This window comes from Gymnoscopelus braueri (assembly GCF_963280865.1).
Source record: "Gymnoscopelus braueri genome assembly, chromosome: 4".
Lineage (NCBI taxonomy): Eukaryota > Metazoa > Chordata > Actinopteri > Myctophiformes > Myctophidae > Gymnoscopelus > Gymnoscopelus braueri.
In genome coordinates, this window is record NC_137605.1 from 24,378,484 (window position 1) to 24,450,572 (window position 72,089).

The window sequence follows — 72,089 nt, forward strand, 5'->3', positions numbered from 1 at the left end:
ACTGAAGCAATGACCTTAACAAAAGCATGCAGAGGCAGGTTTGACGTGTCTTCTTACAGGTATTTTTATGTCCAGCAGTATAAGACGTTGGAACACGTAATGACAGCCTGGGATGTTTACTCCTAGTATAAACATTGCAGGCCCAGAGACAGGTGTAATCATAATGCATCAAGAAAGCATCCAGCAGAACCAAACAAATTGGAATTGCAATGCATTCCATTGCAAGTGGATTATCAACAAAAGGAATGACTTATTGCCGAGTACATGCGTATGAGAATGAGAACTTAACCACATGAACCCTACCGTATTCTGGAAGTTTCAAAATGGGCAAACACTCGCTGAAAATAGCAGATCTACAAGCTCACAAATGCATCACAACGTGACACATTGTGATTTTGTAGATCGGTTATTTTTCGTGAACCAATTTGGTCCAGAGGGGGGAAAAAGGAGGGGAGTGGGGACCAAGTATTAGGCCCCCTGGGGGACACTGGTCAATTAAGCATAAAGGATTTAAGCGGTTAAGCTAAACGCTAAGCTACTGTATGTGTCATTGGTTAAATTGCTCTACAGTGCTCACGTGAAATGTACACAAGCTCACCTCATGGCCACGTTGCTGCCGTCGATCACAATGGGTTTCAGTTCAGTGTCTGTGTCACTCCTGTCCTCCTGCTGTAATGGTAGGGGTGGTGGTGGTGTGGCTCGTCTATGGGGCCCAAGGACCAAAGCAGGGGCGACTAGAGGATCTTTGTGTTCTCCTGTGCCCCTCTCATCACTGTCGGGATTGGGGAGTGGCACGGAGCCACTGGTTCTAACCAGCTCCCCTAGCAAAGAATTAGTGTCTGTACTCAGGCCTAGCTTGGTTAACACATGCCTCACGTCTGTTGCAGAGTAACCCAGCTTCCTGAAGAAGTCCACCCTGACCTGGAGCTCACAGCTGTCTGGATCCAGTTGACCCGAAGCAGGGTCCTGGCTGCAGCAGGCCTGATCCATTCTGGAGTGTCTGAACCGGGCTCTGCACTTGCTTCATCAACCAGCAGAGGGGGACTTATTGCATTTGTCTTGGGATGATACTCATGGCGGGACTTGAGAGAGATAACAGGCGATTAGTAGGGCAGTCATCATCATGACATTTTAGATGAAGATTAATTGACATGCAAATAATTGCAGATAAGACAAATAACTTAAGGATACACAGAAATGACTGACAATGACTGGTACCAATACTCAAAATAATTAGGGCTGATTCCCCCCCCCCCCCAAAAAAAATAGCCAACAATAGCATATCTACAAGCTCACAACACGCCGCAGTGCGATACGTTGTGAGCTGGTAGATAGGCAATTTTTTGCTACTTTTCAAAAGATGGTTTTACACAGATGATTGGAAACAATTGACGATTATGCTAAATGATTGTGATTATCTCAAATAATTGCAATCAGGCGAAGGCGATTATGAAATAATTGTGACAGACCTAGCGATTAGACCACTGGTTTTCAAAAGTTGTATGCCCAAGGCACACTGTACGACTGTATTCATAGCAAAACATTTTGCATCGTGACGTATTTTCAGGTTGTAGATCTGCTGTTTTTGCCATTTTTGAAAATGTGTGAATAATAAGAAATACGTTTACATTTTCATGACCAAAATAGTGACGCAAGGTTGAAAGTAGTTAAAATATATGTTTCTTTGTGTATAGAATTTGCCTCTGTATTGGGTAATACGTATGCACACAATGTATGCAAGTACTGATTGTAAACAAATACAAAAATGATTGAAAACTTTTTGTATAGTTGTATACATGATTCTGCAGTAATAATGTGTGGTTGTCACAAAATCATCTGAAGGCATATTTGGACTCGTCTCAGGTACACCAGTGTGGCTCCGCTCGTCACATATTTTGGGAACCACTGGGCCTATTTGACATCATGATATGTTGCTGTCGGGCAGAAACCTCTTATCTCCATATCATAACTTTTTGTGATTTCCTAAATTAATGCTCAGCTTGATCATCCTACAGCGTCACACAAAAGCATCAAAAGTAGCAGATCCACAAGCTCGAAGCGCGGCGCGTGTTTTTTTTCTGATATTGGCACAATCAGTGAATCAACCAAATGCTATAATAAAACCATTTAACCAATAGCAGCAGTAGAGACAAGATTGTATTGTCTAGGATCTAGGTCAGTGGTTCTCAAAGTGGGGTCCAGGGACCAGGGTTCCTTGAGGAGGTTCTAAATGGACCCTTACAGGTATGTAACTCTAAGACGGGTCCATTTGGTCCCATTTGTACACTGTTATGGGGGTCCTTGAAATTAGAAAGATAGACAAATAGATAGACCTTTGATTCACTTGAAATTATTGTAATACCAAAACTGTAAATTAGTGACTATTCCGAATCTATTTTTCATGAAGATTTCAGATATTTAGACAATCTCATTTAAAACATATCAAACACCATCAACATATTTCATATAGGGTTCCCTAGGACAGAATCATTTGAAGTGGGGTTCATAGCCTAATAAAAAATGGCAAGCAAAGTTTGACAACATCTATAAACTGCATTTGCTGTATTTTGCCCTCTTTTGAACATCTCTCAAAAGATGGCAGAGCCGGCACACCAGAGTTTTCAATCCTGTTGTGTGATCTTCATCAGGTCATGTGATAATGCACACCGTTTTTTTCTTTATAATGCAGTGCCCCAATTACAGTGGTGGAAAAAGTACTCGATTTTTTTTACTTAAGCAAAAGTATCAATACTGCAGTGTAGAAATAGTCTCTGTTACAAATAAAGTCCGGAATTAAAAATTAACTTGAGTAAAAGTACAAAAGTATTGGTATCAAAATGTACTTAAAGTACCAAAAGTAGAAAGTACTAATTATGCAGAATGTCCCATTTCACAAGTTTTCATATGTATAAAATGTATTAAAGAAAATAGCAGATCTACATGCTCACATTGTGAGATTGTAGATCGGCTATTTTCAAATGGCCAAAATGTATATAGGGCTGAAGTTGTTAATATTAATAAAAATCTACAAAGTAACTAAATCTACTAAAGTTTTGAAATAATTGCAGTGGAGTAAAAGTACAACATTTGCCTCCGAGATGTAGTGGAGTAGTACTGAAAATTGTAAATGCTACAGTAAAGTAAAAATACTTTTTTTTAAAATTTTACCTAAGTACAGTACTTGAGTAAATGTACCCAGTTACACCACTGCCAAATTGTCATCCCTAATCCCTATGTTCCCCGGGTTCTATATAATGATGACAGCTGTCAGAAATACAAAACAAAGTGGCCATGATCTCTTAGTAATTACAAAAGGCTGCTGGGGTTTGCTCATTGTCATAAGATAATAGCCAACCTATAGGTTGTGAGCTATTATAGGAGCTTACAACCTATAGGTTGGCTGTTCTAAAATCACAACATGTTGTGAGCATTGTAGGTTTGCCATTTTCGTTGCGCGACACCGTCGTACGCCCGCAGCATATAAACGCAACAGTTTCCTGGTTTTTAAGACAGATCGGGCGTTATTAAGGACCGACTTTTCCTCTAGTGGTCCAGTTACAACGTACTGATAGGATTCATACTGTATGTACCTGACAGGCTACAGGTGACACAAGGAAGCTCCCCCGGCTTCCCACTGTCTGTGGGACGTGATGAGAGCAAAAAACATGACAATGTGTTAATAGTCCCTGGACAAATGGTTGTTTATAGGCAGGTATAACTCACCTTGACGTCTTACAGCCGTTGTTTCTCTTCTTGTTCATTTCGAGGTAACTTATTGCCTTGTGTTTCGACATACAGTAAGTGAGTGACTGAGTGAGTGCCACGGGTCTTACTTTTTTTTTTAGCACCTCCCTCCTCTTAGAAAATCATTTCTTCGTGCGTTCTTCCTAGTCTCGACGTAGAGCCCGTATTTGCATACTTCAGAGATAAGATAACAAGCTCTGCTGCCCTTGGGCTGCCTTGCCTGTCAGCCACCACCAACCCATCAGTGGTGGAAAGTAACTAAGTACATTTACTCAAGTACTGTGCTTATAAGTACAATTTTGAGGTATTGTTTTTTTTTTTTTTTTTTTACTTTACTGGAGTATTTCCAATTTTCAGTACTTTTACTTTATACTCCACTACATCTCAGAGGCAAATGTTATACTTTTACTCCACTACAATTATTTGAAAACTTTAGTTACTAGTTACATTGTAGATTTCGATTATTATTACAAAACATACATTAACCACTTCAACCCTATATACATTTTGGCCATTTGAAAATAGCCGATCTACAAGCTCACCAACTTGTCATGATGCAATGCATTGTGAGCTTGTAGATGTGCTTGAAAAATTAAAAAAAAAATGAAAAAGAAGGTGAAAACATGTGAAATGGGACATATTCTGCATAATGAGTACTTTCTACTTTTGGTACTTTAAGTACATTTTGATACCAATACTTTTGTACTTTTACTCAAGTAAATTTCGAATTCCGGACTAAACAGTATTGATACTTTTACTCAAGTAAAAAATGAGAGTACTTTTTCGACCACTGCCTTGAGCTGCCTGGCAGCCAACCATACTGTACCTTTAGGCTACTTAGCTACAGACAGGCCAGTCAGGCCTACTACTTAAACACTGCTGTGACAGACAGTTGGTATGTCAGTCTTTTATTACGTGTCAGTTTACTTGCAACTATAACATTACATTGACACAGTGATATTCAAGTCGTAGCCTGCCTTTTGTTGCTACTGTACTAAAGCGACACAACCTTCCCTTTACCTTTCACAAGAACACGTTTCACAATCATTACTTCACGGGGAGCACTGGCAGTTTTTGCCCACTAGATGTCACCCTTGCCCCATTTTATTCTGCTGGTTGGTCAAGCATTGGCCTGTGAAAAAAAAGAAGCATGCAGTCCAGTATCAATGGCTGGTTGTGGTGTGTGTCAGTGTGAACGGTTATGGCTTGACTGCCTGCTGCTGTGTGTGTGTGTGTGTGTGTGTGTGTGTGTGTGTGTGTGTGTGTGTGTGTGTGTGTGTGTGTGTGTGTGTGTGTGTGTGTGTGTGTGTGTGTGTGTGTGTGTGTGTGTGTGTGTGCGCGTGCGTGCGTGCGTGTGTGTATAAGCAAATGCCTACCCATGCACATGTATGTAGACCCCCTCTCTCTCTATGACACAGAGCACATTTTTGTGTTTGCTTGTGTGTGTGTGTGTGTGTGTGTGTGTGTGTGTGTGTGTGTGTGTGTGTGTGTGTGTTTGTGCGCGTGTGTGTGTGAGACTGTAGGCATTTTCTTGTGTTTGCATTTAAACATGGCCATTTCAGGGTACAGTCAAAAATACTTCAATGTTATCCGTTTAGCAGCTTCATCATCAGACACCTTCAGTGTGCTTTTGTGTCCAATAATCATTAGTAAATAAAGTGAATCAAAAACAATTAAAACTTCAAATTTACATTTTGAAATATGTTAAATATCAAATATCTGAGGAGGCACATCAGTTTGAATGACAACTACACAGGGCCTACTGTATTCACTTGTGTGTACATGCTTGCGTCATCACGTTCTGTACAGGGTTAATAATGGTAATGGCACAGGGCCGAGTTGGGACCAGTCTCCGTAGCCTTGGTTAATGGCATGTACAGAGTCGAGTTCCGGAGAGTGGAGAAAGTAATCAGGGCTAGTTGCCAGGCATCTGGCTTCTGTGAGGGCCCACACCGCTGGTCCCAGGTGTCTGCAAGGCCTGATATTACTGCAGGGCAATGAGCTACAGCCAGGAAGGAGGAGTGGAGGCCAACACGCACACAGGAACACCTGCATGTACATACGTATACGTGCACAAACACAAACACGTGCACATACTTACACACTTGTATGTCGTTGCTGTCGGGCAGAAACCTCATCCCCATATTTCAATATTTTCTATAACGCCCTACCTACTGCATCATACAAGAGTGTCACACAAAAGTCGCAAAAACAGCAGATCCACAAGCTCACAACACGTTGCATCGCGACACGTAGAATATTAAAAGAGAATTGGCTATATGAACAAGAGCTTGTGACTAAATAATAACTACATTGGATCCATCGGAAGAGGTACTTTCTTTTTTACATTTTCTGAAAAGAAAAGGTTTTGGACATTTCCACCCGACTGCAACGACGTACAAAAAATGCACACCCACACATGCACACAATGTAGACACACATGCACACATACACACACACACACACACATGCATGCTCCCCAACAAACATACTGCATGCATGCATGCCTGCCATTCTCTGAGGTACAGTATTTATACACCGTACAATCCTCTTAATTTAACTATGAGTGTAAGAATTTACCCAAATGGACCTGTGGGGTCGATCTTTGCACTCTCAGAGAGTTCAATTAACACAGATTATTTTACTGTGTAGCCATCTTGCCAGCCATTGATTTTATGGGTGGGAGAAGTTCCAAGCACAGTCCTTTTCATAAGTGCACCCTGAAACAATATCAGTAGTATCACACTTGGTATGAAGGACATTTATATGCTTATTTATTTAATTCAACCTATAAAACCTCCATTTAGTCTATTGTAGGCTACAGCTGAGTGTATTGTTTTCTAATTTATGGCAAGGGTCATGATGGAAGGAATCCTGAGTACAAGCACAATACAATCTGGAGTCTGATTTAACTCTGAAAGTGTAAAAACACAAAACCTTTGGCATTTACACTTCTGCAAACCACTGATATGTTGAATATTGACATTTCTGAACCAAAAATATGTTTCATATTGATGAGGACCATGTCAATACATTGTCAAGTATATGTGGGCCTGGCTGTCACAATTATCACAATTATTTGAGATAATAACAATTATTTTGCATAATCATAACTGTTGCCATGTTGGAAAATGTTCATATATTTGTTGTGGGCTTGTAGATCGGCTTTTTACACTATATACAGTATATATATTTTAAGTTTGAAAGTATAAACTTATCAAAGATGTCAGTCCTTTTTTTGCATATTTAAGTTATTTGTCATATTTGCCATGTGAAATTTAGTTTACAAAGCCTACAAAGAGAAAAGACATTTTTATTTACATGGTCCAATGTTAAATGCCAAAAATGCAATTAAATTGTTAATCACAATTGCCGCTGGTTAGTGGGCACAGGTACGTTGAAAAGACGCCATATAGTTTTTCAGACGTCTTTTTCCAACATCATTTTGACGTTGCAAGTCACACCTCTCTATAACCAGTTGTTGAAAATAGGTATTTTTTGCTACCTTTCATTTAGGTTGATTGTATTTATTTCGAAATCTAAAAAAAATAAACCAATCAAATTAGATATCTATTTAATTCATCTCAAAAGGCATGTCTTTTTTTGATGTCATATTGAATATATTATGTTCAATATTCTATGTTAATATCCTTTGGAATAGTTTTTCAGAACAATTCCACTCAACTTGTGTAACAAAATATCTATCCATTTGGCTAAGCAATCCCAGATTTATAACCAGTAAAATGCACTTAATGAGTAGAAAGAGATTATTATTGTTATATTAATAACATTAATTAATAAAAACACTGTCCATTTCAGGTTTCCCTTCAAACTAACAAAGTGTTGCCGTTAGGCAGAAAACTTGTATCTCCATATTTAAACTTTTCATGTTTGTTTGTTTTTATTGTCAATTAATGCGCTACGTAAGTTCCTCATACTGCACAAAAAAGGAGCAAGAATAGCGGTCTACAAGCTCACAGCGCATCACAATGACTTGCATCCAGGACTGGAATTTCATTGTTTTAGGGGCAAGGTCACTTGGCCTTTGGTGTAGTCAGTTTTTTGAGGGCACAAAGGCCAAATGACAGGACAGCAAGGCCATCAAATAAATAAATTAATTTAATTTTTAGAATGATTTCATTTTTAAATGGTGAATAAATAAATACAGCTTTTCATTATTTCAGAATCCGAACAAGACACTGGTGCCTAAAAAACATATTGACAATAGAACACAGTGAAATCAGCTGAATCAGAATCAGCTTTATTGTCACATCACAGGTTTACAGAAGTAAAAATGTGTGTGAAATTCGTTTTCGTGCATAGTTCCCATCGTATCGTTATTTCCATAGAAATCCTCATCGATGTGTACTCCGAGGAACTTGAACTCACTGACTCTTTCCACTGCAGCGCCATCGATGAGGATGGGCACATGATCTCTTCGCGGCCTCCTGAAGATCAGCTCTTGTCGACGTTAAGGGCGAGGTTGTTCCTCCGGCACCAGAGTGCCAGTGAGTTGATCTCATCTCTATAGTCATTGTTGACGATTCGGCCTATCACTGTCGCGTCGTCCGCGTACTTTTATGATGGTGTTGGAGTCATGTGTGGCTGTGCAGAACACACATCAAGAACAAGAGAAGGGTCAAGTTGCTGTATGAATCCTCTTTTAACACAATGTACACACAAAAATTAGCCAACCCAACTTGCACTGATGCAGTTGATGTGGAACTCTGCAACACAAATCTAGCTTACATATGCACACAGCCACACGCAAACGCACAGCAGTTGGCCATGGAGCTTTATCGCCTGGGCAACAATGCAATACTACAAACTAATCATAATAACTGCTATGCAAAAGTCATTCGCGACCAGCAGCGTCTCCTCAACAACACCTCTGCAGACCTGATAACACAGAAGCATAGGCTCCGCCAACTACAACAAGAGCTACAGCATGCGCACAAGTGGATCAATGCAACTTTAGGCACAGAAGAGTGGCTTACACCAGAGCCAGCTGCCAGTTCAACAGCTGGAGCTGAATTGTCAGATAACCAAGACCCAGTCTAAACAGCAAGTGGCTTGCCAATAATGCTGTGTTGTCTTACCAATAAGCATGTGATGTGCCAGTTTTTTATGTTTTATTTATTTATTTGCTTACAGTGTTTTTATTATAGTGTGCCCTATGGCATTTTATATTGTACCAGTTTTAGAAGGTTTATTTGCATGTGCATTTTATTGAAAAACAACGTAACATTTAAAAAAAAGAAAAGAATAGTGTGGCTGTGCAGTCATATGTGTACAGGAAGTAGAAGTGAGGGCTCAGCACGCATCCCCGGGATGCTTCAGTGGTTGAGGGTCAGGGGGTCAGATGTGATGCTGCCCATTCTCACCACCTGATGTCGGTTGGACAGGATGTCTTGTATCCACTCGCACATGCTTGGGTGTAGCCCGATGTCTCGGAGCTTTGTGTCAAGTTTAGCTGGGTGTTGAATGCTGAGCTGTAGTCCACAGCATACGTACATATTTGTCCTTCAGCAGCTTGTTGTCCATGTGCGAGAGGACGGTGACGAGAGCTGGCACACTGGGGCAGTGCGAACGGGGCATCAACGCCACTGTGGTCTTTGAGTATGTCATTTTTTGAAGTACATGAGGACAAAAGCCAAAACGAGAGGAAACTGCGGCCATGGCCTCCATGAAATTCAAAATCTCTCCATTTCACTAGCCCTTAACCCATTAAGACCTGAGGCGATTCTTAAAAATGTTTTCTAAATCCTAACAGTTTTTTGAAAAAAATCTGGGGAAAAAAAATTCAGGATTTTTCAAAAATAGCAGATCTACAAGCTCGTAGCGCGGCACTCGGTGCCGCGCTACGAGCTTGTAGATCCACGCTACGAGCTTGTATATCTGCTATTTTTGAATAGCCAAAGAAATCTAAAGTGACACAGATGCGTTCCAGGTATTAATGGGTTAAGACAGTCTCTCAGAAATTGAAAGCAGGCTGTTGCACTCATCAACCTGTAACAACCCATGACAACAAAACACCAATCAGATTGTCTGCTGAACATTTGATGCCAAAAATAAGATCATTACAGTGATGTGACACAATACAGCTATGAAAAATAAATACATCAACACAGATGCAAACCAAAACATTTGTTTTGAAGATGCATTTTGCCTACCCCACCTATCCACAATTGTCTTTTAAGCTTCAAACTGGTCTACAAACAGCTCATTTCTTCACAGTGAAGTGAATATAATATCAATATTACATACATTTATCTTCGTCGTCCATTTCCCCCTCGTCTGTCCGATGCATATGTCAGAATGCTGCCCAAGGCTGCAAACACATCAGTGGCCCATTGGTTCTTCTGAACGCTCTGTTGAGTAAGAAGAAATGATTATGAAGAACATTTACAGATTTGTTGGTGTTTCACCGATAACCATCCAGCATAGGATTGACCACCCAGTATGAGTTAAAGACACAAATAATATTGTTTGTAGCTACAATATACTAGTATTTGTGAATGAATGTACAGTCTAAAATGATCCACTAGATAAGCTTCATAAAGTGTGCACATCTTCTCCCCCATGCCCTTCATGTTGTACTCGGCCATCAACTTATTGGTCATGAGTCTAGAAAGAATAAATAAACATACATAGGTGGGGCATAGTTTATTCTGGCCTTTTCTGAAAATTGGCTAAGTACAAGCTCAGAACATTACACAGTGTTACGCATTGCAAGCTTGTAGATTGGCTATTTTCAAAAACAAAATGTAGTACACAAGCACACCAGTATTGATGAGGTGCTGCTGACCTTGGTGAATAAGTCTAAAAGTGAAGAAAAGGCCGCACACATAATTTATTAAAGAAATGCCAACGTTTCGACCAGGAAAGGTCCTCTTCAGGGATGGTCTTCTCCTTTCCCGGTCGAAGCGTTGGTATTCCTTTAATAAATTATCCTGCATCGTGGCTATGAGTGTGCAGCCTTTTCTTCACTTAAGTGGCACACTTCATCCATGTCTAAATAGGTATGTTTTTGGGAACATAAGATATTCAAGGACAGAACACAAGTCTGGGAAAATTGGGGAATTCTCATAAATACTGTCAATTGACTACATATGTTCATGACTCTCATTGTTCATTCATGACAATCGTTGTTCATTGTCTTGGAGAGACAGACCTCCCACTCTTTATTGTAATTTTTATGGAATCGTTTAAATAACCATGATCTCAATATGGACCCAAATAATCGTGATTGTCATTTTGCCATAATTGTGTCGCTCTAAGACCAACCTACTGTAAACTGCCCACCCTTTTGTGTTGCCTTTAATGTGCCTTTTTTCATAAAAACAAAAAGGTCTTTGTTAAAGTTAAAGCTCTACACAGCATACATGGAAAACATGTGGCCTCGAAGTCCTCAAAGAAAAATAAATGACCCCCCAAAAATCTACATATTAAAAGGCAGCATTTTATGTTAATGGTTTTGAGAGAAATTAATTTAACTAGACTCAAATTAATTATGTACCATTTGAGTACATACCTGCATTCCATATTTGCCTTGAGTTCATATTTATAACGCATATAATGCAATATGTTTGATAATGTGAGTAATAAAGTACAGCTGTAAAAGTTTCAATCCAATAGTCAAATGTATGTGTGGCCCTTCACTCACTTTATTGAAGTCAGTATGGCCCCCTGGAAAACAATGCTGCACACCGCTGCTCTACAGTATATTCTGTTAGTATTGCTATACAGTGTTTATTCAGTAACAAAGCTCTACCTGTCTTTCCTTGCTCAGATTATACATTTTCAGGTGTACTTTAGATCCCATAAGCCGGACGGGCAAGCTTGCGCTCAACTGGCTAATTCCAGTCCATAGCCTCACGGGACATGTATCCCATAGCATTCAGACATGGCTGAATGCAATATCTCCACCTGGCGGAGATAATCATATTGAACTGATTTTAATTGGGTGCTGTCTCACCTGGTGTGAGGCGGTGACGAGGAAGGCTCAGTCTCCTCCACCCTCCTCATCACTATCTCCATCTCCTCCTTTGGATTTCTCCACCTCCACCAGCGCTGTGATGTCAGTTCCTCACTTCTGAGAGAGAGAGAGAGTGAGAGAGCGAGAGAGAGAGGAGGTGAAACATCATCTTTCTCGTAGACCAAGGACGGAAGGACCCCCAAATGAATGTGTATTTTGCCGTGTACCGCCATCTGAAAATATTTTGTGCCAGGGACCCGAATAAAAGATCCAAGGTCAAAAATATTCATGATTTAAAAAAACAATTAGCAGATCTACAAGCTCACAACAGATCGCAACGCAGCACATTGACAGCTTGTAGAGCAGATATTTTCAAATAGCCAATGTATATAGGGTTAAAGTGGTTAAACCTATTTTTATGCTATTAACAAATTCAGCTGGGTGGGGACCCCCTGGAAACCCCTCAAGGACCCCTGGGGTCCCCAGACGCCACTTGATGTAGACAACCTACATCAGCATCAATCTTATTGTCACATAACATTACAAGTAACATGGGTGAAATTCTTTAATTGTGCAGGCCCATCAATGCAGTTAAAATAATTATTAGAGCATAGAAGAGATAAAGTGCACAAGATGTAGCTAATGTGCATAATAAATTAAGAGTCATGAAATGTTTGTAAAGGAGTCCATGGCTGAGATGGCTCTGACACAATCTGAAATAAATCCATCCCCCTTTTCAAATCATCAGGTTGTCTTGTCTACACCTCAGTGCTCTATTTCCACAATTCTCTCTCTGTACCTTCTACCCCCACTACTTACAGTATATAATCCTTACTGGAAGGCCACTATACTGTCTCTGTGTTGACCAATCAATCTGAACTTGCACATGTACATGGACCATTGGCATCTGAGTCAAGGAAGCTTTTGAAAGGAAGAGACGTGCTGGACGCCGGGGATGCGCCATGACACTCATGGGTGGCAAACCTCGCACCGGAAGTTTCGATGGAATACATTGCAGTGAATGGAGCCGGCTGGACCAGCTCATGAACAAACATTATTTCTGAACGATTGCGACCTTTGTCATATAATTGGTTCAGGAAATCAGGAACATAAAAGAAGACATATCACAGGTTGTTTTCTAATCACTTGCTTTTCGATGTGCACAGTACATAATTTTATTGAGGCATCTAATCGTTTCTGTCTCGGAAGTATTGCAAGATTTGGTTGCCAGACTGGAAATGGTTGACACGCGATACTTTGGCTGTTCAGAAACATACTTTGTGCTCTTTAGATACCTCTATAAAATTATACAGTGTACACATCGAAAAGTAATACAGCAGAAAACAATGTGTGATATGTCTTCTCTTATTTTCCTGAGTATTTTATAAGGTCTCAATCATTCAGAAATAGTGTTTGTTCATAAGCTGTCCAGCCGGCTCTCACAGACTCCAATGTTATTTCACCGACTTCCGGTGTGAGTCTACCACTGCCTGCCACCCAGTGCGACGGATCTGCCAGCTGGCATTGCATGATAGAGAAAATGACGTCGGCTTCCTTTCCTTTCAAAAGCTTCCTTGAACTGAGTGAGGAAACCAATTTTGGAGCCATGAGTGACTCATAGAGCAGTGCCATGGTTAATTGATTGGCAGGTGTTTCCACCTGACAATAATGTGTTTCAACAGCATGCTCCCTTTAGAGTAGCATGATGCCATGACATTATCTGCATTATGCTGTTGATTATTTGATTGAATACTTAACATTAACATGTTTGTTAACAGTACAGGTACTCAGGTAGTACAGTCAAAGGTTATGCAAAAAGGATAACACAAAAGGGCCCAGGGGGCTGGCTAGTTTCCAAAGCGGTCCATTTCTGTACCTTTAACAAGTGGTGGAAAAAGTACTCACCTTTTTTACTCGAGTAAAAGTATCACTACTGCAATGTAGAAATACTCTGTCTCTGTTACAAGTAAAAGTTCAAAATGTACTTGAGTAAAAGTACAAAAGTATTGGTATCAAAATGTACTTTAAGTACCAAAAGTAGAAAGTCATTATGCAGAATGTCCCATTTCACAAGTTTTCAAATGTATAAAATGTATGAAAATCTTTTGTATATAATAGCAAAATAGCAGATCTACAAGCTCACAATGCTTCACACCGCCACGCATTGTGAGCTTGTAGATCGGCTATTTCCAAATGGCTGAAATGTATAGTGCTGAAGTGGTTAATGTATGTTTTGTAATGATAATCCAAATCTAAAAAGTAACTAGTTAGACTAAAGTTTTCAAATAATTGTAGTGGAGTAAAAGTATGATATTTGCCTCTGAGATGTATTGGAGTAGAAGTAAAAGTACTGAAAATTTGAAATACTCCAGCAGTACAGTACAAATACCTCAATATGTTTCTTAAGTACAGTAATTGAGTAAATGTACTTAGTTACTTTACACCACTGCCTTTAACTAGCTCTCCTCCCTGTCCTATCTCATCAGGCTGGGACACCTGCAGCTCATTCTTGATAGTTGCTGTAGCCCCACCCAACAAGGCTTTAAAAGCTGGCCCAGTGCAGTTACTGGAAATTTTGACAAACAGACCCAGCTTGGTTGTAATGGTGTGGCCTGGAGATGACTGGTAGTCCGCTTACACTCGGTAGAATTTAGTTTAGAGGCTTTTTGTTTGTTAGTTAGGGAGGGTGAGCTAGCTTCGACGGCCCTATAGGGGTTGGCCTAGCTCTCCCTCCTTTATTTTCAGTTTGGCCAGCATCTCCAAGCTCTTTTGGTATCCTGAGTTTATTTTCTTAAACTGTGTACCCCTAAGGTCCTCCGTTTCATTTCTGTTATGGAAAACATTGATTTAAACAAGAGCGAAACTACGTTCTACCATTATATATGCTTTAAACTATCAAACAATGTTAATTCATGTGATATTTTTGATGTCATACCTTTCTCCTCGACGTGGGACAACGGTTGACGGAGCATTCATAACACTGGCAGAAAGATGTTGTCAACAGTGTCAGTCTGAATGGTTCATGACTATCCACAGTCGACGAACCGAATCATCTTACTGTGGTCTCCGTCCAGCAGGCAGCAGCTCCATGTACCGCCTATGGCGGCGCGTCCTCTTCCAGGCCCGGGAATCGGAGCAGTGCCTCATTCACCAACATGAACATCTGAAGTGCCTATGGTCCAGTCATACAGAACAAATATAATATTGGCACCGTAAGGTATGAATCCAGTAACTCTCCATTTGCATTCCGTTTCTGTTAGCTACTTGGTGAAAGTCTCGATCGTCGTCTTTTGTTCCGATTCTTTTCAATTTTTTCCCCCTCCACCGTCGGGTACTGACGTCGTGTTACCTGCGGGGGAGTAATATACTTTCATCGATGGAGATTAGCCTCGTTCCCAGCCTCTTTCAGTGGTTAAAGAAGTACTCATATGTTACTTAAGTAAAAGAAGCAATACCACAATATAAAAATACTCTGTTACAAGTAAAAGGCCTGTGTTAAAAATGTTACGAGTAAAAGTACAAAAGTATTGGTATCAAAATGTACTTAAAGTACCAAAAGTAAAAGTACTAAATAGTATGAAAATAGCAGATCTACAAGCTCACAACAGCTTGTAGATCGGCTATTTTCAAATAGGGGATTAAAGTGGATAATGTATGTTTTATAATGGATATCTGGAAAGTTAAGTAACTAACTAAAGTTGCAAAATAATAGTGGGAAAAAATTACAATATTTGCCTCTGAGATGTGGTGGAGTAAAAGTACTGAAAACCGGAAATACTCCAGTAAAGTAAAAAATACCTCAAAATCGGATCGCGTGTCTGCATCGTTTATCTTGTTCAGGAAGGCACAGGCGTTACGACGCACGTTGTCATCAAATTGTCCTATTTTTTGAACTCCATGGTGCGAGTTTCGCTGCCAATTGGTTGTTTGTAGAAGAGTGTTTGAACATGCTTAATATTGTCTCTGTCTAGTGATCTGCAGAGCGTGGTGGAACAAATGATTTAATTTAGTGATTGAAATTAGTGACTAATGAGTAGCACCGGTCTCCCTTACCGTCCATGTCCTCCTGGTAGCACATGGTCCACGTCTTAATGTCATACATCAAAGGGCCTGAACCCTCCTTCAGCACCAGCTCATTCAGATGATGCATTTTTATGATGGTCTTGAGCTTCGGATAACGGGTGCCATGGCGTGCAATGAGGGTCACCTGTACCGGCCTGCAGCACTGTGATGGTGGCTTCAAAATGCTTGAAGAATAGTGCGCGCACATCCGTTAGTCCAGGTGCTTAGACAAACAAAGTATAATGAGAAAGAATAAAGTCTGCACACTGGCTTCAAAATGCTACCCTGGTGGTGACTAGTGGTGTAGGGTTTTTGAGACCCAAAGTACTGTACCAGCTGATTAAAGCCAACATTGACCACGCGAAGAAAAAGGGATGCCATCTTCTTGTCTGCTCATCAACTGGTCTGAAAAGTGGACCGTTTATTTTGAGTTTGGTTAAGGTCGAGATCCCATTGCCCGGAGTGTTGACCGCGCTGTGATTGGCTGGCCTGGTTGGTTGCTAGCAGAGCTCTGGTTTCTAGGGGAGATGCTTCTTTGGGGGTTTTACGGCGGTTGGCATCAGTGTGTTGCATTGTCGCCACCTACTGGAATAATATCGTCTTCACAGTGCAGACTATATACAGTGTTTGTGCAGTGTCCACCCAATGTGATCCCATTCAGTCTTAATAATATTTTTTTTTAAATCAGTTTTTTCATTTTGACCGAGGTAATACTACAGTACATCTTAATCTTGCCATCGGCTGTCCCAACGTTGGGCCAGCTTGAAATATGCTGAAAAGAATATAAATGTTACATTCAATACAGAAAAAGCTAAAAAAATAAACAATAGAATAAGAAAATAAAAAGGGATGCGAAACGAATGGGCAAAAAAAACAGAACCCATAATCGTCAGTTATACATATTTATAGCCACCATCTATTTGATGTCATGTCTTATAAACGACCAATACAAATTAATATATAAAATAAAAAGTAAGATGGTGAGTTTGTCAGTCATTCCCTTCTGTCATACAGATTTCTGCCAGGTTATTTCAGAAAGGTAACTGACTTGATTGTGACAATTACCGGGGCATAAGTGTGATCAATAGACTAGTGCAGCAAAAGTATATGACTTTGTGCTTAATAACAGACTGATGTCCTGGTATAAGCCATTCCGAGAGCAGGCAGGCGCTCAATCTAAAAGAAGCTGCATAGAACACATTGTGGCACTTAGACTTATAATTGGAGATTGTGTCAGAAAGAAGCTGCAACTGTATGTTGCCTTTATAGACTTTTCCAAAGCATATGACAGGGTCCCAAAAGGAAAACTGTTCAAAGTCTTAAAGAGCCTGGAGTGTGGAGTTAGTATGATCTTGGCTCTGATGTCAATGTACAGTGTGACTAGTATAGTGGTCACTTTTTTGAGGCCACAAAGGCCATCAAATAAAACAATGATTTTTATAAATTGAATTTAATGTAGAGTCATTTCATTTGAAATAGATAGACATATAAATAAATCAGCTTTTCATTATTTAAGAATCCGAACAAGACACTGGTGTCTAAAAAACACAGACAAAAGAAGCGAAAGAGAAAAAGGTGAAATCAGCTGGCACACCGGGGCAGTGCGGACAGGGCAGCAACGCCACTGAGGCCTTTGGGTATATCATTTTTTGAAGGGCATGAGGCCAAAAGCCAAAATGATTATATTAATAATAATAATTGATTTTATTTATAATGCACTTTACATTTTAGAAAATCTCAAAGTGCTAACTAGGCAATTGCATAAGAAACATTTAAAACATGAGGGCATAAAGCTTAGAGGTAAAACCAGTGTGGCTAAAAAACTCTCCACCTCACTTGTTTTTTTCACTTTTGTTTTCTTTTCTGCCCTCATGATGTCCTTCACCTCGTAGTGCATCACTTCAGAGAGAGAGAAACATGATATTTCTCGTAGTAGAAAACCTTACGACTCAATCTGTAATAAATCCATCCCCCTTTTTCAAACCATGTTGTCTACACCTCAGTGCTCTTTCCACCCTTCCTTTTTAATATACTTTATTGAAATTATTCAGGGTTTACAAAGAATGCGTGGTTACATGTTGTTAAACATTTCAATACATGTAATAGACATTTCAATACAGGTTAATAAATATTTCAATACAAAAATTTTTTTTTCTTTTCTTTTTTCCACCTTGTCAATAAGTGCCATGGTTTCAGTTGTTTTCCTCTGGAGTCAATTGTTCTTTGCCTTTTTAGTTCGGTTTTGATCTGTTTGAAGACCACCTCTCCAGAGATGGACTCCTGGTGTATCACCATGGCACATCGCGTTTTCCATAATTGGTTGACCACAGTGCACACCACATACCAATGAAAATCTTGATCCATGGCATTTTTTCGTCAAAAACTCCATACATTACAGCATTATAAGTGACATTTACATTAAAACCAATTTGTGCCATTTTCCCCCAAACGTATTGTGACCTCTGACAATCTAAAAGCAGGTGTTCAACAGATTCGTCCTCATTACAATTTTCAATAGGGCATTTAACAGTTGTTACAAAGCAGCTCCATTTCACTACTGCCCTTACTGCTTCCCTCTCCATACCTTCTGTCCCCCAGGACTCCTGTAGTCCTTGCTGGAAGGCCACTACACTGTCTATACAGCGTTCCTTGGAGGTAGTCTGGAACTTGACCCTCCCTTCCCTAAAGTTGGCCACGTTCACCAGGGAGGGGAGGAGCTTAGTGAGGCACATGGCCAGGTGCCGGTGGTTGCCTCTCCCTTTCTCTTTTTGTTGTTTGTGTGACACATTGTTGGTTAATGATGCAATTGGACACATGCATGTACCCGTTGTAAATGTTGATACATTTTGTTGCAGAATGTAGCTGTTTTACAAGGTGGAGATTTTTGGTTGTGACTGCAGCAAGTTCGAGTGACGTGTTTTTTTTGGAGACTTTGCTGGAGACTTGTAGTATTTTGGTGAACGGAAGTTTTTGTTGGTTGCCAGCACTGCAGCATTGCCCAAGTTGTAGACCTCTTGCAAGGGCTTGTTTTTTTGCATGCTTGTCAGTGCATGCGTACCTGTTAGGGGTAAAGGAAGACACACATAGCCAGTTGTTAGTTGAGAAGTGGTAGCAATATTGGGTCTTTTGCAACATGAACATTGGCAAACAATATCTCCGCTAATATAATCATATTGAACTGATTTTAATTGGGTGCTGTCTCACCTGGTGTGAGGTGGTGATGAGGAATTTTCAGTCTCTCCGCCACCCTCCTCCTCACTCTCTCAATCTCCTCTCCACATTTGTAATTCTCCACCTCTTCCTTATTCTTTTTCCCCTGTTTTCTTTTGCGTCATCATCACTTCTGAGAGGAAGAGTGAAACTATTATCTTTCTAGTAGTAGAAAACCTTACATGGCTCTGACACAATCTGTAATAAATCCATCCCCCCTTTTCAAACCATGTTGTCTACACCTCAGTGCTCTCTTTCCACCCTTCCCTCTCCATACCTTCTGTCCCCCAGGACTCCTGTAGTCCTTGCTGGAAGGCCTCGACACTTTCTCTGCAGCGTTCCTTTGAGGTGGTTTGGAACTTGACCCTTTTTTTGCATGTTTGTTAGTGCATGCGTACTGTTAGGGGTAAAGGAAGACACACATAGCCAGTTGTTAGTTGAGAAGTGGTAGCAATATTGGGTCTTTTGCAACATGAACATTGGCAAACAATATCTCCGCTAATATAATCATATTGAACTGATTTTAATTGGGTGCTGTCTCACCTGGTGTGAGGTGGTGATGAGGAATTTTCAGTCTCTCCGCCACCCTCCTCCTCACTCTCTCAATCTCCTCTCCACATTTGTAATTCTCCACCTCTTCCTTATTCTTTTTCCCCTGTTTTCTTTTGCATCATCATCACTTCTAAACTATTATCTTTCTAGTAGTAGAAAACCTTACATGGCTCTGACACAATCTGTAATAAATCCATCCCCCCTTTTCAAACCATGTTGTCTACACCTCAGTGCTCTCTTTCCACCCTTCCCTCTCCATACCTTCTGTCCCCCAGGACTCCTGTAGTCCTTGCTGGAAGGCCTCGACACTTTCTCTGCAGCGTTCCTTTGAGTTGGTTTGGAACTTGACCCTTTTTTTGCATGTTTGTTAGTGCATGCGTACTGTTAGGGGTAAAGGAAGACACACATAGCCAGTTGTTAGTTGAGAAGTGGTAGCAATATTGGGTCTTTTGCAACATGAACATTGGCAAACAATATCTCCGCTAATATAATCATATTGAACTGATTTTAATTGGGTGCTGTCTCACCTGGTGTGAGGTGGTGATGAGGAATTTTCAGTCTCTCCGCCACCCTCCTCACTCTCTCCATCTCCTCTCCACATTTGTAGTTCTCCACCTCTTCCTTATTCTTTTCCCCCTGTTTTCTTTTCTGCCCGCAGAATGGTGTCCTTCACCTCGTAGTGCATCACTTCTGAGAGGAGAGTGAAACAATGATCTTTCTCGTAGTAGAAAACCTACATGGCTCTGACACAATCTGTAATAAATCCATCCCCCCTTTTCAAACCATGTTGTCTACACCTCAGTGCTCTCTTTCCACCCTTCCCTCTCCATACCTTCTGTCCCCCAGGACTCCTGTAGTCCTTGCTGGAAGGCCTCGACACTTTCTCTGCAGCGTTCCTTTGAGGTGGTTTGGAACTTGACCCTTTTTTTGCATGCTTGTTAGTGCATGCGTACTGTTAGGGGTAAAGGAAGACACACATAGCCAGTTGTTAGTTGAGAAGTGGTAGCAATATTGGGTCTTTTGCAACATGAACATTGGCAAACAATATCTCCGCTAATATAATCATATTGAACTGATTTTAATTGGGTGCTGTCTCACCTGGTGTGAGGTGGTGATGAGGAATTTTCAGTCTCTCCGCCACCCTCCTCCTCACTCTCTCCATCTCCTCTCCACATTTTTAGTTCTCCACCTCTTCCTTATTCTTTTTCCCCTTTGTTTTCTTTTCTGCCCGCAGAATGGTGTCCTTCACCTCGTAGTGCGTCACTTCTGAGAGGAGAGTGAAACAATGATCTTTCTCGTAGTAGAAAACCTACATGGCTCTGACACAATCTGTAATAAATCCATCCCCCCTTTTCAAACCATGTTGTCTACACCTCAGTGCTCTCTTTCCACCCTTCCCTCTCCATACCTTCTGTCCCCCAGGACTCCTGTAGTCCTTGCTGGAAGGCCTCGACACTTTCTCTGCAGCGTTCCTTTGAGGTGGTTTGGAACTTGACCCTCCCTTCCCTAAGGTTGGCCACGTTCTTTTTCCCCTTGGTTTTCTTTCTGTCCCCCAGAATGGTGTTCTTCACCTCGTGGTGCTTCACTTCTGAGAGAGAGACAGAGATAATCATTGGCTCCGACACAATATAGGTATATTGTACAGGGCATATCAAATTGAAGAAATCTCACTTTAAAATCACTTGCATGACAAAATAATGAATCCATATAATGAATCCATCCCCTTTTTTCAAACCATCATGTTAGTCTACACCTCAGTACTCCCTTTCTACCCTTCCCTCTCCATACCTTCTGTCCCCCAGTACTTATGTAGTCCTTGCTGGAACGCCTCTATACTGTCAATACAGCGTAGTTTGTAGCTGGTCTGGAACCTGAGCCTCCCTTCTCAGGTTGGCCACGTTCACCAGGGAGGAGAGGAGCTTAGCAAGGCGCATGGCCAGGGCCAGATATTGAAGTGAAAAATGTGTCTTACAAGTAGCACCGGTCTTCCCCTACCATCCATGTCATCTTGGTACCACGTGTCCCATTTTTTTTGTCATGCACCAATGACCCCAAAGAGCCTGGACCCCCTTCCAAATTATGCTGTTGACCCATGTTCATGATGTTTTTCCAAGTGGACTCCAGTAGTCCTTGCTGGAAGGCCTCGACACTTTCTCTGCAGCGTTCCTTTGAGGTGGTTTGGAACTTGACCCTCCCTTCCCTAAGGTTGGCCACGTTCTTTTTCCCCTTGGTTTTCTTTCTGTCCCCCAGAATGGTGTTCTTCACCTCGTGGTGCTTCACTTCTGAGAGAGAGACAGAGATAATCATTGGCTCCGACACAATATAGGTATATTGTACAGGGCATATCAAATTGAAGAAATCTCACTTTAAAATCACTTGCATGACAAAATAAAAATACACATTTTGTTCTCATTTGGAGTCCATTCCATTAGTGTCCTCTCCGCATTCGAACTTCTCCACCTCGTTTGTTTTGTTCTTAATCTTTTCTGCCCGCATAGTTTCGTAGCAATCAAGTAAAAAAAGCATCACATTGGCTGTGGCTTAATTGGACAAGTAAATCAAGGTGTATAATCATTGGCTCTGACACAATATGTCACCTGTGGACATGAACTTGACAATGACTGGCTGTAAACAGAGACCATATAGATAGAGTATGGACTGAGGGAAGGGTTGTTATACTGGCAAGTGCCTGGGTTGGACAGGGGGTGGTTCTGTGTTTTCCCTTTTCCCACTGTAGGTAATGAGAGGGCGGTGAAACAGGTGGAGGTGATACCTGGCGCCCTGTTATTGGATGGCAGCGGTATAAAGGAGGCATTATTCGGCGGCGCGAGCCAAGGAGACACGGCGCTGACTACACCAGACGGTACGCTGCACACCTGTGATATGCCTGTTAACCCTGCTTAAAAGGGACGTTACCCACAAGATCCATTTGTGAGAGTGTGGTGCTATATTGCAAATCTGACCGTTACTTACGAGCCTTATCCTCCTTCCCAGTTTCCACTCCTGGACACCGCAGAACAGCGTTGATCACCCCCCGACGTCCCACTGAGGATCGCCACGACCACGCAGATTGATTACTGCTACATGCCAGCCAACCCGGCCTAAAGGGACGGTCCTTCCGAGCTCTATCAGCATTGTGTGAGTGAGACGCTACGTTGATTTCTGCCACAATCTCTTAAAGAGCCTCTTGTTTCCTCCTCAGGCCGTGGCCCACGTTCGTCATCACGCTTGGTGCCTTGGTCCTGGATCGCCACGCCCAACGGACTTAAACTCTGGCTCTGAATAGCCACGGGACAATATGCTTTACCTAAATGAAACGGGGGGGGGGGGGAGGGAATGTGTTTCTTGTAAAATGTGGTCAAAAAACTGTTGCTTCAAACACTTCTCCACTCAAACTGATAAAAACCCACCAGACTATATGAATTAGCAATCAAGTAAACGAAAAGCATCACATTGGCTGTGGCTTAATTAGACAATTAAATCAAGGTGTATAATCATTGGCTCCGACACAATATAGGTATATTGTACACTGTACAGGGCATATCAACTTGAAGAAGTCTCACTTTAAAATCTCTTACATGACTCAAAAAAATACATTTTGGTCTCTGCCCAGCAGCTCCATGTACCGCCTGCGTACGTCCTGGTATGGCGGCACATCCTCCTTCAGCCTCGGGAATCGGAGCGGCTCCTCGTTGAGCAACCTCTGCAGTCTGGTGCCATGGTGGGGGCAGTCATACTGGACAACAGCAGGTTAGCAGCATACAGGATAAAGCGACCGCTCCGGAAACTTATATCTAGAAAGAAAACAAACAAAAAAACACGAGAATGAGATTTACATTCTCTTCTAATTTCATTTATTGTTTTTCCATTAACCAAACATTTAGAAAAATACTCAGTTCCAATATTTTTCATTCACATTCTGTGTAACTTTCAGACTTTTCAGGTGTATATCAAATTGAAGAAATCTCACTTAAAAACACTTACATGACTAGAAAATGCACATTTTGGTCATATTTAGAGTCCATTCCATTAGTTTCCTCTCCGCATTCAAACTTATCCACCTCTTCCATGTTTATTTTGTTCTTTTCTGCCCGCATGATGTTGTCCTTCACCTTGTGGTGCTTCACTTCTGAGAGAGAGGGAGAGTGAAGCATGATCTTTCTCGTAGTAGACTTCCTACATGGCTCTGACACAATCTGTAATGAATCCATCCCCTTTTTTCAAACCATCATGTTAGTCTAAACCTCAGTACTCCCTTTCCACCCTTCCCTCTCCATACCTTCTGTCCCCCAGTACTTATGTAGTCCTTGCTGGAACGCCTCTACTGTCAATACAGTGTTGTTCGGAGCTGGTCTGGAACCTGAGCCTCCCTTCTCTCAGGTTGGCCACGTTCACCAGGGAGGAGAGGAGCTTAGCCAGGCGCATGGCCAGGGCCAGATATTGAAGTGAAAAATGTGTCTTGCAAGTAGCACCGGTCTCCCCTACCATCCATGTCATCTTGGTACCACGTGTCCCATTTTTTTTGTCATGCACCAATGACCCCGAAGAGCCTGGACCCCTTTCCAAATTATGCTGTTGACCCATGTTCATGATGTTTTTCCAAGTGGGAAAGCAGGTGCCGTGCGATCGCCGGTATATGTTTCAGCCTACAACAGTCTAGTGATAACGATATGCTTTACCTAAATGAAACAGGAAAAAAAGAATTTGTTTCTTGTACAATGTGGTCAAAAACTGTTGCTTCAAACACTTCTCCACTCAAACTGACAAAAACCCACCAGACTATATGAATTAGCAATCAAGTAAACGAAAAGCATCACATTGGCTGTGGCTTAATTAGACAATTAAATCAAGGTGTATAATCATTGGCTCCGACACAATATAGGTATATTGTACACTGTACAGGGCATATCAACTTGAAGAAGTCTCACTTTAAAATCTCTTACATGACTCAAAAAAATACATTTTGGTCTCTGCCCAGCAGCTCCATGTACCGCCTGCGTACGTCCTGGTATGGCGGCACATCCTCCTTCAGCCTCGGGAATCGGAGCGGCTCCTCGTTGAGCAACCTCTGCAGTCTGGTGCCATGGTGGGGGCAGTCATACTGGACAACAGCAGGTTAGCAGCATACAGGATAAAGCGACCGCTCCGGAAACTTATATCTAGAAAGAAAACAAACAAAAAAACACGAGAATGAGATTTACATTCTCTTCTAATTTCATTTGTTTTTCCATTAACCAAACATTTAGAAAAATACTCAGTTCCAATATTTTTCATTCACATTCTGTAACTTTCAGACTTTTCAGGTGTATATCAAATTGAAGAAATCTCACTTAAAAACACTTACATGACTAGAAAATGCACATTTTGGTCATATTTAGAGTCCATTCCATTAGTTTCCTCTCCGCATTCAAACTTATCCACCTCTTCCATGTTTATTTTGTTCTTTTCTGCCCGCATGATGTTGTCCTTCACCTTGTGGTGCTTCACTTCTGAGAGAGAGGGAGAGTGAAGCATGATCTTTCTCGTAGTAGACTTCCTACATGGCTCTGACACAATCTGTAATGAATCCATCCCCTTTTTTCAAACCATCATGTTAGTCTAGACCTCAGTACTCCCTTTCCACCCTTCCCTCTCCATACCTTCTGTCCCCCAGTACTTGTGTAGTCCTTGCTGGAACGCCTCTACTGTCAATACAGCGTTGTTTGGAGCTCGTCTGGAACCTGAGCCTCCCTTCTCTCAGGTTGGCCACGTTCACCAGGGAGGAGAGGAGCTTAGCCAGGCGCATGGCCAGGGCCAGATATTGAAGTGAAAAATGTGTCTTGCAAGTAGCACCGGTCTCCCCTACCATCCATGTCATCTTGGTACCACGTGTCCCATTTTTTTTTTTACAAAAACCCACCAGACTATATGCATTAGCAATCAAGTAAACGAAAAGCATCACATTGGCTGTGGCTTAATTAGACAATTAAATCAAGGTGTATAATCATTGGCTCCGACACAATATAGGTATATTGTACAGGGCATATCAACTTGAAGAAATCTCACTTTAAATCACTTGCATGATTAAATAAATACACATTTTGGTCTCTGCCCAGCAGCTCCATGTACCGCCGCGTACATCCTGGCATGGCGGCACATCCTCCTTCAGGCCCAGGAATCGGAGCGGCTCCTCGTTCAGCAACATCTGCAGTCTGGTGCCATGGTGGGGGCAGTCGTACAGGACAAACAGCATGTTGCCAGCATATGGGATGAAGCGACCGCTCCGGAAATGTATATCTAGAGAGGGAACATGGAAAAAAAACACAAGAAAAATAATACACTGTTTAGACTGGCAGCCAAATCCAGCCTAAATCAGATCTATGCCATATCCAGATTGGAATCCGATTTGTTTGATGAAGTCTTGAACAGAGATGGAATTTGATTTTTTACAAATCCGACTTGAGCCACATTCAGAGGTGGTTTCAAATCTGATTCTGGTTCCAAATTACCCATTTTCGATTCAAAACAGCGATTTTAGCCGAAAAGCATAAGCGGGTCCACGCCCGCTTGTGCACCAAGGCTTGTCAAACCCAGGCGCACCGCTAGCCAGTGCACTTCCCATGGGGACCATGACATAAAAAGGTAGACGCTACCTTTGACTCTGGGCCGTATGTATCTGTGGGCGCCATATTGGGGAGGGTAAGCTCATAAGAGGCAGCCGTGCAGCAACTTTAGTTAGTTGGAACTTGCCAAACTCCACACTCGGATTTGTGAAATAAATCGGATTTTACTGCAGTCTAAACAGGGCCCCAGAGACATGGTCAGTTTGTTTGCAGACAGACGTTTGTGTGCAGTTTGGGATGAGATTGGTTCAGAATGAAGATGTGTTTGTGCTCAGGGAGCACATTGAGGATACCCATTTGGTATCAACAGCCATTATTTTATGTTATTAGTTGTGTCTTAAATTTACAAATTGAGGCTTCACCACATCGCCGAACTATAAATTACAGAGTGGCAACACAGCAAAAGTTGTGCAAAATAGTTATCTTCCAGGGATTTTTATTATTTGACTGTTTGTTATTTACTTACTAACCATTATATACTGCTCTGTGACTTTGATGTTATAATTGCTTTCAACTGTCTTGGAGTGTTATGTGTTATGGTTTCAGTCCCATTAAAATATAGAACACAGACTCAGTGTCTCAAATTGATTTCATTTGTATTTGCCGTTTTTGTAAAAAAAAAAAAAACTCAATGATGGTCAGTTTTTTTTCTTTCAAAGTTGAAAATTTAATTATGGTATTTAATGTTTGGACACTACATAGATATCTTTGTTCTGACCTGAATAGCATGACGAGGATGTTGGCTATAGGCAGACAGGGCAATTCTGCAATGTGGCCTGCATATTTAATTTATATGTATTATCTATTTCAGTGACTGGAGGGAGACAGACATGTTTTGTTACTTTTACTTGGATTAGATAAAAGTATTTTGGTACGAAATATGCATTTCAAATGTAACCAATACTTCATCCATAACACCATGTCTGGCATTGGTTACAAACTTAACCACTTGAAAATCAGTTGAAGATTCAGGGAGTTGTGGTGACTTTTAATAGTCTGTCTGAAATTCTTATTAGGAATAACCCCTTGAGCTGAACCGTCTAGTTTTCAAGGGGGTCCGCAAATTACAATATTAACTTCATACATCAAGTCAAAATATTTTTTTTATAGACTATTCAAACAAACAAAACAATACAACGATAACACAACAGCTACAACAGTACACATAGCACGTATATGAATCATTGCGTCATAGATCTATTATAATGATTAGTCAAAACATGAAAAGGTAATCGCAAGAGAGGACAGTGCAATTTTAAACAATTGAAAAGATGTTATTGAACGAGTATGAACAGGTAGATTGTTAGAGTGAGAAGGAGCTTTAAACATAAGGATTTTTTGGCAACAATTTGGTGCAATTGGAACTTCAAAGTAAATCAATTGGTAGTATGAGTTGTTGAACAAGTTTCTTTCTGACTGTAAATGTAAAGCAGTTTCTGTTACGGTATAGGTACAGCACTATCACCAGCCCCAACTAACAATTTTTTGTTGGTGGGAGTAGAGTCTAGAACACCCTCCCCCACTAACAAAAAATGCAATGCTGCCATACATTTTCTTTTTCTTTCAATAACGATACATTTAACACCACTTGAACCCTAGCATCCCTATTCTGAAAAATAGTCACGCAACAAGCTCACAACGCGCCACAGCATTGAGCTTGTAGAAAAGCAATTTTCGGCAAAGAGATTTGGTGTACAGGGAAAAAGGAGCGAACCATACAGAGCTAGAGGTTAAGTTCACAAAGTATTGAGGGTCTAAGTGGTTAAATGTCTGAGAATAGCCATCACATTAACATGAAATGCAACATAGAACAGATAATGTGTAAACAACAAACTAATAAAAAAACATCAATTTCCACAATGCTGATGATAGTGCTGTCAATCAAGCTATCTATGAAATCTATGAGAAAGTTTAATATGCGACAGAATTGTATACAATATGTAGTGGGGATCCCTGCTTCATATCTCTCTCTCAGCTAAGGGGTTATTGGCCTGAAAAATGTTGAAGACCCCTTTAAATATGGCTTCCTCATTCACTTGATCACTGCTTCCACACACGCTGCTGCTTCTCCTTGGTTATGATGCATCTTTGATGCAGTCTTGCCAGATGTATTTGCATGTTGCCTGGGCATACTTTGTAAAATGATCCACAACTAACAAGAACATATTATTCAGCCCTACTACTCTTTTCTAGGTGGAGGTCTATGGAAATCTAGAATGGGGCAGAAGTCTAATTAAATAACAGGTTAACCTGTTGGTAGTTTTCTGTCTAATTCAGAACAGTGGGTTGTGCACATCCAGTTCCTTGCCGGTGCTGGACAGAGTGACCGTTCAAAAGAATAAAAGTCTGCACAACAGCATTGGTCCTAAGTGTTTAGTTTACTTTAAAACACAATATTGGCCTTAATGACTAAGGCCAGCTGTGGCCGAAATGTAATATTTTCTGTGTTTTAAAGAAAATTAAACACTTAGACAGAAAACAATAAAGGTCCGCACAACAGCATTGCTCCTAAGACATACTTTGTTTACATAATGTTCGATTTCCTCTTCACAATCAGCTGTTCTCTGCTAACACTAGATTCTTACAAGACATACAAATTGTCAGTGGCATTTCATGAACATTCTTTATTCTGCAGGGCAAACAAAAGCTATACCAAAAAGTGTTACCACCGAAGTCTGGTTCGCATGGCAATGAAAGTATCTTGAGCACCATTCAACTAATGGTGTCTTGAGTCATGGGTTCTTGTGGCACTTGGTGACTTTCCGTCACCAGTTCTATAACTGGGACGGAAATGACTAGTTTATTATTCCCACTGGTTTGGTGGGCAGCTGGGGTTCCAGGGACAACTTTCAGATCCTCCATTTGCTGGATGATAGGCTTACACCGTTCAGCGTTCTCAAGGGACCTCTGAGTTTTGGGAGTTGCACTGCTCTTCTTTCCAGCTTTGTCATGGAGCTTTTTTCCCTGTGTGAAAGGACAAGGCAAGACTTTAGCAGGAGTATACGTATTGAGAGGTGCTTTCTTCCCAGGCGCAGATGACGGCAAGATATTTGAGATGGAATCATGGGATTTGGCAATGGACACAAGGAAATCATCCACTTGCTTCAGCGATAGGGAATTGTGCAGGGTCTCCAGAGGGACCATGGGGTACAACTCAAAACCTGGCAGATCTGATGCTGGTTGAGGACCTAATCCAGTAAGCTTAAGTTTAGAGTGAAGTCTGGTAGGTCTCCGCATATGGGCACTGTTCTCTGCCAGAACTTCCACAGAGCTTATCTTCTTGGAGCGGGTAAGCTTCCTGTTGATATAGTAGATTGGGTTTGACACAAGGCGTTTCAACATCATGATAGCCCGGTCGGGTTTGTCGCGCTTAGTGGACTCCTCATCGCTGTTGTTTTGGGAACTCTTCCCCCGAGACGCAGGCCTATAGCCAAATCCAGAGGGCAGGTTTTTGTCCTCCTCACAGCCCTTGGCCCCGGGACTGAAGTGCAGCTCCACATGAAACCTCTCCTCCGATGTGGGGTCCTTGTTGGGGTCCTCGTAAAGCATGATTACAATCTGCGTCATGTAGTTGAGCTCGCTGACAACTTTGAGGTATTCCATGGCCCTTTTCCATTGGTCGTCTTTGGTGTCATCACAGAGCGCTCCGTAGCACAGAATGGAAAGCAAAGAGTGGACATGGCTCTCACTGGTGAAATACAACCTGGTCCTCACATGCCGCTCTGGTGACGTCACACCACGGGAATACACAGGATGCAGTTTGTTGACAGTGTCATCGTCTTGCGTTCTCTGGAGATCTGAGCGTATTTTGCGGATGAGAGGGATGCAGTAGCCTTTGGCAATGTCTAGCTTCTCAGCCTGAGTGATACCATATTCCTGTGGGAGAACAATATCAGCCAGCGCCTTAGAGAGGCGGTATAGTTCCATGGTGTTGTCCAGCTTGAGGGAGCTGTTGTGTTGTACATCATACTTAATGCAGTCGTAGATGTCTGGAATCTTGCTGATGTTGTAGCGGCCATTTTTTATCTTGAAATCCTTCTCAAGTTTGGCCCAGCGCCGTAGCATGAGCTCGAGGGTCTCATTGTGATATAGCTGGATATCAGTTAACTTGGGGTCCTCCATCATCTGACGGATCTGCAGAGTAAGGTTCTGGATGAGTAAGTACACCTTTTCACACGTCTTCACTGGGTTCTTGATCATCTGCATAGACTTGACCAGAGATGTGCCACTGGTGGGAACAAGCTTCTCATAGTCCTCTGTGGTGAAGTCCCTGTCTTTCTGCAGAATCTCGTGCAGTCGTTCTTTGACCCTCTGCTGGCAATTGCTCAGCGAGTCACGGTCTAGCAGTCCGTTCATATTGGCACTCTTCACCATCTGCACCAGGATAGGAGTCAGCTGCCCGTCCAGTGCCAGCAGACCCTTGGCAAAGGCAGCAGCAGTCATCTGCACCCTGCCCTCATCAGAGGCGTAGATCTTCAGGTCGAGACGGTACGTGCTATGCAAGCGCAGAAGGCCACACCCTGGAAATCCAGCATCATCGCCTTGCCCTCCAGGGTACATGCCACGGAATGCCCTCCCCAGCTCCTCAGCCTGTACTCTACCTGCTGGAGTAAGCTCACCCCCCCACTTCAGCACAAGTAACAGTGACGGGTCATTCCGCTTGACATCATCTTCACTTGATGCTTTAGGGCACCCATGTGGAAGGTAGGTCAACTGAACTTTGCGATTGATGCCGGAAAAATGGCCATACATTTCAAGTACTGTTTTCAGTTGTTCAAGCTTTGCTTTGGACTCCTCTATTTCGTAATCTGTGTTCTCTCCAAGTTCCACGAGGAGTTGCCGAGCAATATCGAGCACTTCCTGTAACTGCTTTGGCTTTTTTAACTTCAGCTTTACACTTTTGTATCCTTCACATTTCTCAAATAAGTCAAAAAACCGTTGGTGACGAACCTCCATCTTCATTTTCTGCTTGGGAGTTCGGTCTCCATGGCGAATGACGGCGATTACACAGCGCAATTCCATCATGGTTCCAGAGGTGGTAGGGACAATGGGAATGTCCTCAGCCTCCAGAGGTATGGACCAGGGGATCTGGAACTGTGGAGACAATTCTCTCATAATGATGTTCCCCACTATTTTTGCACAGTCATCGTAGTACATCTTTGAGTTCTTGACAAAGCTGAAACCGTTGACGTCACAAACGTACGACTGACCATTGGCACGGAGTAAGTCAAAACCACAGACAGTTTGCTTGAATGCCAGACAGACTTTCCAAGCGATGAGCTTCTCTCTCGCATTGAGAATGACAGGATACCTTACCTCTTTGCCCTCGCTATCCCGCTCCACCTTGCCATCAAGGGCTGGTGACTTCCTGGCTTCTGCATGGGCATAGTCAGGACCCACTGCGTAGACCTTGACATCAATACCATCGGTCGGCATGAACTCCTCATAAATGTATGATCCTGTTTGCCTCACGCTGCTCTCAGGGGAGTAAACACTGCTCCGGCTGCCGATCTTTCTGAAGAGTCTCTGACTGCCCCCTCCGGCAGAGGTCGGGTAGTAGATGTAAACATTGTGGTCCTCTGCGCTCACTGGCTTCTCTACAAACGGCTTCTGGAACACCTCCCCGTTCACCTCAACGTGATCCTCTCCTTCCACCAGGTTACACTCCTGTGGTCTGGCTGTGTCCCTGTTAAGAACAGCGTAACGAGTTAGCTGGATCCCCTCTGCCTTCAGGATTCTGTACACCTCTCTCCTGTCTTGGATATGATACTGGAGGTCCAGGTCATTGATGACAAGCGGATTCCTGAGTTTTGCATACGCCACTGCTTTGTCCAAAGGAAAACCTTTGGAGTGGAAGGAGATCAGGCTGTCGCAGAGAGGCCAGTTGTTGACAGGCTCGTTGAGGATGACATCCTCTTCAAAGGTTACGACAGTGATGTACTTGAACAGACAGAGACGATCTATGATTTCTTTCATGGGCTTGGAATTGGACTTCTTGGACATGGCACAGATGCCCACAACAATCTGCCGCTCTGGTGGCGAGTCATCATCATCCTCTTCTTCCTCGACATTCTCGTAGACGCAATTGTACCTCAGGATCTGCCCTGGCTCCAGAGGCTCCACCCCCTCAGCCTCATCACAGGCCACAAAGCGCGGGTGTTCCCTATCAAGAGGCTCATTCCCATTAGACATGACCAGCTTTAAGCAGCTTCTCTGAGCTACTCTGGATCCACCCTGCAACCTTTTGTATGGTGTACTCTGTCAGGTTGAAATGCCAAAGTTAGGCTGACCCCGTGAAAAAGCCAGACAAACACTGCTCCCTTCTTTGGCAAGTTTATTGGTCCAATTCTGTGATTATTTCGGAATAATCACAGCACAAAGCACTGCTCAACACACAAAGCACTGCTTGACAGATTCACTTCTTCACACGCTGAGTACTAAAACTCTCTCCTCTGAGGAAAGTGACATCATCACATACATCACGCTCTGCTCTCTCACTGTCACAGTGCATCTCCACATTCCAAAGGCTATTGTAGAAAACAGAACATGCAATGAATGCAATTATTAAATTAAGAACACAAGTGAAAGATATAACCTGTTTCACATCTACTAAAGACATTTATATGGATCTCTGGATCTACATAGGAACGATGTGGCTTTAATATGGATCTTGGACTTCATGTGGTGAAGCCTGTGACGTCAGTCATCTATGATATCAATCACCTATGACATATCTATGGCGCATTACTCAAAATATGGGCACGGTTCCAACCAGACCAGACCCCCCCCCCCACACACACACACACACACGTGTAATAAAACATACAAACGAAAACACACACTCTCACGTGCATGTGTGTCTCAAGCCAAGATGCTGTGAAAGACTTTTTAACACTCGCAATATCTCGTGGGCCTAAACCAGGTGACGTCATCATTATCACCCATCTTTACACGGCTTGGTACCAAAGGGCCATGTCCCCTCGGTATGACCCCCACATTTTTCCACATGTCCCCAACTCCATTTTAGGGCCAGATTGACATCATATTGATGACAGGATATTGTCATCTTCCCCTTTAGCTTGGTGGAGATAATAAAAGATGTATATATGAGGTAAGAATGGATGTAGCTGGCTATGGCCCGTACCTCTATTACAACTGTAGGTGAACTGAAAAGGATCTAGTTAGCAGATGACTTGTCAAAGCATAATCCTTACAGTATGCGTTTTTGGGAACAGGAATAATTCTAAATGTTTTTCCAGGTGAAAGAGACAGCATGTAAGCCCAGAGACGTCTGGAAAATAGGACACCGGCCCTCTGCCAAATATCATTAACAGCAACTAGGCATTTAATGAGTATTTGCCACAAGTGAAAAAGTATAGCTCTGTCTGCCTTACATTTAAATGTCATCTTCTACAAAGCATACAATTATATTGGGATTTTATTTGAGAAATAAGGCCTTTCTCGCTTGGGGTGAGAAAGACGCTAGTATCAGCTAGGTTTCTTTTTTATTAATCTTTTTTACCAATAATAGATTATAGTAGAGCGGATAGTAGGAACAATCGTTCACTTTGTGATACAAGCGTGAAAATTGGCATGAACATTCCTTTAGGTCAACTCTTTGACTTTTTTAATCGAGCCACTCAAAAATCAAAGATGGCGGCCATTTTTCAAGATGGCCGATACCTTAGTGGGCAGTTAAGTGATATGATGGTTTATTTGGTGATACAAGCATGAAAATTGGCATGAGCAGTCTCTGTGGGTCACTTGACAATAGGCCACCCACAGCTACTTGAAATTTCAAGATGGCGGCCATTTTTCAAGATGGCCAACACTTTAGTGGAGCATTTAAGTTATATAATGGTTCATTTGGTGATACAAGCATGAAAATTGGCATGAGCAGTCTCTGTGGGTCACTTGACAATAAGCCACCCACAGCTACTTGAAATGTCAAGATGGCGGCCATTTTTCAAGATGGCCACCACCTTAGTGGACTAGTTAAGCTTAAGAAATCATTTAGTTGGTGATACAAGCATGAAAATTGCCATGAGCCGTCTCAAAAGGTCATTTGACAAGAAACCGCCCACAGCCACTTGAAATTTCAAGATGTCAATCTTTAAATGATACCTTTTCTCATAGAAATGTATTGGGTTCCTCAAAAAGCTCTGTCAAGAGAGGTTGTTTGACTGTGTTTTGTCTGACTCCTCGCCCACGACCTGTCCAGTTTGGTAAGACCTGTCAGGAGTTGCCTCCCACCGGCATAGCTCTCAGGGTTCACTGAGGTAGGCCTAAACAAGCTCCCTTACCACGACAAGGTAACAGTCACAAGGGAGGATATATATATATATATATATATATATATATATATATATATATATATATATATATATATATATATTGTTTTTTTTAAACTAACAGCCATTACATGTGTCAAATAAATACTAAGGGGTGGGGATACAAAAAATAAGATGAATAAATTAGCACAGTTGTGGTGCTGATAAGCACAGTTGTGGTGCTGAACGGACAGCGCTCCAAAATTATGAGTAATGGCTAATACTGAATGGCAATAGCCACGGAACCATGACAAACGATACTAAGGAACTAAACTGAAAATGTGCTTCACTGTTAGATATGGCAGTGGAAGGCAGTGGAAGCAATGTTACAAAGTAACAACTGAAAATTACACAGTAATAGACTAGATAAAAAGTAAAACATGATGCGTCGATGTGACGAGGGGAAGCCGAGCCATAGGCCTCCACTTGAAAACACAGAGGACAACAGGGAATAACTCTGGCAAAATAAACATGCAAATAGGTTCTAGCAGGGGCAACTACATAGGCATGTGAAACTGGATCCATATCTGAAGCAGTTACACCTTCCAGTACATGCCTTGGAGCACCCACATTTGGTCAACTCCCAACAACTCTCCGCAATAGGTGGAAGTGGAGTCCCGAAGACTTTCCACTTCTCGTCCTGTTCCACCCATCCCCAGTCAGATGGGCTCGGCATTTGTGGATGTCGCTTCAATGCCTGTCCCCACACGTATCCAGCCTCATAAGAAGCATGTTTGGCATGCTCTTTGAGTGCTGCTTGAGTTGGTGGGATCAAGTCATATTGTCTTTGCTTTCTGGCAAAGAGATCAAGCCTGGCCTCGTTCACAGTTGTGACATCGCTGGACCGGTCATACATTAGATCTTCTTGGCCTCTTGACATGGATATCTTTGGTATCTTCAGTGTCTTCAGCAGATGTAGATGCTCTCTTTTGGGCCCTTTCAGCTCTGTGTTGTTGAACCTAAGTTTACAGCTTGAATTATATTTTGCTCTGTTTCTTGTCGATGTGCTTTCTATGCCATCACCTTCATCTAGTCGGGTTGGACTAAGTAAGATAGGCAGAGCATTGATCTTATGAAATAATGGAACATTTCTTGCAATGGTATCATAACCAGTACGATCGTGCTCTCTGTTGAATAAACTCGGCTGAATGAGTTTTTCCTTGGTGACCTGCTGACAAATTAAACATCTGTCCCAGTTAGTTTTCACAACTGTTATGATGGCTTCTGCCATGTCTGCAGCATAGGCAGAGGCCGAGGGTTTATCCTTTTACCACCTTTTACCAAGCACTTTGATGTATGGGATACAACTAAGTTCGTGCCTTAACCCTACACTTAGTTCGATCGTTCATCCAATGCCATTTAAATCCTGAGCGATCTGTACACCATCCGGTTAACTAAAACCCCATTAACCTTGGCTCGGCTCTCCCGTGCTGGCACAACCTGTCAATTCAGGTGCGGCTATCTAACTGTTTTGGGGTAAATTAGACAGCATTTGGGATACCAACTTTCAATTAGCTGACATTGAACCCCACTCTGAGTTTAACAGCAGTGATATATCACCAGTGTGCCCTGGTAGTGCAGATATTCACTCTTATCTAATCTATCTATGATCAACAAATCAACACAACTATATTGTGATGTGTTAAAAGTTGTTCTTTAGCATAATAATAATAATCGTATAATCGTCCTTAATGAAAAAAAAACATACATTTCTATGAGAAAATGTATCTTTTGAGGATCCAGGGGGCGGCCATCTTGAAAATAGAAATGTAAAGTGGCTGGGAGTGTTTTCTTGTCAAGCAACCCTTAGAGACTGCTCATGCCAAATGTAATGCTTGTATCACCAAATAAACCATTATATAACTTAATTGCTCCACTAAAGTGTTGGCCATCTTGAAAAATGGCCGCCATCTTGAAATTTCAAGTAGCTGTGGGTGGCCTATTGTCAAGTGACCCACAGAGACTGCTCATGCCAATGTTCATGCTTGTATCACCAAATAAACCATTATATAACTTAATTGCTCCACTAAAGTGTTGGCCATCTTGAAAAATGGCCGCCATCTTGAAATTTCAAGTAGCTGTGGGTGGCCTATTGTCAAGTGACCCACAGAGACTGCTCATGCCGATTTTCATGCTTGTATCACCAAATAAACCATCATATCACTTAACTGCCCACTAAGATGTCGGCCATCTTGAAAAATGGTCGCCATCTTTGATTTTCAAGTGGCTCGATTAAAAAAATCGATACATGACCTCTAAAGATGATCTGTACCAAGTTTCACGCTTGTATCACCAAGTGAACGATTCTCCCAAAATATTGCTTTTATCCGCTCTACTATTATGGTGACATATTATATTTACATGCACATCATTGTGTCTGCTGGACACGATCTACCATGTAGCACTGAGATTTGTCACAATTTATACTCTCTATAGGAGAGTGGGCTGGTCCTGTTCAGCACTTCATAGTCATTGTTTACCCGCATCAGGTACATATTTATTAATGGCCCTACTGAAACGGTTACCATCTTATTTATGTCCTAGAGATACCTCGCAAATATTACTGACTTTTCACACATAACACAATTTTATTGTCTTTGACAAATGTCCATACTGAGTTCAGTTCTCAGGTCCATAAGCATAGAATAAGCTCCACAAAAAGCTTAATGCAAGGGTTAAAATGATGGAAGAGAAACATGTACAAAATGTGGTCTTAATAGAGAAAACAGCATTCTTCCACTAGATGGCGATCCAGCCATACCCGAGGAGTAGGTTTTTTTGTCTCCGCCAGGCCGAAAGGCATGGCGAGAGTATGTTTTGCCCCCTGTCCGTCCGTCCGTCCGTGTCTCATTCTGTCTGTGGACAGCTAATCTCTGGCACCGTTGGCTTGATCGCAGCAAAACTGTGCACACACACTCCCTGGATGCCAGAGCAGAACCTCTGACCCAACTTTTTTAAATGGGCCTTTTATAGTGCCTCCAGGAGGCCGATTTGTGCAAAACACATTTTTGGACAGTACTCCTACAGATTGTGTCCAAAAATCACACAAATCGGTACACACTATCTCTAGTCATTAAACAAAACGGGTCTTTCAGATTTGTCATATTCCATCCTGATTGGCAAAAAATGTCTTCCAAAGTTTGCAGGAGTACTCCGTTTTGAACAAAATGCCTCAAATCCTGAACACAGCGTGCAATCCATGACATTTTGCACGCACATTCCCACTAGGCTGAGGAAGAAATGCTACTAGATTTTTTTCAAATCAGCCTCATGGTGGCGCTATAACAGGCCGATTTGTGTAAAACTGCACCGATCTGTGTAAAACTTTGTATGCACACTCTGTAGAGGCCAAGGAAAAACCATCTGCCTTTTAGAGCGCCACCAGGAGGCCGACTTTTGCAAAACTCATTTTTGTATATTAAGCCTTCAGATTATCTCTATAGTCATGTGATCAAGACGGATCTGTTTGATTTTTCATATTCCATCCTGATTGGCGACTTCCAAACATTGCCGGCCCACAATAACCTACCTGATCATGATTTGTGTGCATGGGGTTCTCATCTTAAACAAGCTCAGTGCTTAATGAGTCTTCCAGTTTAGTAGACCTTGTATTGTGAATTTGTACTTCCATGTACTGTTATTCTCATGTCTTACTAAATAAAAGTACATCAATCAATCAATCAATGACCTGGCGGAGACCGGCAGTTTTTGTAGTTCTCTCTGATTTCCCCTGTATTTCAACTCATGGTTAATCACCATGGCAATAAATGCCAGAAACCGTCTCTTGTCCAAAAGGATATATTTCTCATCTCCATTCATTTCCCCCTCCATTTCATGTTGTCCTGCCAGTGCCACCTTTTCCTTTTTCTCATCCATTCTCTTCACAGCTTCTGTATATGACAGTCCAGTGCTGACCCCACATAGTGATTACCATTACAGTGTAGACATGTTGGTTCTTTTGTCACTACTATACAATCCTTGTTGCATTTTTCCTTCCCACACCTTCCTCATCTTCTGACTGGCCTACACACTGATGCCGCCCATATTCTTGACAAGAATAAGATCTCAGAAGAGCTCTCTCATATGGCCTAACTGTATAGGTCACATAATTCACATACATCAGTTTTGGCAGTTCCCCGTCAAATGTTATACACCGATTGACTATCCTCCTTCTTCCCTTATCTGACTTGTTTCATTATTTTTGTTTCAGACACCCCTTTAACGGTAAGAAATTAGTCTTGCTCTATTGATAGTGCTCTCCACTTATCACCCCTTCCTCGTTGTTTTTTTCCCAAGTGATAATCAATCCAACTTGCACTTATATTCTGTAATCAATATCACTGCATTCATCATCTGTTTCTCTGATTTACATTTGATCACAACCATTCCACTTCCGGTTATCCTGATCGATTTTACTTCTCCAAACATTCTTCCAACAATCTTCCCAACCTTATGACGATCACTGAAGACTTTATCCCATCTACTTTATCAACTGCTCTCATGCCTATCACAAACTTCTGTTCTAACTGGCTGGAATCGTTGAAATAACTAGTCCTGTTTTTCCTCTTTTTACTTTTACTTTGGTATCCTCTCGCATCCTCCTCCTCCGTTTGAATTTTGTTCTCGTCGTCACTGTCCGCCATCTTTCCTCTTTCCTGACCTGCGCCGCCGTCAGGGGAGATTACTGTAAACGGTTAATAATATACACTGTGGGCCACAAACTAGTATTACACATTTGGACAAAGCGGTTGGTGTGTCCTCCTCTATGTTCTTTATATTATTATGAAATTATTCTGTCATATATGCTTATTTTGATACTATGCAATCATGATCAGCGGCTGCCTAACAACCAACTATTAGTCCAAAAGAGGAGGTTTGTTCAAAAATGACCGTAATGTTTTAGTCGGTTAGATTTCACCTAAATTTAACCCTGTTTTAGTGTACCCTTATATATAAATCTAGACGTTTAAATAACGGTTAAGCATTTTAGATACCCTTAACATTATATTTGATCACATCTTCAGAAGAAAAATGTAAAAGCCTGCAAAGTAAATGCAGACCCAAGCTCCCCCAACAAAACAAAATCTTACATGGATGCATATGCTCCCAGTTATAGTGGACATTGATAGAATGTTCTATTAGAAATATCAACAAAAATGTAACTCTTAATTCTTTGGTGTCTTACTGGATCTTAAGTTACATTAGTACAGTAGTATGCTTTTCCAGTTTACTCTGCACAGAAAGTTCCTTTTCAAATGGTTACAGGCTGCCACCTCCTGTTGGAAGGAAGAGAACTACACAGCTACACTGCACGTCAATTCATGCCAAGGACCCCTAGAAGTAGCAAAGTATTTGTACTTTGTTATTTTCCACCTCTAACTTTATCATTCCTTTGCCTCTTTATTTGTAACATTGGCCACGTTTAATATGAACATCCCATATAACTATATATGACAGAAAATAAGGAAAAGCATAATAGAGAAGCTCCCCTTTAACGTCATGGGGGAGACTTTTGCTCTGCTCAAAGTCATATCATTTCCCTCCAGGCAGGCATGCTTTGCCAAGGCTTGTTAAACCTGAGACTTGATCAAATATCCATTCATTGTGTGATGAGCTGGATATGTAGTTGGGATAGCGCTGTGCTGATAAGACCAGGTTTGCAGTGCCAGAGCGCCTGCCCTCTTTACTATTCCTTTCAGTGATTGCCCAAGTCAGTCGTCTGTCGCAGAAATTAATTTTTGTATGATTTCCTTTAAAGAGAGCCAAAGTAAAGAAAAGGGAGCCTTTAACTGGAGTAATCCATCTTGCCCCGATGGTGTCAGAGTGATTCACGATTTCCAATTTAGCCATGGCTTGAATTTAAAGTAAATCAGGCAGGACGGCTCCACCCTTTGTGCCGGCTAGACGACAAACCCTGGCTGACAAGGGCTCTCAAATGAACATATCCTGTGCATTCATCTTGTTCATTTCTTACTTTAGACCAGCCCTCTGCTTGTCCTACAAGACCTACATAGATCAGCAAGTGAAGTCTTCACCATCATTGCAGAGGTTCAGATGGGGAGAGGTGCTACACTGGCTATATGACCAGCACAGATAGGCAAAAGGCATAGAAGAACAGCACAATAGAGAGGTGCAGATTTGAGGCAAAGTTAAATTAGTTTCGCTTTGATTAGTGGCAATTGATTTTAAAATCGAAATAGAATTAGAATTGAAATTAGAATTGAAAAAATAATAATAATAATAATTTAAAAAAATCACCAAATAATACTTATAGCTGCTTTAAGTCAAGTCTGAGAACTGATTTTCATTTAATATATCATCCATTGCATATTGTGATGTGATGCGTTGTTAGCTTGGAGAGCAGTTTCTCTGTATATACCTACAATATGCATGTATTACTGATGATATATTGTAAATTATGTAATACTTGTGCTTATATTTGAATTTATTTATTTCTAGCTACAGTATATATCTATAACAAGCCTAAAGCCTATGTACATATTGATCCATATTACTGTTGATACTCTGTATGTACATACATACATACATAGATACAGTACATATTGCACATTTTGTCAGTTTAAAACTGTGTATGAATGTGAAAAATATGTTGTTTATGATCTATCTAAGAGTCAGTGATCTATGTTTCACTTGGGAATATTGCCACTACATATTGAACGGTACACAAACAGAATTGGATCAAAGACTATGTGGCTATTGTGAACTTGGTGAAGTGGAGGATGAAACCCACTTTCTATTGTACTGCCCATTTTATTATGATTTAAGAAAAACACTCTTTGACAAAGTTGATGTAGGTCTGTCCCTGGATTACGCATAGTGGCACTGTGATGGATCATACCAACTTGCTCTTAGCCCTAAGTTCTTTGTATTGTATATGTATAACACCTTGTCAAAGTTAAACATTCAAGTTCTGTCAGGACAACTCATAAATGGATAAAGACAACTCATGAAGGATAAGATATATTTATTGAATGTAAAATGAGCAATATATTTATTATGGTTTGGCGATGAATTGGATCTGCTTTTAGGTACTCTGATAAAGCGCATCTCCCGTACATAAACAGCAGATCCAAAACTGTGGTAGCATGGGGTGGTGGAGGGTGAGCAGCAATTTTAGCAACAGCAATGAACAGCAGCGCAGCAGCAGCAACAACAACAGTGTGTGTGCAGCAAAAGCAAGCAGAATGAGAAGTGCAAACTTCCAGCTTAAATAGAGCGGTCTGAGAATGAAATGAGTGTGAGTGGATGAGTATGTTGAGCCGACGTGGTCCAATGGTAGGCCACCAACAACTGCACTGAGTTCCCTGACAGAATTTGCTCTGCGCATGTCTGTGACAGGCGCAACACTCATTCTGTCTTCTGTTTGTTACTAATTGTTCTTTTCTCTCTCTCTCTCTCTCTCTCTCTCTCTCTCTCTCTCTCTCTCTCTCTCTCTCTCTCTCTCTCTCTCTTGCCCTCCACTCTAGTTAGAAAATGTGTCTACTAAACTGTCTCTGTACTTTTGATCAGAGTCATGTGTACAGTATGTGGTATTTTTTTATTATTATGGTGTCAGCATTATCCTATAGTTGTGTTATCCTACTACTTACTCTGTACATGTTCTCTGCCCTTACCTGTACCGCTGTTTTGTCCTTACTGTGGTGCTGAATTTCTCTCAGGGTTAATAAAAGTATACCGTATCTATCTTTCTAGTTGTTTTCGGCAAGCAACACCACCGCCACGCCGTGCGACAGGGAGTATACATGATTAGGCATTACACTGTGGCATACACACCAGTTTGCAGTTCCTGTACATCTACAACCCGATACCCTTTACCCTGGTTGTAGTCAATTAGCTAAATATTATACGCTAATGTGTCTTGGATTATCGTAATTGGGGCTGTGTGACAGTAAACTACTTTTTTGCCAGCCACCAATTAATTTACCAGACTATTGGCCGCTTCCTTAAAAATGTTTCTAATTCACTCCCCTAGCGTCTCTGCAGAATTCATACTGCCAAATGAAGGGACTTTTGTGCTAAGTGACAAACTCTTAGCAGTCCCTAATTATCTGGCTCCCAAGCTCATAGCAACAAGATAACAAGCCATCACAAAATTAATAGACGACGCGTGAATACATTCATCTGCTTGTGGTTTGCACTGTACGGTTAAGTTTAGAGAAAATCCAAAGCCATGCAAACACATGGCTGCAGCTTGTGCTTTAAAAAAAAAGTGGTTCAGCCAGCCATAGATCATTTAAAGATCATTGTGTGTTGGTGTGTTGAATCCCAGTGCTGCTCCAGCCCTAGCAGGTGTAACCTCAGTATAGAGCCGAGGCCTCACCCAGGAGCACTAACTGCACTCTGATTAATTGTCCCCGTCAGCTCAGGTCCACAGGTCATTTAAGCCTACCTGTTATTCTACATATTGCTCATACTCAGTGTCCCAACAAAGATGCACTCATACAGAAATGCATGCGGGCATACAAGTGCACAGAAGTACATACGGGATGTGTGGTCACAACACAGGCACATGTCCACTACTGTACATGCATGGGGATGTGCATTCTCTCGCTCGCATGATCATCAGCCCCACGCACACACACACACACACACACACACACACACACACACACACACACACACACACACACACACACACACACACACACACACACCTGTGTGTGTTTGTGTTACCGCCCAGCCCCCTTGTGTGGTAGCAGTTCATGCTCAGGCAGTCAGGCAGCGCTCCAAGGTATTCATTACTATTGATGTCAGGATCCACAACTAGAAGTGATGGCTGAACCTCCTCCAGTCTGTACTGTTTAAAGCCGAGCTCCTCTCCCCCAGCTGTGGTTCTCTGTCTTCACTTACGGGTGAGACTCTGATGATTAATTCAGTCTCTACTGGGATCCTGGGGAAAAGAACGTGGAGTTTCTCCCGGAGCGATGAGCAGTGCTTCACGCATATTGCAGCCGTCCACTCGCACAATACCAGCACTGTGTGTGCCGAAAGATGTCCCATAGTTGGGGGGGAAAGGGAAAAATAAATCTTGATGGACATATTTTGGCATGTACCGTACTGTATATTGTACTGTATTGTACTGTACTGTATACCTTGCAGCTCAAACTAGACTAAACTGTTGCTTGAGTTCAGCAAGGGTCCATTTGGGTCCATTTTCACACTCAGAGTTCAATTAACACTGAGGATTTTACTGTGTGTAAGTACAGTACTGTACTGTTTGGACTGTGTGTTGCTGTTTCTCTGCAGGTTTATTTACCACTGCAGCATTCCAGACTGATGCCATGTCACGTTTTATTTGCAGGCTGGCTTGTATTATAACAATCACAGCTTTGGAGCTATGCTTTAGAGCATAGAGAAAATAAATTAGGATATACCCATTGTGGCCGGTCGGTTAAATCTAGATTAGTAATATGTGCTCAGATATTGAACTGGCCTGGCAAACAGAAATTGTGTCAAAGAGTTTACAAATGCTTACAATATGACCCTAGAAAATCTGCTGGAGAATAATACTGCAGACATTCCATGACACCTCCAATATATATGTTCCTTCCTGCAGTGATGAATGTGACTCACAACATTTTGATTACTCCAATACAGTCACAGGAAACAAAGTCTTATGCAGACCTGATCAGAGACTGGTGCGTAGGCAGAGATCAACGCAGAGAATACAATAAAATGACCTGCACAACGTCTGCACTTGCACAATAGGAACACTTTTATTTATTAAAGCAACGTTTCGGTCACATAGACCTTCTTCAGACATCTGCTGTCACTGCTGATTACTCCAATACAGACTTGTGGAAACAGCTCATTCCAGTAAAAAAGTCTCTTGTGTGTTAAGAGACCCGCAAGCCATAAATTTTGGCTTGCGGGTGATATTTTCTTTCTCTCTCTCTCTCTTTTTTTCAAATACCCACAGGGTCATGGTGGGGTGCCGACAGCTCTCGCGCTCTGCTCTGCATGTGTGGGCATCAGTTTGCTGTCTGTACTGCCTGCATGGTGTGAGTGTTGCCATTAGCTGTTAGAATTCTGATTTGCACCCAGCGGGAATGAGCTCTCAGGAGCCAAACTGCCGACTGGCTGGCTTGACCGAGGCCCCCGGTCCCGGCTTTGTCCTGACTGGAACCGCTTATTCTACTGACACTCTGTCTCCCATTTATGTCTCTGACCTTTTTCTCTCCTCGCCTCCTGCCTCGCCTGTCTCTCTCCCTTATTAGAACACACAGTCCAGTACCAATGCCTGGCTGGACAGCTAAGAATGGATGTGTCCGCAGGCATCTGGTAAAACTTTAGTTGAAGAGCTGTGTGAACCATCACTGTAAGCGTATTATCAGTGTCTTTTTCTTTTAATAATTGCATGCATTTTAAGACAGTATGGGTTTGGAAGATTGTTTGCATTATACAGTTGCTTCTTAGCGACTTTCATCAAATCAAAATATATTTTTTCCCCAAAACATATTTAGTATATATGGGGTTAAGTGGTTAAAATATTTGTGCCTTTGGTAAATTGCATTTGAACATTGTGTGGATCATGCATGTTAAGTCCCTGATTAATAACACAATTATAATGTTTATAATAAGCTTATAATGCCTTGGGTCTGTCTGTCTGTCTATCTGTGTGTCCAGTTATCTCACATGCCGAGGCTAGACCGATCACATTATGTGTTATACTGTTTGAAATATTAACTTTGATTATATAATGGGGGTCAGATTGAATCAGAATCAGAATAATTTTTATTGTAACATCACAGGTTAACAGTTGTAAATCAGTGGGTGAAATTTGTTATCACGTAAGCTGCATCATTTTGTGGTTTTTCAGGAAAGAAAGTAAAGGGGGGGGGGGGGCAGAGAGAGGGAGAGCAAGGAGAAAATTATCGATAACATCTACATATATGTACATGCCTGCTGCTTACTATCCTATATGTACTGTATAGCATAATATGCATAGCATGATAAGCAGCAGGTGTGTACGTGAGGTTAGACAAAAGAGTGGAAATGCATCGGTAGGTCCACATACTGTAGCAGCAGGTATGTACATGAGGTATAGCAGCAGCAAAACGGAAGGTCCAATAATAAGGCAAAAACTTGTCATACATCACAGATGTCGTAGAGATGACTGACGTCACACACTGGTTTATCCCTAGTCTTCTTTCGTGTATCTGTATCTGTCCACAAATCGGTGGTGAACAGTCTGAACTTATCAGAAGTAGAGTAGGGGCTATAATTTGTAGATGAATGAGGGTGCATAAGGCACGGCAGCTCTAAGCAGCACTTATTATTAGGGAGAATATAGACTCCCTAGCCAGTCTCGAATTGCTCAGCTAGAGACCCCAATGGAAACAAGCCAATGGTTTTCTTGTTTTTCCTATTAGCTGACCTTGTATTGAACTGTACTTTCATGTGCTTTTTTCTGCAAACTTCTAATAAAGTATTCAATCAATCAATCAATGGTAACAATCTCTCAGCCGTTGTTGTTAAAATTGGTTGGAAACAATTCAGAGATTGAAATAGACAAATAAAACTAACTTTTGGGCGGTCGTTCATACTGGGAAAGTGATATGATTTGTTTTCAAAGCACTAGACATAGTTTTGTTTGCAACTATGTTGAATTTAGATGTCACCAGTCAATCGGTAGGCAGAGATCTCCAATCGTTTGGCAATGCAAGACTAGGGAGATAAGGTCAACTATGTGCTGTACTGTAAAATGGGGGGAAGGCTATTTTCCTCATCATGATTGATGAAGATCTTTGGTTATGACAACTCAATCTCTAATTGCCCTATTAGACTCCCCCGCCCTCCACCCTGCACCTCACGCACCCCACCCTCATCCAAAGGAAAGAAAAGATTGATAGTTTACGTGCTATCAATATTTTTTTTTTACTGCGTGTGCTTTGAAGGCCGTATTGTGGGATTTTGATTAGCCTTAAATCATGTATAGCTTCCATTGAGGGAAAAGGCCCGAGCCACTAAGAGAGAATGATGCGACTCTTTTTCTGGTTTGTTTTGCAACAATTTACGGCGCCTTACCAGGCTTTGTTTCCTTCTCTTCAGTGACGTACAAAAAATGTAATTCTTCCTTATCATTACGACCCAAACACACAGCCATTCATCCAGCGTCTGCCAGTTTTTATTTGCCTGGCTTCAGTTCACTTGTCAGCGCTACACCACGGACACCTGAAATTGAATTTGTGAATGGTTAAGCACAGGTAGTAATTCACAATTTACTCTGCTGGAGATTATCACCACATAATACTGCTGTATGCAGAAATTCTCAGCTGCCTGCCTTAATAGAGTTATCATTCCATGTCATATTATGCTATTTAGTTTCCATGTTTTGTAAAACAAGGATTAGTGCTAAACAATCAACAGTAAACAAGGCAAATGTTAATCAGGGCAAACTGATCATTTGAAAAATTGCTGGAACCAGACACGGACTGGAAATACATGAACATAATATTATAACTCATTGTAATGCTATAAACAGCACCATTGCATGTTGGTGTATCCTCCTAGCACATGAAGATATGTTCATTTATGATCCAGCAGATTGCTTATGCAAAAACTCAATTTCTCAGCAAACAGACTATATAGAAACAATCACAGCACAAAGCCAATTCAAGCATTATCAACAATTGTAACCCTTGAGGCATCCATGCAGAAATCCGAGATTTGCAAGGCATAAGCAGTCTCAATCTCCTGTATAGCGGCCCGTGAGGGAAATAAGAGACGTTTCAATTACAATATACATGGAAAGGGCATCTCAGCAGTAGGATTGATATGTCATTCTAACAATGTCCAATTAAAAAGGGAGAATGCTTCCATTATTCCTTTATTAGAATACCCACGCCCGAAACTGCAGTCAGAGACATGCACCTCCTGGTTAAAGGTGGGAGTCGGTCAGGCGTGAAATGAGTACAGCACACGACGTCTAATAATTCATATTCCCCCATTGCCCGCATAATTTAGTTTTGCAATTATACTGTAATTTTTATTTTTTAGGAACAAAGAAAATACTTGCAGAAAACGGCATGATTATTATGAATCTTATTGTTGTGAATCTTACTGTGTGTGTGTGTGTGTGTGTGTGTGTGTGTGTGTGTGTGTGTGTGTGTGTGTGTGTGTGTGTGTGCTTCAAATTTGAGGAAGATTATTCGGGAGTGTTCAAAAAATGTAATCTTCATGTGAAGAATCTCACGTTTGTTTCTCTGAAAGAGGCTTACATTGCATCTGTGCTCTGTTTGTTTTTCTCAGGAAAGGGATACAGTACATCACTTTCGTACACTTAAGCAAAGAGAAATGGCCTCGAGGGGCTTCGTCTTCATGACCCCGTTCAAACTTTGCGGTAGGCAAGCACTCAAAACCTCGTAGAAGCCTTTCTCGAAGAAGCTGGAAATGAAAGGATACTATACATTAATTCCACCAGAGGACAATGACCTGACACACAAATCGATGGCAATGAATACTGTGCTCGACATATCTCTTAAGAGACGGGTAAAACATTCTGTAGGGCTCCCAACTGACAGGACTGGGAAACATCTAGACTGTGCTAACAATATGGCAAAAAGGAAAAAAATAGCGGCTGATTGAATCCATGCACTCCCACTCCTTCAGCTAGTATGTTGGACCTAATTACCCTGCGTGTGAGAGGCAGCCTGGGGGATAAGCTGCATCTGAATAGCCTCTCACTGTCTGTTATACCTCACAATTTAAACCTGCTTAACACTAGTTATCAGCATTTTCGCCCCGCTTCAAGCTCCCCTCGCCTTATTTTCCTGAATAGGATAATTGTCTTGGAATGCTCATCACGTAGAGCATGAAATGGTGATTCCGCTTTAATTATCTTCCCCAGGGGTCGCTGCAGTGACTTCTTGCAAAGTAAACAAAGCAGCGCCACATCCACACAGATGAGCCCTGCAGTGTTAGTTACCCCTCCGCTCTATTTTAAGTCAAACCCAAATTAATGACATGTTCGGCGTAATTAAACAAGCTACCTTGACACATTTCCACAATTAACTTTTAATCACTTGGATCTTCTTAAATCAAAATCTCCTATGGTTGACTTTTATAACTGAGTCTTCTCCGGGGGCTGGCGGCAGAGGGTCAGTCTCATCAAATGAGATTTGACATAAATCACATGAGGTAATTGAGAGTATGAGGAGAGCCAGTCTGCTCGAGCGATCAAATAAAGAGTCAGGTTATGAGGTTCATGGAGCATGTTTTTTTTCACACCATTTTTTCATGATAAGGTATTTTACTAAAATACATATTTTCGTATTATCATTAGAGAGGGTTAAATACAGTGGACATATACTTGTATCATTTGTGTGTGGAAAAAAATTAAAGACGGAAATAGAACTAGAGAGAATGAGACCCCATTTAAAGCACAATTAAACTTTAGTAGAGGTTTGGTGTACTTGTGTGCTTGACATGATGTAACTCCAAATATAGGCAATTATATATCTTCAATAGTTGATCACCCAAAATGTTCTCCCCATCGATTTACATTGCAAGGCGATACAGAAACAGTCAAAGTCACAACTTTGAAAACAAGCAAGACTTTTGTATACCTACAAAGGGGGACAGGTGCATAGGAGAAGACCAGGGTTCGATCAATGTAGAAGAGAACAATTCTGCACATTGTCTTCAGATGCAAAAAGTTGTTTAATGGGAAAACGCAGTGTTTCGGTTGTTAGACCTGCATCATGTTACAGTATGTTACATAATGTGATGAAGGTCTAATGACCGAAATTGTGTTTTACTTTAAAAAGGTATTGTTGCATTGTTTTGCATCTGAAGACAGTGTGCTGGATCTTCTACAAAGTCACAATTATAGCACACAATAGTGGATTCTGGCGTTATGTAAAATCACAAAACCCGGTTCAGCATCTTTACGGAGTAGGCTCCTGTGTGTGTCCAATCTCGCAAACCACCAGACCAATCAGTAGGCTCCTCACACGGGGCTCCTTCCATGGAGCTCACTGAAGAAGTGCGTTGTTTGCATCTCTGGAGGCAAGCTAGTAGGGGATACATTTAAGTCCAATTATAATTTGAGGACAGCCATATTTGTAGGTCAGTTTAAAATTTGGTTGGGGAATCGAGGAGTTTTGTGGCTGTTGGTAGGGCATTCCATATTTTGGTGGCAGTATAGTAGAATGCATTTTCCCCCATGTTTGTGCCGAATTTAGGGGGAACAAGGTCAGCGGAGCTCCCTCTGGTGTTATGCCCATGGATGTCTCTCACTCTTGAGTAGTTTGACAGGTACATGGGCACTGTTCCTCTTGAGTATTTTGAAGACCAGACCCATTGTAAGTTGCTGTTCTCTGTCTTCCACCCTGAGCTATCCCAACCTAGCAAAGTGAGCTGGGAGTTAGGTGAGTCCTGGGGTGGAGGTTGTGTAGCAGTCTTACCAGTTTGTTTTGAGACTGAGGTATGTAGTTTTGTTTTAGTGACATGGATGTTACTGAATAATGACTTGCAAGCATAGTTAAAATTACGCTGAATGAGGGCTCCGGCTAGAGTCCTCAGTGCTCCATTTGTTGTCTCCGCCAAGCCGAAAGGCATGGCGAGAAAGTATGTTTTGCACCCTGTCTGTCTGTCCGTCCGTCCGTCCGTCCGTCCGTCCGTCTGTGAACAGTTAATCTCCGGCACCGTTGGCCCGGCCGCTGCAAAACTGTGCACACACACTCCCTGGATGCCAAAGACGAACCTCTGCCCCAAATTCTTTAGACACAGATTTTGTCCAAACCTCACGCAAATCGCTACACAGTATCTCTATAAGTCACGTGATCAACACGGATCTGTCCGATTTTCCATATTCCATCCTGATTGGCTAAGATTGGCTTCCAAAGTTTGCAGGATTGGATTGGTTTTTAACAAAATGCCTCAAATCATCAACGCAGCTTGCGATTTCCGTGAAATTTTGCACGCACATTCCCACTGGGCAGAGAAAGAAATGCCACTTGAACATTTTCAAATCAGCCGCATGGTGGCGCTATAACAGGCCGTTTCGCGTTTTTACCTCAAATCCTGAATGCAGTGTCCGATTGAAAGGCCTAAGAAGAAATGGCACCCTTTTCACATTGGCCTATTATAGAGCCACCAGGAGGCCACAATAACCTACCTGACCTGAAGACCTGTGCTCCCAGAAGCACTTTTTCAATTTTTTTGTGTTTTTTTCTCACACAATAACTAACGTCCATATGGTATCATCCAGTACAGTATACATCTGGTGCATGCTCACGCACCGTTATATCTTACCTCAGGTACTATGTGTGAATATGTAGATCATTTGTTTGTTTTATTTGATTGATCTATCTTCCCCTTGCCCCCCCCTTCTTCTTCCCTTTCTTTTTTCTATGGAAATAACAGAAATGATAGAACTTACATTGCACAAAAACGTATTTCACCCACCTTTTTACTTCTGAAAAACGGTGATGTGACTTTCGTGATAATCTTTTCATCAGAAAGTTTGTTATCCAAAATACAGCCTCATCATTGCTTGTGATTACATTGTCACCAACTCTGACCGTAAAGCCCAGGGACCCACATGGTATTGGATCCAAAAAGTATGGATTCTGGTTTTCCCAGGTGTAATGTTGTGTTGTCGTTTCTAACACGTGCAACAAACACAGTGATTTGGCGACTCTATAGCATACTAGATCTTCTTCCTAACTCAAATAGTAAAATAACCACAACGTTTTTTCCCCAAAACACTAAACCGGGTTTTGCCATTATCCATTTTAAATCTACGGAGCAACAAGATATCTCACCAATCTATGGAGTTACATCATGGCAAGGTATCTACACAACCCACACCTCTACAAAGGTGATTTGTGCTTTAATGCAAGGTGTAAACACATGTAGCACACATTGCAGAATTTGATTTGATCTGCCAGACCGCTTCTGGAGGTAGTCTGGCTCACATTTCAGTCAGTTACAGTACATTAAGCAGTCTTCATTATCCAGATTATCCAGATACAGATTTAATGCAAGGTGTAAATGAGGTCATAGAGAAACTGAGACAAAGAAAGCGAGTAAGTTATACTGTATGTAAAGTTTCCTTAGGAATGAATATGCCCTCTATCATGCTATGAAGCACTCCAGGTGTTTCTCTACAAAGTCCAGGTGCCTCAAGCAAACCCCAGGTGGTTCCCACAAACCCTCTTCTGACCTATTTTCTTCCAAGCATTGATTCTAGTCACTGCTCACATTGAATGTCTGTTACAAAAACAAGACGGCGTCTAATAACAGCATGGCCGCCATGTGGATATATTATGACTTCATGCGGCCAGACTATGATGTACCTATGACGTATATGACTCAATGTTTGGGACAGGTGACAAGCCCAATCCGACCACCATTGACTTTCCATTATAAAACAAATGTGGGGAGGTACTTCCTTGGCCTGCTGGTAGCATGCACAAGAAATTGCCGCTGATTAGTCCAATGGTTTGTGAGATTAGCCCCGGACTCAGACTCACAGACAGACAGACAGACACAGACTCATTTCTAGACAGCTTTTCTCCCACAGAGCCACGTCATAACATCCAGAATCACGTCCATCGTCCATAATCAAAAAGCAAGGGAACTGAAACTATACATTGACAGATTTGACACATCTGTATACACCTTCATTCACTCCTCTGCTTGGAAGTGTGTCGGACTCAAAGGTCAAACCTTGGAACATTTTCCACAGCGATGTCTAATTACCCTCCACATTCTGTAGACAGCCAGGTAGAATCTCTCTGTGTCCTGACCCGGCACTTAGAGCAAATTAAAGATGATTCAACAAAATGCTAATTAGCCCTGGTAGATAAGGGAGTACTAAGCGTTAATTCGCATTGGTATATAAGAGAGTAATGAGTGTTAATTTGCATTAATTTGGGACATAAGGGAATAAGTATTAATTTGCATCAATATATATAAGGGAGTACTATGTGTTAATTTGCATTGGTGCATAAGGGAGTACTAAAGTGTTAATTTGCATTGATATTTAAGGGAAAACTAGATGTCCTTTTGCATTGGTGCATAAGGGGGTAATAAGTGTTCATTTGCATTGATATATAAGGGAGTACTAAATGTCCATTTGCATTGGTGCATAAGGGAGTACTAAAGTGTTCATTGCATTGATATACAAGGGAGTACTAAATGTTCATTTGCATTGGTGCATAAGGGAGCAGGCTACTAAGTGTTCCTTTGCATTGATATATAAGTATATAAATGCCATCTACCAGACTGAAAGCTTTGTAATGACCTGGCTAGCTGCACCCTCAAGGTGGCAGAAAACACTCTGGAGGAACAAAGAACAACAAAACTGGTTCTGCTCCCCAACGTGGAGGTGGCGTACGGGCAGATATGGCCCAGAGACAGAGGGTCTGTCACAGTGCAGCCCATGCCAGTCTGATTTCACGCTTGATGCCCCTCAGAGCAGAGAGAGGGAGAGAGAGAGTGAGAGAGAGAGTGTGAGAGAGAGTGTGAAAGAGAGAGTGAGAGTGAGAGAGAGAGAGAGAGAGAGAGAGAGAGAGAGAGATAGAGAGAGAGAGAGAGCGGGGGAGAGAGAGGGGGAGTCCATGTGTCATGTCTACTTGTCACCACCAGGGGTCACTCCGTGTTTGGCAAAAAACACCAACCGCTTTTTGAAAAACACCAAGAGGGAGGCGAGATGAGAGTGAACAGGATATACTGTGAAATAAGGGTGAGTTTGGGAGCACAAAATTACACTTGAAGAGGAGAGCGATGTGTTGGAGGAGATGACTAGAGGAGGAGATGAGTATAGACATTTTGTGAAGAACAGATTGAAACAGACAGACAGACAGACGAGCAGATGGGGGAGGAAAGAAAAGCGTGAAAACAGGAGAAAAGAGGAGATAAAAGACTGATGTCATAGGATGGGTGTGACAAAATAGCAGATCTACAAGCTCGCAACTCTTTGCAGTGTTACACGCTGTGAGCTTCTAGATAGGCAATGTTCAAGAAAGACACCAGTGGGCTGCATGCTATTTGGCACAAAAGGTTCTCTGGTGTGTTCTGCTCCTTGAAAGCAGGTCAGGCTCAAAAAAATGTGGCAGAGAAATTCCACCAGACGGCCACCATCTATACGCAGTAAAATCAGGAGTGTTAATTTCGTAAGGATCTAAAATAATTGACCCATACTACCATGATCCTTGGGGGAGGAGACGGGATGGATTGGTCCATTTTTGCAGGCTGGCGAACTCACCAACAGCACCCCAGTCTGCTCATCAATCATTCACAGAGCTCCCATTCCCCGGTTAGGTGCCCCCTTGTCCTCTCTCTCTCTCTTTCTCTCTGTCTCTAGTCTCTGTCTCTGTCTCTGTCTCTGTCTCTGTCTCTCTCTCTCTCTCTCTCTCTCTCTCTCTCTCTCTCTCTCTCTCTCTCTCTCTCTCTCTCTCTCACACTCTCTCCCCTCATTCAAAAATCCTCTTTTTCCTCCTCTTTCCATTCTCCCTGTGTTCTGTCTATTCTCCACCGTCAGTCCTTGGAGTATCGGAGCGAGTTGAGACACATTAAAGATGAATGGCCAGGGGATCATCCCCACCGGATCCTTCTTAAGTTTGGAGTGAAGTCTCTTTCTAAGTTTTTTCCCCCTTTTTCTTTCTTTTTTGAGGGGGCGGGGAGGCTCTTTACGTGAAGAGACAGTTGAAGAGTGTTCCAAGGTAACACCAGGGTACAGATGAGAGGTTGGAAGGAGCAGGTAAAAGTCCTGAGGGCCCAGTGGTTTGTTGTTCTTATGTGGTTGGGGGAAGTCATGAATCATGGTCTACTCAGCAGTGGGAATGTATGCATTTAACATTTACATTTACAAGTGAAAATAATGGCAGACAGACAGTTCTCATAATCTCATTGTCCTACAGAACAATGTGTTTTATGTGTGTTTTTTCATACCAGTGGGTTTCAAATTGGGGACCACCAGGGGTGCCAATTGGAAAGGAGAGGGGAAACAAAACAAAAAACATTATATAAAAAGAAATTCATTTCAATTCCAGTTGCCAGTTTAACCACTTTCAACCTGGCATGCAGTGATTCTCAAGCTTGAGAACCACTGTTGAACTGAACTGTACCATCCTCGCTGTCTTTTTCACACTGTGTTGGGAATTTATGCACCTACTACAGTATATGTCTCTGAGACAAACTTACACACAGCTGAGCCATTCTAATGTATAGGGAACGTCTTAATAGCAATCAGTTTTTGCTCTCTAACTTGGGATGCAAAATAGACATCAGTAACAGACCGCATAATTCACAGGGTCAGTAGCAGAAATGTGCACCTCAGAGGGACGTCACCGAATACACAGCAATATCCGGAGTGTTAATTTATCCCTGAGCTTATGACGCACACAGATCCCAAAAATACAAGGCCTGATCCAAATATTTCACCTATTATGAAGCGCATTTCAGCTCAAAGCCTTGACTTGCAGTGGGTTGTTATCTCCAATAATCACATATGACAGCTCACCCACATCTGGGTCCCTTCTGCATTCCATCTCTAAAGCTTGATTTTCTGAAGCAATTACAATTAAGATTTTGCCTGCCTACCAATTCATTGCTCTGCTGTAAATGATTAATGAATAGCCACCATGTTGTTTTGTAATAGGCAATGATTTTATAATGCATAATTATGCCCTTCATACAGTATTTTGGCAGCCAGTCCCAATGGAGAACAACTCCATTGCCTTTCTTACTTCTCCTCTCCTTAAAATGTTATTTTTAGCATAGACAGAAAATGAATTATTGTTTGTTCTCCAGACAGTGATCACAAAGTAATTTCACTTTCCCCTTTCTTTATTTGAGGAGCAAATCAATTTAGCATGGAAGCCACCATTGTCTCTCTTCACTCCAACAGACATTGGTCTGTCTGTGCTGCATCCTGGGTGATTAACCCTGAATATTTTTTTTGCTAAATTTGGATGCTCTACAATATCTTTCAAGAGAGACCACCCATCCATGCTGCTGAACCCTTTTGTATTCTGAACAATTAGGCTTAACTAGTCCATACCCGTGAGGGGATATGCGCACATGATCTGGCAACCCGGGAGGCAGTTCGTCCCATAGCTCGCGGGGCCATCCCACAGCTGGGCAGCCGTAACCATGGCGACATTATTTTACACAAAAACGCTAATAAACATGGTAATGGTCAATGGCTGTGTGCAAATTCAGATCAATTGCTCCAGCCACTGAGGAGAACCAGGCAGAACAGTTTTTGGCCTCACCACGCACTACAGACAGAGGTTTCTCAAATTATAGGAGGATGCTGCACATGGGCATAGGTTGGGAGGGATACTGTATGATACCACAAACAACCAAACCAAACCAAACCCAAACCCAAAACCCACCTCCCCACACCTGCAACCCCCCTGGGGTTTTTCACAAACATAAGAGAGCCCACAATTCTTCTCAATCTAAGGAATGTAAGGCTCTGACTGTTACAAATAATTGAAATCAAATTGTAAATCAGAAGATTATGCATGAACTGTTTCATTTTAATTCCTCAAATCTCCATTTAATAGATAGATAGATAGATAGGTAGATAGATAGATAGATAGATAGATAGATAGATAGATAGATAGATAGATAGATAGATAGATAGATAGATAGATAGATAGATAGATAGATCGGTCGATCGATAGATCTTCAATAACAAATCTATAAAAACTATAAGTATACTTTAACTATCAGATTCTAAGCGCAGTGCATTTTAACACATCACAAACAAATCACTATTTTATGTCCCCAGTATCAGTCCCTGCAGATGATTTATTCTTAGAGGTGAAAGATCCAAACACAATTAAATGCCACAATGTATCGATCAAGTTTGCCTTTGTGCGCTTGGTGGCAGACAGCAGCATTGTTAACCAACTTTTTTTAACCTGGCGTCCCTACTTTGTGCATATCATAGGCAAAAATGTTCAAGAATTTCTGAATTCTGCGTTGTGCACTTGTTCTTTTTCACATCCATGTCGCCTCAGGGTACTAAAACTTCACTCTGGAAACAGGAACCACCTACAGTATACTGTACAGTACAACCTGCCCAGTGCTTTCACGCAAGGAAGCAATTCTCACACGTTGTCATTCTTTTAATAATGTCAGCAGCCTTAGTACAGGAGTTGAATGAGTACTTGTCAACTCAACAGAAATACAGAATTGTTTCTTTTTATTGCCTCCGCCTGGCCGAGACTATGTTTTGCATGTTTCCCCGTCCGTCCGTCCGTCCGTCAGTCCGTCCGTCCGTGTGTCTGCGTGTCTGTGTGTGTGTCCGTCTGTCTGCGAGCAGCTAATCTCCGGCACCATTGGCCCAATCGCAGTGAAACTGTGCACACACACTCCTTGGATGCCAGAGCCTCAATTTTTCAGATCGGCCTGTTATAACTCCACAAGGAGGCCGATCTTTGCAAAAAAAAATGATTATATTACTCCTACAGATTTTGTCCAAACATCACGCAAATCGGTTTTGCAACAGTATCTCTATAGTCATGTGATCAAGATGAATGCGTCCAATTTTTCATATTCCATCCTGATTGGCTAATATTGCCTTCCAAAGTTTGCAGGATTGGTCAGTTTGAACAAAATGCCTCAAATTATGAACGCAGCGCGCGATTTCTGTGAAATTCTGCGTGCACATTCCCACTAGGCAGAGGGAAAAAAAATAAAAAATCTGCCTCAGGCTGGCGCTATAACAGGCCAATTCGCGTTTTTACCTATAACTGGACCAATCTGCGTGGATCCCTAGAATCAAAGGAAAAACCTCTGCCCTGCATTTTTCACATCTGCCTTTTATAGCGCCACCAGGAGGCCGACTTTTGTAAAACAAATGTTTTGATACCTAGTGATCCCACAAGGCCGAGGACGAAATGTCACCCTTTTCACATTGGCCTGTTATAGTCCCACCAGCAGGCCGAATTTTGCAAACAATTTCTTTTGTTGTGTGCCTCAAAATGCCTCAAATCATGAACGCAGTGCCCGATTGCCGTGAAAGGCTGAGGAAGAAATGCCACCCTTTTCACATTGGCCTATAGCACCACCAGAAGGCAAAATTACCTACCTGACCTGGCTGAGACCTGTGCTCCGACGAGCACTTTTTCTGGTTTATTTTCTTGTCTTTCCTTTTTCTTTTTTTTACAAGCATGCTATTATGGGGAAGGGAAATCCAAGGCCTATAAGCACACAACTCATCACGCCTGTGACACATTGTGAGCTTGTAGATTGGCTATTTTCAGTGCGCCACATTGTTGTATGAATCTGGCTTTAGTTGTGTTCACTGTTCACCTTTCTTTTGGAAGAAGTTAGTAAGGAGTTGTTTTCCCTTAGACTCTTGTTTTTCCCTTTCCTTTATTTATTTTCTTTTCTTTATTGAAAACCAGATTTTTCGTTCTTGGGGAAAGACAAGACTATTTGCTTCTACAGCATCAGCTGTCAGTCAACTCTATTATTAGCTGCGTGATACGACTTGCTTAGACACAACCTCGCGACATCAGCTGGCTTTCTGCACTGCAGTGTCTATGAAAAGCCTGCTTTCCATTTACTGTTCAGTGATCATATCCAGACTAGAGCCCGCCTATACTCTAATCTGCTACCGTATCTGCTCTACACCGGAAATGCAAACTGATCCAATCCAAGTGCAGGAGCAGGCTAAACCATTTTTGCCTCCAGACTCCGTTTATCACTCTGCCCACAGATAACAGGTGACAGCTACAACACTCATCACTGCATACTGTATAATAGAGTTGTCGGGCCCTACCTTGCGACTCGGAGAGATCAGCATTGTTTTTTATTTATCTCTTAAGTTTTAATTGGGAGTTTACCCCTTACTTAAATTCTCTTTTGCAATGGAAAACTACTGCCTATCACACACGCTCTCAGTTTGATGCTTGAGATGCCGCGTGTCTCCACTGAGTTTTGGAAAGTCTGCTTTTACTTTTGTGCTCTGCATACCTGGAATAACTTACGTCTTACAGGATTTGCTTAAACTCTTTCAGTTGGATAAATCAACTTTGGTCAATCTATATTGCACCTGTTTTAATTGATATTGATAAATCATGTGATGTAATTTTCTTTTAAATATTTTTTTTAATTTTTATTTAAATACATTTTATGTTTGAGATTTTGTTAAAATTGTAATCTCGGCCCCATTGGAAAAGAGTGTCTCAGCCCTCAGTGTGTTTTCCGAGAATTAAATAAAGGTTGAAATGAAATGAAAAATAAGAGGTGAGAGCCACAGCTAGGATCCACTATTTACATTTTTTTATACAACGTTCCGTCTCTTAATCGATTTTATTCAGCTAATCTTAATTTGGTTATATAACACCAATTAGAAGAAGAAAATAAAAAACGTTTTAATCCAGGCTTTTCTGGGCCATAAATGCGCCACCATGAGGCTGGTTTGAAAAAAATGGGGTGGAGGTTATTCCTTGGCCTGCTGGGAGTGTGTGTGCAAAGTTTCACGCTGGTTGGTACCAGCGGTGGCTGAAATTAGCTGTTCACAAGCACTCCTACAGATGCACGCACGCACGCACGCACGCACGCACGCACGCACGCACGCACGCACGCACGCACGCACGCACGCACGCACGCACGCACGCACGCACGCACGCACGCACAGGGGCGAAAACATAATCCCCACCTCTGGCTGTACCTGTCTGGACAGTCTGGCAGAGATAATGAACACAGTGTAAATAAATATTGGCCACATCTGTAAAATAAATTAATAACAAATCTGTATCATTAATCATTTCAGGAAGTCTTTTACTTTATACTTTGAAGTACCACCCAAAGAGTGTGTGTGTGTGTGTGTGTGTGTGTGTGTGTGTGTGTGTGTGTGTGTGTGTGTGTGTGTGTGTGTGTGCACACGTGCGTGTGCGTGTGTGTGTGTGCACGTGCGTGTGCATGCGTGCGTGCGTGTGCGCGCACGTTTGTGTTTGTGTGTGTGTGTAACTGAATATATGGACCCCAAGTGCACATTTTTGTCACCATATCTCCCATGTCGATATTAGTGTTTACGCACATACAAGAGCCATGGCTCAATTTGTTAGTTCTGAGGACTGACAGTTAATCTTGCCTTATGTCCTTCTTAATATCCTTGGCAGTTGGTACAATTTATGACTCTGTTGCCGTAGACAAGTGGGACATGGGAAATTAATTCTACACCGTTTTTGCTGCCACTAATCATTCACTCAGGGCAGCCGCGTCACCACAACTGTTAGAGAGGAGTTTAGTGTGTGCAGTGTGCAAGGATCAGTCACTTGAACCTGTTAAATTATAAGCCCTGTTGATGCAGGCAAGGTTGCAGAGATGCTCTTTTTGTTTGTGAGAGGATGTTGTGTATGTCTCGAAGGCTCCATTTCAAACATGCACAGAGCCAAAATCTCAAACAAAGAATTCTGGGATGTTACACTGACAGAGATCAGAGCCTACTTGTAGTTATTCAATCCAGGGGTCCCTCTGGGAAGGGGTTAGGTTAAATTCAGTGTATTTGGATGCGGGAGTGGGTCGGGTGTGGGAGTATGAGAAGGGGTGTAAAGAAGTTGAGACAGTAATGCTCTTTTAAGCTTTGTGTATGATGGTTAGATGGATGCTCACTGTATGCTCAAGGTTACCTAAGCACTTGAGGAATAGCAGTCGTCCAACTGATACTGCAATAATGAGCACAGTTGAGTACAGTTTCTATCCAGATGATTCTAAAGGGCTACACCTGAACATCAGAAGGCTGAAATGTTGAAAGTAATCGAAAATTAATTTAAGAAAGCACAATCTTCAGTCAATCATTGTCAACAAATTGTCGAAATGTGCATTTGGAGAGATAAAAAGAAAAAGAAAAAAAAAAGAAATAGATTTAGCTACTTGAGTCCTATTATAAACCACTGATGAAAAGCAGCAACAGCTGGATGAATATGATAGCAGAAACAGCTGTTATCATATTCATGCAGTGGTGAAAAGGAAGATGACAGCTGCAGGATGCAGAAGAGATTAGAATCTCAAATTGCATCTAGGTAATATTTTTTCTCAGAAATTTGCAATGTTGGTTCAGAAAATAATTGTCATTATGATAGGTTTATAGTCCTAAGTGTGGCATACATTTATTAATCTACACTACTATACAGTATATTACAAATTATGCTGTATATATGCAGTATAGGGGTGCAAAAGTTGTATCAATTAATAGATGTAATAGATTATAAAAACATAATTAACAATTGAATTGAATTGAATTAAAATAAATCATTTGTACGGATAAATGTAAAATTTGCATTTGCAATAAAAAATAAATAAAGAGAAAATATCCGATCTACAAGTTTGCAACGCATAGCATCATGACACGTGAGGACAATAGGGCTGGATTGGTTAATCATACTAATTGATTCCTTGATAGATAAGTAATAAAACTAATGATAAAAAAAACATGTTTCTCCATTATTCGATTAATCGAGAAAGTAATCGATAGAATAATTGCCAAGAAAATAATTGATAGTTGCAGCCTTAGTGCAGTAGATTAATAGTAGACTAATGAGAACTCATCTCATTAGCACAGCACACTATGTACTTAGAACCGAGATTGATAGATCACGATGTAGTACTGACTAGATGACTACAGTATGTACGTACGGTATACGGCATACAGTATGGGACCATCCGACTTAAAACTTGTCCATATATAGGCATATATGGATATCCATTTGTTCAGAACAGCCGATCTAACCGAAATGCCCATATATGGACATGACAATATATGGGCATACTCAGACATAATATGTCATATTAACGGGGGCCTTGTCAGAGTACCCGTTGTACCTGTCTGTGGAAATCTCTGTATCTGTCTTTCTACTTATGTCCCTATTTTGTACAGTTCATACTATGATTGACAACTTTTTCAAACATTTCCAAAATGTTTTGGAAATAGCGAAAACTGAAAATCTACAAGCTCACAAGCGAGCTTGTAGATCTGCTTTATTTTAAAGCCGTTGGCTGCAGAGGCTATGGCTATTTGGAGGTCCTTGGCATATTTTTGCACCTGCTGTAAACAATAACACCTTATTAAAAAAAAAAAAACTCAAGGAGACAGAGTACATCAAAGTGTCAGTGTCAAAGCAGATTGAGATGCAGATGGTCTTTTGTGTCCCTTCATTACACATGCACTAAGCCTCTTGGCTATGATTTTCACTTGCCACCGGTAAAAGGATCTGTGGCTACTTAACCAGCTGGAGCCTGAGCCCACTGTGACAAATGGCCAAAGCCATTTATTTCCCTCAATCAATACAGCTGGCTATACCCCCATCGTTGACTGTGTTTTTTAGAAGCTCATTTCCTGCATCAGATAATACTTTCCTTTTCTTTCCATCTCTGGCTTTCTATTACACACATACCATGTGCATACACATCCACACAAGTTCATGTGAAAGGACAGGATCTGGCTGCCATGACAACAGGGCACATCAAAATCCAATTAAACTTCACTTCCTCCCACTTCACCAGACCGACAAATAACTTCCTCCAACCCCTTCCTCTCCCCGCCGCGTGAAAACAACTTTCTAAACATTTAAGTTATTCATATCTGCATTCCAATACGGTTGATAAGTTTAATTCATGTAATCAAACTGTTGGGAGGAGAAAAAAAAACTGTGTTTTTCGAAATCCATCTGCACCGACTGAAAATTAACAAGCGACATTCTGCAGCGCAAATGCAATTTGTTTGGACACGGTGTGACAGCATATTGTATGAACATGAGCGATAATGGCTTTAACACTGTGTAATAATAATGCTCATGCATTTAAAGTGTGGGAAGGGGAAACACAATCCAAAAGTGGTTGAGTAATATTCAAATACAGTAGCCTCTATGTTTGGCATTAACTGGTGCAGAGTAGCTTGAATCATTAGTTACAGTCCCATCTCCCACTGACACCAGCCACACTGGATGGTAGGTATTCAAGAGGATGATCTATTATGCAAAGACATGACAGGACGAGCTGCTGTACACTATGTAAAGCAGCCGTCCTGACACACAGTGGCATATAGCTAGCCTCTACGAGAGCTGGGCCAGTGTAGTTTCACTCCGACATGATGCATGTGTAAACCCCCATCTGCCGCCGCCAGGCTTCCTCTGTGTGTTAAACTGAGTGGGCATCATCAATCACTGCCAACCCCCACATGGGCACTGCCAAGCCCCCGGAGAGAGGCGTGAACGGCGAGCAAGGCGGCAGAACCAGGCACCCTGCCTCCCGAGCAGAGCGGGTTTACACATCTTGCCTTCAAAACGGCCGGCCTGGTAATGTCCCTCAAGGGCTGCCTTCGTGCTGTGCTCAGCGGCTGCTCTGGGAAAGGGTACGTTGCTGCAAGGCTGAGCATGCAAGGCTGAACATCACATTAACACAACGGCGAGCCGTGGGAGGCCTGCCTCCGCAGAGTGAGAGGCCAGACCCACCACCACAATTAAAAGGGAAATGATTAACAATTAGGGTGCTAGTCAGACAAGTAAACAGGCACTTTGGCCGATGCGACTTCTCTCACTGCTTTTGACGCATTTGTGCGATGGGGGGTTTGGAGCTGGTGAAGAGCACTCGATTGCTGATGATTGTTCCTAGCCCACAGGGCTTCACAGGTTTTGGGCCTCCTACATTGCAACGCCCACACTCCACTTCGCCCTCTACTTGTCTGAGTACAGAGAGAGTGAGAGAGAGGGAGAGAGCGAGGTCATCTGTATAGTTTGTAGCGCTCTGTGGGCTCCAGTACCTCTCAGGCCTTTTGTGTTGTATACAAAACTTGCAAGCTCCACCATTTAGCTAAGTGAAATTAATTTGGAAGTCCATATGGCCCTATTGTTTCCTCTGGGTTATAAATCCCTCAGGGATTCAACACTGGGCACCTCTCATAGATGCTACACTGTAGGCTTCCATCCAGTCAGCTCAGAATAGTACAGAGTGCTCTGTGTGGTCGGACATAGGAACTGTTTCGGACGCCTGTCCAATGCTGATGCAAGGTGACTGTTATAAATTGTGAAATTAATCAAAAGGTGCATGGGGAATCATGTTTGATAAAATCCTGCTGACAGCGGAATGATACATTTCCTGGCCCGCGTCTGAATACTGTTGCGGGTTGCCTTGAGGTTATTGCTGTGTACTTCATCCATCGCCGGCCATTCATCACCTGAGCACAGCGTCAGCTATGGTCTCTCACTCACACAAAGAGAGAGAGGAAAGGGGAGAAATGGTCAAGATAGGGAAACAGGTGGGGGGGGGGGGGGGGGTAGGGGTTAGTGGACTGAGATGCAGTATGACAGTGAGGGAGATTGACATACTGCAAGGCCATAGACAGAGGTGGTAGTGGCTCAGGAGGTATAGCGGCCGTCTTGGTTTGTATTTGACCGGTGCGCTCAGTGCCTTATATCCGAACACACCCAATGTAACATGCACTATTTACTATTCACACAGAGTGACAGAAAGAGGAATTGATGATGCAGTAGACAGGCAGATTGATTGATTGATTGATTGATTGATTGATTGATTGATTGATTGATTGATTGATTGATTGATTGTGTTTACTTTGCGTGTTTGTGTGCATGCGTGTGTGTACTGTGTACGCTTTGTGAGAAAGTGAGTGGGGATGGGGGTATATTTCTGGGAATCTCAACTAATAAGCTAAAATTATAGTTTCATAACTCATTGGTAAAGCTCATCTCGCCAAGAAGATTTGATTGTTATGATTACTGTTAGATTTTTATTTGTTACTTTTTACTCTTTGCAGAGGCAAAAAAAAACTGTTTGAAAACAAGAAAAACTTGAACTTTTACTTAGGCACGTAAGGGAACTTGAGAACATCTTCTATACCATTACCTTCCTCATGCTCAAATCGAATATGTTAATAATGCAAACATGCATGGATTTCACTATGTAGTGATGTGCCCACAGTTGGGCTTAGTCAGGGGAGTAAGAGCTATTTGAGCATATCAGATTATGGACAGAACAAGTACTATTGAGGGCTATGAGCCACAAAGAACATGTTCAGTATGAGGAATGTGGGTACAATCCAATATTGCCATCATTAATTCATGCATTGGGACTTGTTTCATATCTGGTAGATGGGATGAGAGTTTGTGTATTTGCATTGAATATGATTCTGAGATGTACTTGCAGATTTATTTCGAAGAGTTTTGGGTTTGCAATATTTTCAAGAGCTGGGAAGATAAGTCAAGTCTCTTTCAATGCATTATATACCAACCTAGATATCTCACAATAGTCCCCCCTCAGTCAGGAATGCAGACTCACTCCTCATTTTCCACCACAGTCTGAAAACCTACCTCTTCAGAATCTACTTCACCCCCTAGCACTCCCATTCCGACCAAGTGGACTGAGGTGTGATTTGTTTGTGGTGAGAACGTTGCCAGTACCAAACTCAGGAGATTCCGCAAAGTAACGTCAAGTTTTTTCCAATTGCTCTGTCGTACCCTCTTTCCTACTGTATCAAAGTAAAAGGGAAAAGGACACTTAAAGAGGGCATGAAAGTTGGGTCATTGTTGAAAATATAAGCTTTTAACTTTTTTAGTTTTGTTAGTTTAGTGCACCAACATTATTCGTTTGTTGTTTATTAGTGTATTTGTAAATATTGCTATTTCCATTTGGCCAAATGAGGAAAAGACAATCACCATATTAGGACATGCACATACTGTAAGCAGAAAGGCTGTATAGTGTGGCTTCATCTTAGAACAACACCTACTGTAGTGATTTGTGCTACTTCGTCCACAAACTGTACACACAGTAACCTTCTATCGATAAATGAAGACTGCACAGGGAGACCATGCCATAGACTCTGAGCAGGATTTACCGCCTTGAAATAGCATAAACATATTTTAAAAATATCCAACTCAATCATTACAGTAGGTCAGTGACTTTGACCAGTTTCACTTTCAAAACCTTTGCATCATGCATGTCACACAAACAGAATGCGGCACACAACACCAATGGTTTTAATAATGTTTATTGTGGAAGTTAAATGGTGGATTTGTGGATAGGACTCTATATGAAAAAACGTGTTATATCAACAAAACGCATCGCATTCTGTTTGTGTGACATGCATGATGCAAAGGTTTTGAAAGTGAAACTGGTCAAAGTCACTGGCCACCTACTGTATAGCCCATTTGTAGTCTGTGTCTGTGTTAGCAGAGATCTGCCAGTATTTCTCACTTTTGAATGTGTCTGGGCCTCAACCCAGGGTTCTTAGAATAACAGGGTTAGGTTACTGGTGTGGAAATAAACAACCACTGGGCTGCTGACTGCATTCTGACAGAATCCTCACTGATGTTGCCATGGATGCATGCATGGCTACTTGGCCCAAATAAAATCCATCCCTGTGCTAACCGAGTAGAAATGAACACAGAGTCAATTGACACAGATTTGTGTAATAACGCTGCCCATTTAATCAGTCCTTAGTGTGTGTAATGTGGTCCTGGGCCGGCACTTTTTTGTAACCTAATCTCCAGCCTCACCAGTGACAGGAAGTGAGAAAAAAAGAAAATCAAGAAACAGGTGATTGGTTATTTAATTGAGTTTTACTCATTATGAAATGTATAGGCCACCTACAAAGACCTACACAGGTCTGAATGCAGGACTTTTCAAGACCAGCTGAAATGAAAAATGCGTTTTCACACTTTGTGTCCCCCCATGGGGAAAACACAAAAATCTTTTTTTGTATAGCCAATTTTTATATCAAAAGTCCCTAAAAGTCCAACCTTAATTACTTCCTGTCAAACAAAAACGAAGTGTGTGATTACATCAGCAGGTCTGAACCAATTTCAACCAATAATATGATGACAAGCACTACTAGAGAGTGGCCGGTGTTACTCTGTTGAATGATATCAAAGATGGCAGATGCAGTGTTTACCAAAGGACGCACCTAAACAAACGTTTGTAAATGTTGGTTTACAAACATAATCATTAATGTTACTGCAATCACACTTGGAGTTGCAGTAACATAAACTTGATTGTACCCACCCAGTTGTAGTACCCACAGAGAACCGAAGTCTTGATAACCGTAGAGGTACTGAACTCCCCTTATAAACGGGCTGCTCCCCTCAGGGAGCCCCAGTGTAGGAGTTCACTAACTTACCGTGTGAAAAGGTAGCTCCCTAAAGAGCTCCCTCCATCTAAGAGTCAGACCTGAACTACCAAACAGGGAGGATCCTCCTTCAAGGAGGTCCCTGTTGGGAGTTCACATTGAGGATAGAATACCGCCAATGAGCGCACAGTCACATCCAGCTGCAGAATTAGGCAAAAGTCAAGGGAGAAGCCCAGCTTGCCGCAAAACAGATATGAACTCTTGGGCCCTTGATAGGCACGTGAATTGTCTAGGCACCATTTTTCTTTTAAGACCGGGCACCTAGTAGGTGATTATTATTATGTTTTAATCTATCCAACAGTGGATTCTGGCATCCCAGGATCACCCTGCTTTTAACACCAGTCCAACCTCTTTTCACATACACTACAAATACATTATCCCATCAATTGCTTTCACTTACATTAATCCACAAGTCCATTGACTTCAGTCAATAAAACCTATGTCTGTGCTCCGACATGGCTTTTATTGACTGCAGTCAATGGACTTGTCACGTGTCATGGTCAATATGGATAAATGGGGACTGTACATGTTACACCTGAGAATTCTCACCTCATTAAGAGCATATTCATAAGCCATGATAATGGATGCGTTTCTGTAAAAACATCATTAGATTCACACACATTACCAGGGCTCAACAGTTCACTGAATTAATGGAAAGAAGGGGAGTGAATATTTCTTTATTTTTAATTCAAAAAATGGCCAATGAGAATTCCCTATTTGAGTTCAGGTTTATTACAGATGGTATTGTAATGAGTTGCAAAGCTCTTAGGTCTTTAAAGATGAAAGACTGACTATGATATAAGGCTCTTAGGTCTTGAAAGGTGAAAGACTGACTATGATATAAGGCCTGGAAGTATAAAAAAGGTATTTCCGAGAATTGGATAAAGTTTCGGATTATGTTAACCTTGCCTTGTACCCCCAGCACCTTATTATTGAACGTACAACTATACTGTAGTTTACTCAGCATGCTAGAATGCAATAAATAGTTGGATGGAAACAGAAAGCTGGAAAGAGTGACTGATGCCTGCTAGATGTTGAAAGAGTTGAGGAAATAAAACAAAACAGGCCAGTCTTATGATGAATGCACACCAAATACAGAGCTGACAAATAACAGTAAAGCTACAGAGCCCAGTCTACCAGTCTATCTCAAAGCAGTCCTATGTCTTGTCCAATGTCTTACCTGAGCTTGTAGAGACTTTGTTGGATTTCCTTTTTAGTTGTGGCCTGTTTACTTCTCTCCCATCTGCTAAGAGAGTTGCTGCATGCCTGTATAGTGCGCTCACAGCCATCGTCTTGTAAATTCAGCTTCTGACATCTGTGAGACTGCAGAGAATTGTCTCTCGACAGAAATAGACCTTTTTTTGTTTTGTTTTTTTGTTGCTTCCTAACAACAAAGTGCCTCCATATCAAAACCACAATGAGCCTACCTTGAAGTTGGAGCCATATATAGAAATCATGCAAATGAGGTTATGTTGACTGGCACATATCAAAAGCCTTCAGGAAAAAAAATCCATGACAAGCTGAGAAGCTTTATCATGAAGAATCAAGTGAGACAAGGCGGCACTTTGTTCTAAGTCAGCATGGAGCATTGTGGATCTACCAGGGTTGAATTCATGGAAACAACTGCACTCCTCATTATGGGCTTGGAAAATGAATGCTCCTGTGAGTTTGATATTGCTCCGCAGCTGAACACAGCTCTCCAACCAGCGAAAACCCGTATGTATTTTGAAGCAAAAAGGAAAAGTTTTTTTAAATCAATACATAATAGCACAAGATTTAAAAATACTGTGCCGGTACACTGCACAGTCTGATGTGGGATCAATATAGAAATGCATCTACTTCACAGCAGGGGAGATGGAGGATGGATCAATAATAAGCAAATTTCCAGAAATTGAAAGAGGCATCGACTATTTAATTAGCCATTTTTCTCAAAAGGTGCATCAGAAGGGGGGTCTGGGTGGCACAGGGGTATAGTTCCTGCCCAGCACTGTGGGGGCTTGATAACTCCACGCTACCTCCGGTTTGGACTTGTGCTCCAACGTACACAATTGGCTGTGTTCAAGGGTGGGCTGCAGACAGGGGTGCGCCATTCTTTGTCACAGCAATAGGGACTCCTATACAAGCCTATTGAGCAGGGACCAGAATTGGGAAGGATAGCGTCCACATCCATTACGCCCTCATGGTAAAACGCCTCACTGTCAGATGAAAACACGTGTGTGTGTGTGTGTGTGTGTGTGTGTGTGTGTGTGTGTGTGTGTGTGTGTGTGTGTGTGTGTGTGTGTGTGTGTGTGTGTGTGTGTGTGTGTGTGTGTGTGTGTGTGCGCGTGTGTGTGTGTGTGTGTGTGTGTCCTAATATAGAGTAGGAAAGAAAAACATATATCATAAGTAATGTCCCATGATGTATCTGAGTGCATGAGTTAAATGTGCATCATATGCCCTCAATATGTATTTTTTTATTTCCAGCTGCAATTGTGCAATTGATAAGAATCCAATGATGTCCTTGGGAAAAATCAAGTCAAAGTTGTGACTCACATCTAAAGCACAGCACAGGAAGTGGGTGTAATGATGTCCTTATGATATTTAGAAAAATTTGCTCCTCAGAGCGCACATCTCTGCCATGCTGGGTTGCTTAACCACAGCTGTGTCAGTTGTGGAGCGCAGTCGTGACATTTCTTCAACAAACAGTGACATTTGTAGCATTTATGGTGCCCCTCATGGGTATTATACGTGACATCACTTTTCGCATGCGTGCTTTAGACTTTAGATGCCCCTCAAATGTGTGATTCAAATTTGGCTGAGATTGGATGCTGTGTTCATGATTTGTGGCTTTTTGTTTTTGCAAAACGAGCCTCTCCAACAAACTTAAGAAGACAAAATGATGGACTATGAAAAATCTGACTGAAATATCATGATCACATGACTCCAGAGATAATGTGTACTGATTTATGTGAGTTGTGGAGATTGTGGACGAAATAAAGTGAAGCGGCCTGCCACCATGAGGCCGATTAGAAAACCTTGGTGTAGAGGTTCTTCCTTGACCTACTAAATTTCACGCCAAACGGTCCAGCGGTACCCATGAGATTAGCTGCTTTAAGACACGCAGACAGACAAACAAACACAAAGACAGACAGACTCACGGAGTGAAAACATAATCCCTGCCACCCGGCCGCTCCCACCTGGCGGAGATAACAATAAATGCAGATTTACTGTTGAAAAACCCTCAAGTTGGGTGACCCAATAGCCAAGTGGTTACCACACGGGGGCAATTCCTTGATCAGTGATCCCATTTGAAGGGTAATGACATTCAGCTTTCTCACACCATTTTCCACTTTGTCAATAAAAAGGCTTATAAATGCCCACCTGCCTAAACAAATTAAATAAAAGATATAACCAAAATGTTCTTTTCTTTTCTTTTCTTTTCTTTTCTTTTCTTTTCTTTTCTTTTCTTTTCTTTTCTTTTCTTTTCTTTTCTTTTCTTTTCTTTTCTTTTCTTTTCTTTCTTGTTCATACAATGAACAAAATACATCTGGCATTTTCCCTTCTCTCATTTTTCCTTTTTGAAAATAGTTCAAACCAAGTGCTTGTGTTTTTGGCTTTCTTTTTTTGCCTTTTTGGATAACTTTGATGGCAAAAACTCTCCTCTAGGTAAGGTGAATATTCACACATACCACGGGTGTAACAGAAACACGCAAAACTAAAGATAGAAATGGCTGTACCGCACACAGGTCTGTAGAGCAGAAGCATCGTGTTGGCCAACCTGCTACACATGAAGAGAAAACAGATGAATCATGAGAAAAAGAAAAACCCAACAGCCTTGATCCTCTGTGAGGAGACTGAAAGAGAGCGCTAGAGCGAGAGCGAGAAATGCTTACAGCAGTGAAGCTGAGTGACGCATGGGCTACAGTGTGAGCATTTGACTTTTTCTTATGATGCCTCCTCTCATGATTTATTTAAGTAGAGGTGTCTCTGCTGACCTTGAGAGCTGCTTCACATAGTGCTGATGTGCGGGTTAACTTGGGATTAGGGGAATAGGAAGCTCCTTGGAGGGATCCTTTTCCACCTGACCTCACACAGTTTTTAGGCGTGTGCTGCTACGGTGATCAATATCCACCCCGGTTCGTGTGAGTTTTTCAGTGACAGAAAAGGCGTAGAAGGTGGATCGAAGAGTTTTGATTGAACCCACCAGGCCCACTGAACCTCCGTTTGATTTTCTTTCTTTCATGAGACCATAGAGATGTGAGTTTAAAACTAAAATACAAAATTGTCTTTCCACTACTAGAAACTGTCTTTATGAAAATAGCATGATAGTGACTTTTCACCAGAAAGTACATGTCTGTACTGTGTATTATTATGATTACATGCCAGAGTGCAGACAGGACTCCTCAGTGATATACAGTAGCCTTCCATCTAAGATTTAGGGTGATCATTGTCTTCGCAATGCTGACAGACCGGGAGGAGGGGAAAAAAGCCATCATATATCATGAACGCAAGATCCAATCAACCCCAAATAGTAATTGCATGTTGAGGGGCCTCTATATAGCGCACATGCATCCAAAAGTGCTTTCACTTCTGCACCACAAATGTGAAAGAACCATGCGTACAGTATGTCGTAGAAACGGCTCTTTCAGCCCTCAGCTTCCTCGTATCCTGCCGGCTGCAACCCACGACTGACACAGCACTGGGTATAGGTCACCCAGCCTGGTGAAGACTTGTGCTCTGAGGAGCACCCTTTTCTAGTTTGTCACCTCGTCATGGGTATTTTTAACCTCTCTGCCATGTCTAGATATATGTCCACACACTGTTAAAGCCCAGATATATAGGTGGTGTGTTATTCAGATTCTTCACATATCCAACTTCCATTCAGAAAGGATCTCTTTTCTGTCACTTTATTAGATGAATGGTAATCAACTGGAGCAGGCTTTCATAAATCCTCATCAACAGCCGTGGGGTGGGTCATGTTCAATGCTACTAAATCAATGTATTCATCCATAGATTTAAAATATTCAGATGAGTTCCTGAGGCTACAAAGTAATAAAAACCTATTTACCGGGGCTTGGCGAGCACACCTTGCATCTTAATGCGGCAAAAGATGAATAGTGGGGTTACATCGGTATCGTGTTCATGCTATCTGTCACTCCAACCTGCCAGGATATCCAATACTGTCCTTGGCCTTAAAACATGTCTTCTTACTGCACCTTAGGTCAGGATAACTCACTACTCAGAATGCTGGGCCCCATGTCACAACCTGGATGTCTAAGAATTGAATTGAAAGTAGTTCATAGGGCCCATGGTCCTTGGAATTGCCCTAACTTTTCACCCCAATAAGATGCTAGACTGCACAAAGAATGAACAAAAATAAAAAATCACATGACTCAAGCTACTGTAGAAGCATTTAGGTTCTCTGATTAGATTTCATCACCACTGGTGGAAAGACTGCTTACATTGCAACACCCATCTCTATCTCAGAAAATATTTAC

At 41.8% G+C, this 72,089-nt stretch overlaps 3 protein-coding genes across 6 annotated transcripts in view; 1 reads left to right on the top strand and 2 right to left on the bottom strand.

Moving 5' to 3' along the window:
* zc3h12aa (zinc finger CCCH-type containing 12Aa) overlaps positions 1-3,820 on the bottom strand; it is a 10,678-nt gene extending 6,858 nt beyond the window's left edge. The window contains exons 1-2 of the mRNA XM_080427084.1: positions 3,724-3,820; positions 599-1,082 (exon numbers count right to left, since the gene is read on the bottom strand). Coding sequence (XP_080283210.1) covers positions 599-990 — 392 coding nt within the window. The 5' untranslated portion in view covers positions 991-1,082; positions 3,724-3,820. The remainder of the gene's footprint in view (positions 1-598; positions 1,083-3,723) is intronic.
* A 16,560-nt stretch (positions 3,821-20,380) lies between these two features.
* Positions 20,381-26,623, top strand: LOC308083285 (uncharacterized protein). Of its 4 annotated transcripts, none has more exons than XM_080425559.1 (6): positions 20,381-21,123; positions 21,209-22,409; positions 22,541-22,684; positions 23,160-23,296; positions 24,525-24,661; positions 25,642-26,623. In XM_080425559.1, exons 4-6 carry the CDS (start codon positions 23,265-23,267, stop codon positions 25,824-25,826), a joined length of 354 nt encoding a protein of 117 aa, XP_080281685.1. In that variant the 5' UTR covers positions 20,381-21,123; positions 21,209-22,409; positions 22,541-22,684; positions 23,160-23,264; the 3' UTR covers positions 25,827-26,623. The 4 variants fall into 4 exon arrangements, with proteins under 4 accessions (XP_080281685.1, XP_080281684.1, XP_080281686.1 ...); XM_080425558.1 differs by having other exon boundaries at positions 23,163-23,296; XM_080425560.1 differs by having other exon boundaries at positions 23,163-23,296; positions 25,645-26,623.
* A 2,237-nt stretch (positions 26,624-28,860) lies between these two features.
* LOC308083530 (inositol hexakisphosphate and diphosphoinositol-pentakisphosphate kinase 2-like) lies at positions 28,861-32,340 on the bottom strand (the record flags this gene model as incomplete). The annotated part of the gene is made up of 1 exon (XM_080425845.1): positions 28,861-32,340. One exon carries the CDS (start codon positions 32,338-32,340, stop codon positions 28,861-28,863), a length of 3,480 nt encoding a protein of 1,159 aa, XP_080281971.1.
* Positions 32,341-72,089: the final 39,749 nt, after the last annotated feature.

Bases quoted from the DNA above. Each gene is read 5' to 3' on its own strand.
- LOC308083285 (XM_080425559.1), top strand. From the start codon at position 23,265: ATGGTGGGGGCAGTCATACTGGACAACAGCAG. The intron at 23,297-24,524 runs GTTAGCAGCATA...GTCTCTGCCCAG, and splicing joins GTCATACTGGACAACAGCAG to CAGCTCCATGTACCGCCTGC. The intron at 24,662-25,641 runs GTTAGCAGCATA...GTCTCTGCCCAG, and splicing joins GTCATACTGGACAACAGCAG to CAGCTCCATGTACCGCCGCG.